Source organism: Brassica napus, chromosome C2 (assembly GCF_020379485.1).
Source record: "Brassica napus cultivar Da-Ae chromosome C2, Da-Ae, whole genome shotgun sequence".
NCBI classification, from domain to species: Eukaryota; Viridiplantae; Streptophyta; class Magnoliopsida; order Brassicales; family Brassicaceae; genus Brassica; species Brassica napus.
Genome location: NC_063445.1, coordinates 26,763,628 through 26,835,716, shown reverse-complemented (window position 1 = coordinate 26,835,716; position 72,089 = coordinate 26,763,628). Strand labels below are relative to the sequence as shown.

Sequence of the window (72,089 nt, the reverse complement as noted above, 5' to 3'; positions counted from 1 at the left end):
ATCAATGTTAGTTCAAAACTTTTATCAAAAAAAATTATTCAAAGTAAATTTTGAAATTAAAATATTTATTTATTCAATATGGTTTATAGTTTAATTTAGAATGATATATATATACATATATATATTTTAAATCTTAATGATTAATTAAATTAGATTTTTATTTATATGATTTTGTAATCATTTGTATTTTGTCATAACAAAAAATTTAAACCATGGATCGCAAAATTTGAATGTGAGACTTTTAATAGTTTTAGTAATTTATAGTCGTTTTTTAAAATTCAAAATATAACATATACAGAAAAATCTAAATTTTTATAATATGGTTATTGTGATTTTTTTAAATTATTTTAATAGTTTAAAATTAAACAAATTTGATAGAAGATACATTATTTTTTATCAGATCTTTATTATTCAAAATCATTAATTGTCATATATACTTTAGCCACATTAGGCAATTCCCTAATCTTTATTTAAGTAAATAATAAATGACATTAATAATGAATTTATGGTTAGTTTAATAAAAAGCTTATAATATAATTAGATGGACCAAAATATTTCTATAATAATTCTAAGAATCATCTTAGTGATGGCTACAAAAAAAGTTGTAATGTTTCACAAATAATATATAGGGGATATTTTTTTTGATCAACTGATAATTAATTAAAGGAAAGGAAATTTAGTGTGGGCCTGAGCCTAACACTGATAGTTTGTTACAAAGAGAGTCCTTGGCTAAGTTATCTGCAAGCCTATTAAAACCTCTGGAAATAAACGATGCGTGAAAAGCAATGAAAGAAGAATGGACGATTCAATGTTAGCTAGCACCCCAGAGAGTTCCACCGATCGTTGATTCGTGGTGATGGCTTGAATAAGCCTTTTATAGTCTGATCTGAGCCAGATGATAGTGAAGTTGAGGGAGAGAGTGTGGTCCAAGGCGGCTCGAGCCGCGAGAGCCTCCGCCATGAGCGCTGACGAAACGTGATAGTGATGACGACATCCTCTGCTGATTTCCTCTCCTGTGTGTTTTGTGAAGATCCAAGCTAACCCCGCCTCTCCCGAATCCTTATTCCAAGCTGCATCGGAGTAGCAGACGATGGAGGCAGATGATGAGATCAGGACCGGGATTTGCGGTGGGGGGATGTTTGCTGCTTGAGCGAGTGGAGGTTGGGCATATTCCCATTCTTTTAGAAGTGCAATAGCTTTGGAGAGGATATCTCGGGGTGCGGTTTGTTTGCTCTCAAAGGTGAATTGGTTTCTGTTGATCCACGGGCTCCAGCAAATCCAAGCAAAGATGTTGGCTGATGTTCCAATCGGTGGCAGATTGACCTTGGTGAAGTTCTTGTACTCAGTAATGCTTGTAATGATAATAGTTAAGTTCTTGTAATCAGTAATGCTTGTAGTGATAATAGTTTAATGCAGCTATTTATAAATAGAGAAATGGAACATTTATAAATAGAGAAATGGAACAAGTGAAACAAAAGTGCGAGTTTGAACGGAAAGAAACTGTAGATCTGAATCACTGATCACAATATGTAGAATAATTGGTGTGTGTTCTAATAGTACAAAAAATATATATAGAAATTTTTGTTACTTAATCGCTACCATTTGAAGCATATGGATCTTTTAAATACACATGTTATATGTAAATTGTGCTCTCTCTTTTTTTGCTTATATTTGATAAAGTTGGTCGCTCCGTCGTAGTATATATGTTATATAGGGCCAGCCATGAAGTCAAGGAAAACATGATACTTGCAGATAAATTTATATATATATATATATTAGCTTTAATAACAAAACATGATACTTAAGATTAATTTATATATTTTTATTTATATATTAATTTATATATTCTTAAAAAAAAGAAGATTAATTTATATATATATATATATATATATATTAGTATATATTAGCTTTAATAACTTAACTCTGTTATTTATTAGGTGATTTCTTCTTATTTATGACCATATATAAATATTTTACAAATAACTAAACTATAATATAATTTATAGTTTGCTTTGATTTGCTTATGAGTTTTAAATTATTTTGTAAACGAATTTAAAATATTATTAAATTAAAAGAAAACTAAAAATTAAAAATTTAGTAATAATTTAGAAAACAATTCTAGGATATCTCTTTTTAGTTTATTTCACACAAATAGTTTTTAAAAAGGAAAATGACTTATAGATATTTTATTAAAGGGTAAATAACATTTATATCTTTAGGGTTTAGAGTTAAGGGGTGTGGTTTTGAGAGTGGGTTTCAAATTTAAAAAAAATAAAATTAAAATTAAAATTTTAAAAGTAAAAAGATTTGGTCATTTTAAGGTTATTTTGATGACAAAAAGTAAAAGTACTATTTGAAAGATTTGCCCATAATATTATCCATAATAGTTTTAATTCATTATATATCTCATTATAAATAATAATTACGAAAGCGAAAACTAGAAAAATAATTTTTAAATAATACTATAAAGATATTTTTCATTAATGACTCAGCCCTAACTATTGTTTAGTCTTGTAACTTTAACATATTACTAGATACGGATCCGCTGCGCACGGATATTATTTTCGTTATGTCTTCATAATTTTTTTAATATATAATATTACACGATTATGAAATTTTTGGTTTATATTTTTAAAAATATATTTATTTGGAATATAATTTACTTTCTACTTGTATAATCTTGGTGTGTGTTTTAATTTTATAGATAGATTATACATGGTGTTAATTTTTAATGTGTAATGCTCATATATGTAATAATTTAGTGGTTTGACTTGGTTTTTAATTCTGATATTATCTTACTTAAACTAAGGAATTATTTTTTATAAATATATATTTTAATTTAATTTATATAAAATAGTTTATTTTAAAATTTTTTGTATATTTAATAATACTAACCAATTTTTTATCTAATTTATTAATAATGCGGTTATACATAGGTTTGTTAAAAATATTTTTATCTATTTATGTAGGTTTTAAAAATTCAATAAACCCCAAAAAATATTTGATAAATTGGTAAGATCCGTAAATATTCAAACTAAATTAAACTTATGTGTTTATGGTTCATGTCCAATATAATCAGAACTTGATTTGTCCAAAAAAAAGACTTTAAAACCCAATAGTATAACATATTATAAGAATATTTGTGTATTATATTGTTCTTTTAATAATAAATACGTAACCGAAGTAGAAGCACTGTGATAGGCGATGGAGAATATGCTTCAACTTTCGACATGCCAGACCTTTGGAACAGAATGTAAGAAGTTGATCGGCATTATTAAGGAGCCTCATGCTTGGCCAAGCTTTGCAACAAAATTGGAGAGGATAGATACTCTGCAGATATGCTTTCCAGACTTCAAGATCACTCATATTCCACGAGCGCAAAATCAGATTTCTGATTTTTTAGCTAGGATTGCGAAGTTTTTCCATATAGAGCTTTGTTTTATTGGTTGTTCTATTCTAGTTTGGTTATCCAGACTACTTCAAGTTTGAGTAATAGAATAGTCGTTCATTGTAAAAAAAATACATAACAGAAGGTTTAATATAAATCTTCATAAAAATAGTATAACATATTATACGAAGATTTGTGTATTATATTGATATTTACTATAAATCTAGTTTGTTATGTTCATAATAAAATGGCCCTACTATCGATCATCATAAATTATTGTACATCTTCACTATATTAATAATGTTCATGGTTATTTTGAAAGTGAAACTTAACCGAGTGATCAAAACGACATGTTGATATCAAGACAACAACATACCGGTTAAATTTAATTATATGAGTCATCATAAATTATTGTATAAGAAGAGCGTGTATATTAAAGGGACCGTATATTAAGTGATAACATGTTGAATAAGTCCAAAATTAAAATATCACACGGTAGAGTTTAATTAGGACTCTATTTTAATAGAGTAGATGGTCCGGTCTTGGTGTCAACCTCGGCAATTAGAAGTAGTCCGTTTCAAAACCTCAACAATCTATCAAATTGGCTATTGAGCTAGAAATGTACTATTTAAGTCGCAATTAGAGTAAATCGAATGATGATTCATATAGCATGGTTGAGAGATGTATTTGATTGGAGGAAGCAAATCAATCAGATCAGATTAAAACAAAGCCAGATATTATTGGCTAGCGAGTCGCAAGTGGATGAATATAATTTGCAAAATTTTAGTTTCTAGTTTAGAGTGGTGGAATGAAATACAACATTTCATTCCACCCGGGCTAGGGTTAAATCCCAAGAATACGTGGAGTGCCGTGGGTCTCGCGGGAATAGTCGGTTGACCACGGTCGCCGGAAACCCGCGGTTACCTAAAAAAAAAAAAAAAAAATGAAATACAACATTACAACCAACGGAAAAATAAAACCAAAAGTATGAATAGGAAGACGATAATAACTCGATAAGTGATGTACGTATGTCGAACCACTTTTAGATTCTTGAAGATAACGAGACACGAATAAGACAGTTGTAATGGTTTCATTTCAGTGATTCGAGTCAGTCAATGCCGTTACCAAAACACTATAAATATAGAGGATAGAAATGTAGGGATTATACGAAGAAACAAAAACCAAACATTACTTGAGAGAAAAAAAAAACATTACTTGAGATCAAAGATCATGTCTTTAAGTCCGAGAGATCCTCTTGTGCTTGCAAGAGTTGTGGGTGATGTTGTTGATCCTTTCATGAGATTGATCTCTCTTACGGTTAATTATGGCCAAAGACAGGTTACTAATGGTTTGGATCTAAGGACTTCTCAAGTTCTGAATAAACCAACGGTCGAGATCGGAGGAGATGACCTCAGAAATTTCTACACTTTGGTTCGTCTTATATCATCTAATTAATTTTGTCAATTCCTTACTTATCTGTTGTGCTTGGGCATATCAACTTAAGTGTAATATTGTACTTCGATAATTCTTTTCTTCTTATCTATAGTTACGTGATGTTTTTAGAGTGTCTTGCATGCATAACTGCTTTGGGGTTTTGGTGATTTTTCCGGAAATTTTCTTGATTATCATGTTAACTAATTTTTTATTTTTTCTCCAAAATTTATAAAAAAAACAAAAATTTAAATAATTTTTTATAAATTATTTAATAATATTGAAACTGTAATATTTTTAATTGATAGAGTTTTATAGAGAACTTAATTACATCAAGAAACCAATTTGGTATAAGAAAAGTTAATTAATTTATCGAATATTGGTTTAAATATGCTTAAATGTACTTTTCGAAAGTATATATATCTGAGGCAAAATATAATGACCTAGCAATTGCATATATGAATTTTTTTTTTTTGATCAAAGTAATTGCATATATGAATTGAATACATATTTTGGACATCAGGACATGTAATTAACTACTAGCTATCATCTGCCAGAATTAAAATATATATATTTGTTCATGTTTTCTTGATATTTTTGATCTTTCATCATCTTCTTATTCGGTTCGTTTTGACGGGGGTATAAATGAAGGTTATGGTGTCCAGATGTGCCAAGTCCAAGCAACCCTCACCTCCGAGAATATCTCCATTGGTTAGTATCATCTCTCTAATCATTTCATTCAAATTTACTTGAGAGAAAAATACAACCCCACACTCACAGAGATTCTGTACAAGTACAGAACATGACTTATAGTCAGGTTAATTTAGTTTCCATTTAAGAATTAAGAGTGTCATGTTATATCATAGCTTATTCTACGTAACATATGTTTTTGTCTCACCGGCTTTATAAAAGTACATAGGATTGGAAACTTTGAATGACTATTCTACATCAACATCAAGAGCATTTAAGTATGCGGCTAAACAATATCTTAAATCTTTAGCAAAAAAAAACAATATCGTAAATCTAAATGGCTGCTCTCATTACAGGTTGGTGACTGATATACCTGCCACAACTGGAACCGCTTTTGGTGAGTTTATTTAACTCTATATATTAACTAAGCCATAGATGCAAATATGCAATTAATCAAGTGTTTGCCATGAAGTGGACAGAAAAGAGAGTTTTTATACGCTGCAAAAAAAATTTAAGGGGAAAACATTAGCCCGTTTCATATATTATATATGCCCATGCAACCATTTCGTAGCAATAACCAAAATATATGTTTGATGCTATTTGTAATTAAGGCAATGAATTGGTGCACTATGAGAACCCATGTCCCAATTCAGGAATTCACCGAGTAGCACTGATGTTGTCCCGGCAACTCAGAAGACAAACGGTTTATGCACCTGAGTGGCGCCAACGCTTCAACACTCGTGCGTTCGCTGAGAACAACAATCTTGGTCTACCCGTGGCTGCCGTTTTCTTCAACTGTCAGAGAGACAATGGCTGCGGAGGAAGAAGAACATAGATATCCATACCTCTTTTTTTTTTTTTTAGGTAACCGCGGGTTTCCGGCGACCGTGGTCAACCGACTATTCCCGCGAGGCCCACGGTACTCCACGTATTCTTGGGATTTAACCCTAGCCCGGGTGGCCAGCGGGACTCGAAATGCTGGTATCCATACCTCCTTCCGCTTAAATAATCCATTTGTCTACTCTATAACCTTATATTTAAGCTAGCATTTAGATCAGGTTGTTGTAATAAGATTATGATGATATATATGACTAAACAGATGGTAATGCATGCTGACATCTATATAAGCAGTGGCGGATCTACGTGGTGTGTGGGTGGGGCAGCTGCCCACCATGAATTTGTAATTTTTATGTAATTTTAGTCAAGTTTTTTTAATTTGTCCTTGTTGAAATTTCATGTGTAATAATTGTGAGGGGGGAATAAAAATGAATGTTTTCTACTTGTATATTCGTGTATGATGTGACTTTTTATTTCATTCTACATGCTTTATACCAGCGTTACATATATTTTCATTGGCATCTGGGACAATTCTTGATACTTGACTTTCAGAAAAGAATGACTATAGAAGCTGGCTATGGCATTTGGAAAGGGAAAAGAATAATGCTTTTATTAAACATAGAAAAGTTGAAATAAAATAATTATTCTTTTTGGTGCGAAAATATCCAAACTACACACTTTGCATCAAAATACATAAAACCACTTTTCTACGAAGTACGAACAATACAAACGTAATTTACTAGTTCAATAATGTGTTAAAGGCCTTGAAACAAAATGTGCGTATATGTTTGATATTAAAGAGAGACGATATTATATACTCCATCTTTTTCATAATACGTGTCACTTTAGTTTTTTTATTTTGTTTCAAAAAAATATCATTCTACGATCCCAATATAATTTTGTACATTAAATTAATTTTTTTTATTTTTTGAATGGCCAATAGATTTTTATTTAAATTATTTTCATTTAATTAATTATACATTAAATAGGAATATATTAGTCTATTATATAAATTTATTAATCTCTGTCACTCCGTGAAAAGTGTCATTGTGTCAAAATGACACGGAAAGAGTATATATTTGTATTACATTTTTTGCAGAGTTATACTTTTCAGTTTAGCATCTTTCCAAAACTAAAATGTAGTTTAGTGATTTGTGTCAAGTGTTATTATCCTAATTCAACTTCATAATAGCTTAAAAAATATCTGAAAAGGAAAAGGAAATAAAGAATACAATGTTTTTTCAAAAGAAAAAAGAGAATACAATATTTCCCTATAGAAAAGCACAAGCCCAAAGGAAGCAGGAAAATGAGAGGATGCTCCTACATGAGGTCTCACTTGGTTAACGTCATCAATAGCCAGCCACATCTTTGATTAAGTGCTTACATCAGAATAACGAATGTGCCGCAAAAGACATGAGAGGAATATAAATGTCATATATATATATATAATTAAAGAACGAAAACAAGAAATATTGTAATAGTAGTTGAAATACAAAATCAAATCATACAAATTGGATTAAAATGAAGATGTAAGATGTATGTCCTGAAGTTGTCGCTGACGTAGCTGCTGAAGCAGACGTCGGATTAAGTGGTGAAGACCATGTGGAGTCAAGATGCTGAGCTGGAGTCGTGTAGACTTGGAGAGCAAAGGAGTATCTTGGAGATATGGAAAGAGGAATAAACTTGAGGAGCAAGTTTATGACTTAAAAAAAGAGGAATAAGTGCATTCCAAGAAAAGGAAAGTTGCACTTATTGTTATGGAAGATGTCCATACATGTTGCCTTAGAGACTAGGGTTTCGGGAACATGGATAATAACTATAAGATAGCTATGGGGTCGTCTGTATAGAGACAGAGACACATAGGCTGATCTTATAGAAAGAGAGAGAAGCTCTTGGAAGTGTTCTGGGTCGTGCTGAAGCAGTGGCTGAAGTACTCGACGGAAGAAAGACACAAGTGGGTAGCTTAGGAATCTTTCAGTAGCAGTTGTTAGGGTGTAACAGACTGTGTAAATCTTATTAAGCAGAACTTGTAATAGAGTGTACAAGGCGATTTCTAATAAAGCTTAAGGGTTGCTTGTAGTTGGTTGTCTCTTGCTTTACTTTCTGCATTACCTTAATGTGTTTGCATCTTGCACTTACAAGTGGTATCAGAGCGGGGCACCTAAGTTATCGGTGTTATCCTGAAGGTGAAGATGGACACGATTATTTCTGTGCAGAAGGCGATCGTGTTGAATACGGACCAGTATGGTCATTGGAAGGCTCGCATGAAGCAGATGATTCGAGGAATCAATGAAGATGCGTGGACAGCTGTGGAGATTGGTTGGGAGGAGCCTACCATAGTCACAGGAGGTGAGAAGAAGCCTAAACCAAAAGAGGATTGGTCAGAGGCAGAGCGCAATGCATCAAAGTTCAATGCAAAGGCGCTTTCGGTGATTTTTGGAGCCGTTGAAGCAGAACAGTTCCAGCTAATTCAGGGGAGTACTTCAGCTAAAGAGGCGTGGGAGATCCTGCTGAATTCGTTTGAAGGAGATGAGAGTGTCAAGAGGACACGTCTAGATCATCTTCGGTCGCAGTTTGAGAATCTCAGATGGTCTGACAATGATTCGGTGGCGAGCTTTAGTGCCAAACTCAGTAGTATGGCGCATGAAGCATTTGTACTTGGAAAGAAGTACAAGGAGAAGAAGCTGGTAAAGAAGTTACTACGCTGTCTTCCAACGAAGTTTGGAGCTCATAAGGCGGTCTTGCAGATGACTACAAACACGGATGAGCTCAAGTTTGACAAACTTGTGGGTATGCTGAAGGCACAAGAGATGGAGACAGACAGTAGTTCAGTCTCTACATCAAGCAGTGCGCCAAGGAGTGTGGCGCTTGTAGCTGACAAAGATACTGATAGGTTTCAGAAGATTGAAGATGACATTGGTATGCTGGTCAGGAATTTTGGTAAGACGAATTCTTCTAGTGGGAGGAATCAGTATGGTCGCCAGGGAGGTGATCGTGGCAATGGCAGAAGGAGAGAAAACCACAAGTGCTATGAGTGTGGAGGCGTTGGTCATATAAGGGCTGACTGTCCTGTAGCACAGCAAAGAGAACTTAAGTGTTCTGAGTGCAAAGGTGTTGGACACACACGGCGTGAATGTCCAAACTCAAAGAAGGAGAAAGGAGTTCCATTGCAGTCGTCTGATGATTCAGAGTCTGAAGAAGATGGAAAGGTGATAAAGAACCTTGTTGCATTTGGTGCACGCAAGGAGGGATCTATTAAGTCCTCTGATTTAGATCTCAGCATAGATGATGAGGAGTATCATGTGCTACTTAACAAGTGGTTGAGGGTCAAGGATCAGAATCTGAGATTGGTGGATATGGCTCAGAAGCAGAACGAGTTGCTTGAAGAACTTCGTGAAGAACTTGCGGCTGTGAATGAGAAGAATGAGTCTCTTGAGCAGGAAAATAGCAAGCTGAGGAAAGTTGATATTGGTGAACAAGAGAGAGCAAGGATGCTGGAACGTGATTTGGCTGAGAATCGCAAACAGATCAGGATGCTCAACAGTGGATCCAAAGAGTTGGATAAGATACTCTCGATGGGTCAACCAGCCAAGGCGAATTGGGGACTAGGATATTGAGGAGCTGAGAGTACTAAGGAAGTACAACAGAAGGGGCTATCACATTTCGTGCATGGGAGCACATCAAAAAGTGGAGCCAAAGGAGCTTGTCAGGAAGTACGTCGGGACGTACGACAGGGAGTAAGGCAAGAAGTTCTACAGCGCGCAGCTGTGAGTAACAAGCCGAAAGTAGTACATCAGTGCAACAACACGAAGGTCAAACAGGAGGTTCTGAAGCATGGTTGTGCATCTGGTACAAGGAAGGAGACTGATCGGTGCATCAGCAACTGTGTCAGGCCAAGCAAGAAGCAACATCGGATGTGCTGTTGGTTCTGTGGGAAGGTTGGACACAAGAAGGTGGAGTGTTTTGCTCGTGAAAAGAGCAGAAACATGGCCAAGAAGGTGAACAAGACGTTCACTAAGCCCAGGAGGGTTGAAGAGGTGTCCTTAGCCAAGAGTGGCTTACTTGATGAGATCAAGGATGAGACATCAGAAGATGGATGCAGCTCTGGTAGGAGTGGTCTTGAGGTTGATCAAGAAGCATCAAGTCTGGAGCCAGGACACGAGGTTGTTTGTGGCACAAAGGGGAAGGAGATCGAAGTGCGTCAGGAAGTGGTGCGAGATGATCTTCAGGGGTGTGATAGTGAAATCACTCCAAGACAGTAGCAACGAGTGCAGAGTGCACTCGGTGTGGATGAGGAGGGGCTCATGGTCAAGGAGACGACACATGGAGGTAGCCAGGTCTTCAACAGAAGTGGGTCGAGAGGTAGCTCGACAGGTGCGTCAGATCGTGATGCAGTACTTGTTATTCTGCTGCAGCAAGGGCTGTGTCATGATTATACATGAAGAAGCAGACGGCTGGGTCTGTAAAGCTTGACATCTAAGCATATGTTTTAGCTTAGTATGCAATCAAGTAGGGGGAGAATGATGATGTTCTGGTACAGAGGATGCATATCTCATGGGGGTGGGGGAGAAAAGCATGGTGTGGTGCACATCTCGTGGGGGAGAAAAGCACATTTGGTATGAAAGTTTCCAGGTGAGGAACGTGGTTGCTGAACCAGAAGAGTGTTGTGCTTGATCGGCACACAAAGCTAAAAGGGGGAGATTGAAGATGTAAGATGTCTGCCCTGAAGTTGTCGCTGACGTAGTTGCTGAAGCAGACGTCGGGTTAAGTGGTGAAGACCATGTGGAGTCAAGATGCTGAGCTGGAGTCGTGTAGACTTGGAGAGCAAAGGAGTATCTTGGAGATATGGAAAGAGGAATAAACTTGAGGAGCAAGTTTATGACTTAAAGAAAGAGGAATAAGTGCATTCCAAGAAAATGAAAGTTGCACTTATTGTTATGGAAGATGTCCATACATGTTGCCTTGGAGACTAGGGTTTGGGGAACATGGATAATAACTATAAGATAGCTATGGGGTCGTCTGTATATAGACAGAGACACAGAGGCTGATCTTATAGAAAGAGAGAGAAGCTCTTGGAAGTGTTCTGGATCATGCTGAAGCAGTGGCTGAAGTACTCGACGGAAGAGAGACACAAGTGGGTAGCTTAGGAATCTTTCAGTAGCAGTTGTTAGGATGTAACAGACTGTGTAAAGCTTAAGGATTGTTTGTAGTTGGTTGTCTCTTGCTTTACTTTCTGCATTACCTTATTGTGTTTGCATCTTGCACTTACATAAAACTCGAGAACATGCAAGCACTTTGTGTTCATTTTATTCAGGTAACGATCATGTCAACCTCCAACGTTACATAACCGCGAGCCATAATGGATTTTCAATTTTTAACCGGTTAAGCTCACCCAAAGAAAAACACAGTTGTCCTTATACAGAAAAGGATCAATTATATGCTAAATAAAACTTACATTCTCCCATGTTTTACCAATTTATTTTTATACTTCCTTTGTTTAACAAATACTAGATATTGACCCTCACATCCGTGCGGGTTTTTATTTCTATACTATTTTATTTCTAATTTATAACATTATTAATTATGTAACAATATTATTTTATATATTTTTTTGTTTTTTTGTAAAAAAAAAATATTTTGTAAACATTATTATGTAACAATATTATTTTAAATAATTTTATGTTTCATTACTAAAATTTGAAATATATATGGAAATTAAATTAAAATGAACGTACACAATAGAGAAGATTTTTTTGGGATCCTATTAAAAACAACATAACTTATTTTTAAAAAGAAACAATAATATTTTCTATTTGAAAAATAATTTGTAGTAAAGAACTTATTTTAGAAATTGTTTGAAATACACAAAGTTGGATACCATTTTTTTAAAAAAATAAACCAATAAAAGTATCCTAACTGGTTTAACGATTATTGTTTAAGATTTAATATTTAGGTGGTGAAGTTGAGTTTATAAAATTTTATAAATAATTCTTATACATTTATAAATGTTTTGGGAGGGTTAATTTTGTCTTTTAATTATAACATAAGGTATTTATGAAAAATGATAAAAATTTAAAGGTAAATTTGAATAAAATATGAGGTAAAATTAAAATTTGTTGGAATTATGTTTTATACTGTAACATTACAATGTGTTCTCTTCGTATAGAATAGTGTTAGAATATTATTATTTTTTAAATGTGTTCAAAAAAAATTAATCTTTTTAACATATATAGGTCATTTATGCTATCACATTAGTGTGCATATAGATGATAAAAATATGTTCATGGTTAATGAATTTGTTCATGTATATATTGTTCATCCATTTATGGTTGAAATAGGACATGTAAAACTTTATATATAGTGATTAATAAACCAATTTAGTATAGTTTTTAAAAAATAAAATGAAATGGTTTATAACTCAATGGAATATTCAAACGCTAATAACAGTTGACTAAAGTTTTATATATACGATACATAAATGAAAATTTAACCATTAATAAGAATATATAATTTGTGTTAAAAATTATTGATATAAACTGTAATGTTACATGATACAAGCATTTAAAGTTGTGACATTTATGAGATATTTTAAATTAAAAAATCACACATGTAATAAATCATGATTTCTGTGTTAAATAAATAAAATATTTTTATTTTTATTTTAAAATTTAAATAGAAATGGTTATTGCTTTCCAACAAAATCTTTTTAAAATCTTTGTAAAATGTATTTTTGAAAAGTAATCATTTTTAGTTGCTATTATCATTAAACCATTTTATATAATTCTATTTTGTTTATAAATCAAAAATAAATTAAATTTAAACTTTCTAATTATATTTTATGATAAGTATAAATTTAAATTAATCAATTTTTGAAAATAAATTTTAAAATGATTCTAAAAAAAATCTTTACTTTGTTAGAGTTTTCTTAAATCAATAATTATTTTTATTTTATATAAAAAATAAAGATATTAAAAGATATTAGAATTAAGTTATGTACATTTTATAAATTTTATATGTAATGGTTAACTTAAAATATCACACATAAAATGAAATTGTGGCTTCTATTTTAATAGAATAGATTAGAAAAATAGTAATTTGTTTCACACAATATTTTTAATATATTTTCGATTAAATTATTAAAAATAATAAGATTATTTTTTAAGACTTACTATTGATTTAGTTTTATTAATAATGATATTTACATTGATGATACAAAACTAATTTGAATATTAACCGTGAAACAGTGTTTGCAAACATGAATGAACACATGAGAGGGAATGTTTTACTAAATTTCACTTAGTGCAGTGGTTTATGTCTCATTAAAGAGGCTCACAACCCGGGTTCGAATAGAGAACATGTGCGTTTTTCAACCAACGCGATTGGCCTAGAGGTAGTTGAGGCCCAGAACCAATACGCTCTCCGCAGGTTCGACTCGCGTTGGCCACCCGGGCTAGGGTTAAATCCCAAGAATACGTGGAATGCCGTGGGCCTCGCGGGAATAGTCGGTTGACCACGGTCGCCGGAAACCCGCGGTTAGGTCCTGAGAATTCAAAATGAAAGTATTGATGTAACAAACCATGACATTGGCGTTGATTGGGGAGTGGGAATAAGATGGTTCCCTTGCTCGTGTGGAGCCTCCGCTTTTAAATCATCCATTCAACAATTAGTAGTTCAACAAATTATATTAATAAAATAATAACAGAACTGCTTTCGGTTCTTTTTGTGAAAGAAAATGAAGAACTGCCTCGTGGAGCAAGATATGCTCGTATTTGGAGTGTTTTATGCAGTCCATTAGCTTTTTACTTCACTTTATTTTATATTTATTTGTTTCACTTTAAAAAAAATAGTATATATATATATATATATATATTTATCAAATTACCTATTAATATAGTTATTGCATTTATTTATTACATTTATAAAAACTGTTTATGAAGTGTATGGGACGTTATGTGTTTAAGTTTTCTATTTATGTATTAGTATATCATATAATTTTATTGATATTCTATTTATGTATTAGTACATCATAAACTGTTTTCTATTTTCCATGTACGTACCGTGATTTGTAAAAGCAAGCTTCACTAACTAATTCAAATAATTTATTTTCCAACTTAAATTTAATAAAAACACTTTTGTAGTTTTGAAGTAATTTATTTGTTTTCATATTTATATGATATAAATTTTTTTTTGCAACATATATAAAAATAATATTATAATTCTTCATTTTTTTTAAATCTTATTTGATTTTAAACAACATTTAGTTTTGTATTTACACCATATTTATCATGTATATATTTAGTATTATAGTTTATTTTTAACAATATCTCATATATTTAAATATATTTTATGTAATACTAAATATATATATATATATATATATATATTAGTATATTTAAAATTTTGATAATAGCTACAATGTATAATTATTTGGTATCATACTTTATATTTTTTTAATAATTTATAGTTTTTTCAGTTATAAGTTTTTTTTAAATAACTACATTTAGTTATGAAATAGAAATGATAATATAACATATTTGGACCGCTTTTTATCCACTTTCACCATTCAAACATATATTTTGAAACGTTAGATCCGCTTGATCCACACTAGAACCGCTAGATCCGCTCTTTCAATCCGCTTGATCCGCCGGATGAGCAACGATTGATCCTCTTCGGAGCCATTGATATAACAACTATACACTTTGCATTTCTCATATCTTTCACTTTTTTTAACCCAATTGCCCATTTCAACTCATAACTATTGATGTTTGCATACCATACATCTAACCTTCTAAACTCGTTCCCAATGTAAATGATATCAGAAATTTGTCCATGATCAGCAAAAATCAGGTGAGGTACATCGCCATTTAGACAAACTTTCAGTAAACAGAAGAGGACAACGAACAGAAGATGATCAACACATTGCATTAAAAATCCTAAAACAAATAATTTACTGTTATAAGATAAGCATTGAAATGATCATCCACTTCTTTACCAAACTCAAGCACTATGATCATCCACTCCTTTACCAACTCAAGCACTATGATCATCTACTCATCAAGCACTATGATCACCCACTCATTTACCAAATTAAGCACCATCTTTGTTATTTTATGTATTGTTGTTCACTATAAATACCATCACTCATCTCACTCTTTTGTACACCATAAACAAGAACAAGAGTTTATAATCAAAGAACCATTACATCTTCTTCTTCTTCCTTATAATAAATTCTCTCCCTTATACTAGTGTTATTTGCTTCCTACGGGTATTAAATTCTACTCTTATTTAAATTTCTCGATACTATAAATTATAAGTTATTTCATAACACGTTATCAGCACGATCGTTCTGCAATTCGGTAAAATTTATTGTATCATATATACTTTGCTATAATGGTCGGTATACCGCATGTACTATTATTTATATTATGTTATAATGGCCGGAATACCGCCTATATTATTTATTAATATTTTAATTAATTTATTGGTCGGCCGAGCCGCCTTATATTCTATTTATTGTTAACTGGACGGCCGAGCCGCCTTTATTTTCTGTTTGTTGTTAACTGGACGGCCGAGCCGCCTTTATTTTCTGTTTGTTGTTAACTGGTCGGCTGAGCCACCTTATATTTTGTTTATTGCTAATTGGTCGGCCGAGCCGCCGTATAATTTATTTATTATTCTGCATTGACCGGCTGAGCCGTCGCATAATTTATTGTCATAACAAAAAATATTTATTCACCATAATTTTTATTTTTATCAAAAATTTATTAAATTTAATAGATTTGATTGATCGTTTAATACGATATTTTCAGACTGATTTTTAGTGCACTCGATTTAACCCCAACGGTCACAAAGAAAAATTTTCAAAATTTTTCTCTTTTTCAAACGGCTATGAACAGTATTTTCATCTATAAATACAACTCATTCTTCACTTAATTCACTCATCCAAAACATTTCATCTCCTCTCAAAATTTCAAATCGCCATATTTCGGTTTTTTCAATCGCAATGAAGATGAGTCGCTTAGCTTTAATTTTATGTGCGATTTATTTTTTTTCGGCTATGTATTTTATTTTTGTTGGAGGAACCACTGATGAATATTTTGGCATTAACATCGCCTTATGTTTGGTTACATTATATTTACTTGTTATTGCTTGTATGATTAATGTAAACAGTTTTTAAATTATGAAGTTCATAATAAATGGTTCATTTTAAAATTGCGAAATTCTAAAAAAAAAAATAAAAAAATATATATATATATATATAGTCATTTTAGACGATGATATATATATATATATCAACGCTTGTCTATATTTAAGAATAATAGTTATTTGATGAATTAAATTTTGCTTATTATACTTTAATATGCTTCATGGTTTAATGGTATTAAGGAAACATACTTTATGATTCATGGTCTAACATCATAAAAGAAATTATTTGTAATCGGTTAGTTTTGTGGTCGATTAGTCTTTGGTCTAATATCATAAAAGAATTTGGATTATATGTTGATATTTACTAATGTAATGGCCATGTTTATATGAGCAAAATTTAAAGTTTTCAGGATTGTGTATTCTCTCGGAAAGATATGTACAAGTTATCAGCCAATTCAGAAACGTGAACAGCTGAAACTTTCATCGCCGATATACTTCTGTTTATAAGATAAGTATTTTTATGCTTTATATACAAGTTTAACAAACTTGATTAGATAAATCAATTTGCATGAAGTTGGCAGTGATATAAATTTGTTCATTAAATTGATTGATAGGTTAAACTTTGTTAAAAAGCATGAGAGTAATAATATAGTCTATATAATAATTACTATGAAAGTTTTATTTATTTTCTGATATAATAAGACACCTTTGTTAATACATATTTATATATATTTGAAATATTTTGATTTTATTACCATTTATATTGAGGATTTTAAGTTTAAAGCTTGACTCTAAAAGATCCATAAGTTTTGGAAGATAATATATATAAAAAAGGTATTATCACCTGAAGTGATTACCTAAAGCTCATTTTGTATTTTGCATTTAAAGATTACAAGACCTGAAGTCGGTAAATAAAGCCAACTATGTTGGATGTTAAGTTTAAAAGTAAAATTTCTTCAAGAAATTGTTTTATGATGCATATATATTGAAAAATATCTATTGATAAATCACGTCTAGTTGATTATGATTCATTCTCCTGAAGAGAATATGACATTTAAAAAACTCATAAATAGTGGTTTTAGACGTGAGCATAAATGAGGTCAAGGTCCAAAGAGTTTCTTTATAGAACTCATACTCTCACTTAAAGTTGAGAAAATAAACATGGTAATAAAGAAAAGAAATTATGAATTCATCTGAAGATGAAAGAAAATTTATTGTGTGTACAATACAAGGTAGTAAAAACTTATAGAATGCTTAAAAAGAGGATATATATGATGCTCCAGAAGTATACATAGTATTACTGCACATAAAAATTTAATTTAAAGTTCTTAAGAATGCAATTTAAAGTTCTTAAGGTATTGTATTTTTATAAGTATCAAAAGTTAAAAGGATCTACGAAAAATACATAACCCATGTAGGATATGTTGTTGATTAAGAAAATGAGATACATTCGAGATTGATAAACCTGTAGTATTATAATCTCGAGGGGAAGAGTTAAAGAATCTCACTTTTTATGATAAGTCAAACATCCAGAAGATTATGTTTACACTAAAACTAAGATTGATGAATTTTTCTCAAAGTAAATCCGTAAGATTTTGAGACACTTATGTTGAGACAATAAGCAAACGAAATGATATATACATTTCAATCAGAAATAATTCTCAAAGCAGTATAAGTATTTTAGAGAAAATATCTACAGCCTCTTATATATTGTACTACACAAAGATTAGTATAATGAAGATAAATGTATAGTAAACTAGAAGTTTACATTTGGCATGAATCAGTTAGACCATTTTGGTTCATTAATAATGCGAATATATACTTAAAGGTCATATGCATAGTCATATAAGAACCAGAAGATTCTTCCGAATGATTTGACATATGTTGCTTACCCATAAGATAAAAGGGTAATATGGTTTTCACCAGCCAAAATAAGATATTGGCATAAATAACGAAGATGTTAGTGGACTGATCACCCACTATGCATTTTTATAATATTGGTGAATTCACTTCTTAAAGTCTTTAACGACTATAGCACATTCACTGAGATAAGTGCTAAACATTTTGAGCAACACTGGTTCGCATCAAGCCAATAAATATTCACTAGTTCTCCCCATCATTGGTATAGGATCAGAAACCAATCATTTTCATCTAAGAATGTTGGATGTTGCTCCGCCACAGAGCTTCAAATGAAGATGTGTTTTCAAATGAGGTTGGAAATATATGTTGGATATAAATCTCTATTGACACTTAAGAATCCAGAGCCATCCCCGAAAAATATAAGTAAGGCTATACATGAATTCTAAAAGTGAGTTAGTACTTCCAACATAAGGGGGAGAAAATAAACAGCTGGAAAAGAAAATAAGTTGAAATGAATTATCATTGATCCTCGGGCTAAACACAATGTGAAATAGAAGTCCAAAAGATAATTCATTTCAAAACTTACTAAAGCAGTTGCCAGACACGACCCATATAAATATAGTGATCAAGTCACATATACCAGCTGTAAATGCTCCAATAAGAATAAATGTTCTACAAGAACAATATCAAACTGCTAGTCACGCCTGCAGCGTGGTAGACAGATTGGTTCCCAAGATAAATCCTCGTAAATGAAAAGGAGCATATATTGATAATGGTCAAAACGAGGCAATATAGTTTTGTATGATCTCCAGAAGAGAAATTAAACATGACTGACGAAAATTCAGGTACCTGAGACAAATGAAGAGATCTCAATAAGTTATGTCATGTATGAAACAAAATGGAACCGATAAGAAAATTGACGTCGATGATATTATACATGCAAAGTAGCAGTTGATATAATAAATGAGAAAGAGGATCATGAAAGAAAGTCTATTGAAAAGTGTACACAAAGAAATGATTGGCCAAATCAGAAAGATGCAATAGACAAAGATATAAACTTCTTGTGAAATAGAGAAGTATTTGGACCAGTAGTCCATACACTAAAAGGTGTAAAACAAGTGAGATGTAAATGAACCGTTGCACACAAAGAAGGATCAATATGAAATTGATTGTGAAGAGACATAATTTCATATGGTAGATGCAACTAGTTTCAAGTTCCTTATAGTCTGGTAATAAAGGAAGAACTTGAATAAAACAATCCACTTGAAAAATGTTAATCCCTGAAAGTATAATCCATGAAGGATTGATGATATCAAAATCATTTTCCCGGGAACTCTGCATATTCGATCGAATTGAAACAAACTATTTTATGGGATATATGAAATATTATAAGGTTAACAAATGTATCCATTTGTATTTATCAAGAGATTATAAATCAATAGAATCATGATTTGAATATAATCAAAACTCCTGAAGAGTTATAGAAAAATTATATTTTGGAAGAAAACTCTTGACAATACTATATTTATGTATTCTAAACTGGAGATCTAAAACTGAGATGTTATCATAAAGATCCTTAAAGTATTTTATTTAAGACGCTCGTATATGTTTGGTCCTGAAATACCATACGTAAGAGTGTTATTTAAGAAAATTATTAATCTTTTTCATTACTGAAAGATGTAATTTCATATGAAAAGAAAGAAAATCATAATAGTAACTTCTATAGTTACAAATGAATAATTCGTATGTACGAGACAAATTTCTATACGATTATATGTAAGAAATTTGGTTTGAAATCCAAATAGACCAATAAACTATTGTCTAAGTCAAAAGAGAATTATGGACAAGAAGTCTAAAGGCCCTAGATATCATAATAGAAATGAATAGAGTTTATTCTCTTAAGCTTAATTCTCTGAAGATAGTTGATTGGAATGCATATCCTGAAGATATTGTTTCCAGAGAAAGAAATATGATAGTAAGTGTGGTTGTACTCTTTTTCCTTATCATGTTTTTTTTTATCCCATTGGGTTTTTCCATGACAAGGTTTTAACGAGGCAACAAAGAACATACAAAAGATAGACACCCAAAGAGAATGTTACAATTTGAGAGATGAAAATCTATCATTGTTCTAAAGGTTCTATGACTACTCATTCGAGGGGGAGCTTACGTAGTTGTACTCTTTTTACTTTTACTACGGTTTTTCCCATTGGGTTTTCCATGACTAAGTTTTTAACGAGGCACCACGTAATACAAGATGGATGATCAAGGGGGAGTGTTATAAGATAAGCATTGAAATGATCATCCACTTCTTTACCAAACTCAAGCACTATGATCATCCACTCCTTTACCAACTCAAGCACTATGATCATCTACTCATCAAGCACTATGATCACCCACTCATTTACCAAATTAAGCATCATCTTTGTTATTTTATGTATTGTTGTTCACTATAAATACCATCACTCATCTCACTCTTTTGTACACCATAAACAAGAACAAGAGTTTATAATCAAAGAACCATTACATCTTCTTCTTCTTCCTTATAATAAATTATCTCCCTTATACTAGTGTTATTTGCTTCCAACGGGTATTAAATTCTACTCTTATTTAAATTTCTCGATAATATCAATTATAAGTTATTTCATAACATTTACAATATTTTCGTAACAAACAAGCAAAACCAAACATCAAAAACCACCTATAAAGACAAACTTTGTGAATAAACAAAAAGCCCTCAGTGATCAAATAAAAATCTGTCATTAGTGGCGGCGCATCAATCTCCGGTTTTTCAAAATGATAAGTAGTTACCATCGCAACAAAGTAGTAGCAGCAGCAGCAGAGCAACAAAAGAGGAAGAAGAAGAAGAAGAAGAAGAGATGGTGTTAACAATGATGATGATGAAGAAGAGCTGCAATGATAACTTGGTGAACAAATCATTGAAAAACCAGGGCACCACTCAGAAAATATCGAGCTTTCACATCAATGGGCATGAAAAAAAAACCACTTTTTCAAGAAAATCCCTCAGATCTCATAGCTATAAAATCTGATCATTCACGGCTTTAAGTAAATGGATAAAACCGAGAAACATCACTACTTCGAAGCCGACGCACGTGTGTGTGTAGGTGTGTGAATGGGGGTAGTAAGGGATGGTGGTCGCGCTTGTGAAACGACGTCGGAGACGACGAAGCCATGTTTCCAAGGCTTAAAGGAACAACACACAACACGCCGAAGATTTACCCAGATACATCCGCTCTACTACATAAGTTATCCATCATTGGGCATTCAACAAGCAAATCGTATCAAAAGTGAAGACAAATGTGAGATGTTTTGTTCCAAGGTGTGAAATAAAACTAGGGCTTCGGTATATCAAAATGACGATTTTACCCTTCCACTCGTAAGTTTATTGGCTATTCGGCTCATGGGCTTTGTGATTTAGTCGACCCCATTATATCATACAAACGCAATTTATATGTACTTGTTGATAAGTTATGGAAACTTGACGATCATATGTAATATCGACGAACAACTTCAAGGACCATAATTTTACGATGTAGCTTTTCACGTAACACTCAGATTGATGGACAATTCTGCTTTCTCTGCGGTACACAGCCACAAAAAACTGCTGCATAAAGCTGCTTTTCTCTTAAGTCTTGCATCATATAATAATATAATCCGAAAGAAATTGCATCTTTTGAAAATTGAATCTCAGATTTGGTATAGAAAAAAAACTTCAGACCTCACCCACTAAATCACAGTTGTTTTGTTCGTTACAGAAAAAGTAACTTTAATGGAGAGCAAAGTAAGATGGTGGAAACATAAATAGTCGGTGGAATTGATCGCTGGTGTCTTTCATGGACGCTAATATTTTCAGCCACATTCTTTGTTTATAAAAAGTTTGTGGCTTCTTTACCCAGCGACAATAAATAGCTTAGTTACCGTCGTTTTGCGCTATATTTGATTCAGTCACCGTTGTTTTTTTTTTCTATCGCTACCGCTGAAGTTAGTTTCCGTAATTATATTGTCACTACTATGATGTTCGTCGTCTAAGTATAATACAATTTTATAGTAAACACAAGAAGATTTACCAAGATTGAATGGAGTTGAGGATAATGTTTAATAATTTAAATTATGAGAGTAATCACAAGTTTTGGTGGTGTGATTTGGTGCGCCACCACTCTTGCAAGTTGCATCTGGCAATATTTAAACGCAAAGACATAACCTCAGGATACCGTAAATCCGTAATCAATTTTAAAGTTCAATAGAGAAGTGATTTGCAAACGTTTATTTCAATTTTCAAGTTAGTATTTCTAACATACTCTCTTGTAGAAGAAACCGATTAGCTGATTTCTCTTAATAGTATGTTTCAACAAAAATAGTAAATGAATATAAATCTTGTGATTTTGCTAGCCAGTTATTTTTTAAGGAAATAAAATCAAAACCAACGAATGTTTGTTAATCAAAAGCGGTAAACGAGAAATGAGTCGCATTGACCTGTGAGAAACAATGGCCCTTCGAGTACACTTTTGGATCATCTAGCTGATATGAAATTATATTTTCAAGAAATTTGATTACATCACATAACTTGGTAATTAAACTATAACTTTCGATGTTAGGTCAATTCTTATTTTAATTTCCAATGGTTTTATTCTCCTCGCAAAAATCTACACATAGTGGTTGGTTGTTCTTTTGATTGGTCCACGCCGCAAAACAAGATCACCAACAAGTTTTCTGAGTTTTAGACCCATGAATAAATGATTAATCATAATAACAAGAAAAGACAATAATATAAAATTTCTAAAATTTTACGCATATTATAAATATTTATAATTAAATCTGTTTTTTATTTCTTCAATAAAATTGTTAATAGCTAGCAACTGATAACATTTAATCAGTTCAAATATTTTAAATTAATATTTAATAAAAATGCTCAGAAAATTTGAATTTTTTTATTTTTATTTTTATGGAAAAATGTCTAGAACATCTCTTTTAGAAATGAATGAGTATTTTAATTTTTCAAGCTATATTTATAAATCTCTTTTGAAAACGGGTAGAGTATTTGTTAATCAAAATACACCCAAACAAAACATAAATCATTTCGCTTTATTTTAATGTTATAAACTATATATAAATATACATAAAAACAACTTGGCAAATTAATTGAAGAAGTTTTTTTTACAACATTTAGCTTTATTTGAATTTTGCAATATATATATATATATATATATAAACAACTCGGCAATACAATTCAAGAAGTTCAAGAAAATCTTTCATCACGAACGTAACTTGAAAATGATGCGTAACCACGGGTTCTCTCTACTTGATGGACTCTTCACACCATAATCACACACGATTGGTCCTTCAAACATTGGTTCTCTCGTTAATATATAATTGTTTGACGCAAAGCAGCGGCTGCTATTATATATTTACATCAACTTCAACTCATATAAATCTTGTACTGGACACAAAATAACCATTGAATCTCTTTCACACACACAACACACACACGCAAGAGAGAAAGAGAGAGATTTTTGAATCATTCGATGTTTCCACTAGTTAACGAGAAGCCACATAGGTCCGTACAGACCACCGTGGGAACGCAAGAGCAGATGTTATGCCATGTAAGCTCTCTTTGACAAGGAATGATTGCCGTTCTCCAACCTGCTTTAGACGGCAAGCAGTGTGCTCGCTTCTCTCGTCTCTGTCATTTGCTTTGCTCTCTATCTTATCTTCTTTACTAAATACAATCTGATGTTTTAGAGAAAGTAGTTTGTCCCCCTTTTTTTTCTTTACGCATACTCATTTCTAATAGTATAATACTTGTAACCAATGTAACACCGGAGAAATATATCAAGTATGAGTTCATCAAATGAATAAAACTTTTGGATTATCTAGTGAATTTTTTGAAATTCATGTTTAAGTGTCGTTGAAAAAAAATGTAAAACTATACTCTCAGTTTTATAAAAAGTGTCACACATATTTTGTTAAAATACATTTATATTTTGTTAGTTACATATATTTAGCTTAGTATTTAGATAAATAAAATTATTTATAAATCAAAACATTTTGTAATTAATATAAATTTACTGTAAATAGATTACATTGAAATTTAGAATAACATTTTTTGTACAACAAAAAAATATCAAATTAACACTTTTTATAAAACAGAAAACATGATTTAATAATATCCTTTAAAAAACAGGAATATGTTTTTTTTTCTCTCTGAACATGAGAATGTACAGCTCTACAGATCCAAAAACCTCATAGTCCCAATAACCAAAAGCATATGTTACGTATAGTTTATTCACGTTTTAACAAACTTTTTTTTTGATGCATTAATAAACAACAGCATAAGAAGCAATGATCAAATGTAGAACACCGAAACATACATCTAATACAGAGATCTCTGGTGAAAGTAAAAACACCAAAAGAAGAGAATCTCTCCTGAATCATTACAAGAAAAACATTATGTGACATATTACATACAAAGCAGCTTTTTTTTCTTGCTATATATCATTCACAAGCGAGTTTAGTATCAAAACTGCTCAAACATATAGCAAAAGACTGAAACGCAGAGAGTGGATACCTAAAATCCATAGTGAACATGTCCTTTCCCACTTTCCCAAACTGTAATATGATCTTGTCTGGACCATCTATCTGACCTGACGTCTGAGGCTGAGGCTGGTTTGCTGCAATCAGCTGAAAGTTCTTAACCGATGCGACCGTTACACGTCCCCTGAAGTTCAAACACCAGCACTGAAGCTGTTCATGCCACCTTGGTGGCTTGTTTTTAAGCACAAGAGGCGACGAAACCCGCTCTTTTCCTTCTCCAAACACAGCTTCTCCTTCCTCTAGAATGTCGGAAAACCGCGCGCTGCTAAACTCGGTCGGGTAGTCGCTAGTGAACTTTCTCGACGAGGATGATGTAATGCTGCGGAAAGACTCGTCAAGAAGAGAGCGAGGGACAATGATCTCTGGCTGTCCAGGGACCGTTCCGCCTTCCGCAAGAGAAGAAGCGGGGATTGAGTGCATAGCACAGTGCATTCTCCTTGGACCTCGGGTGCCAAGAACGTTTAGCTCGTAAGACACTTGAGCTATCTTGTAGCTGCCGCTAGGGACTTTGGGAGATACTCTCTTCGAGTAAAACCTGCGGCTAAGGCCTAGCGGCTGGAGCGGCTGAGAGGGTTTGTTGTATGGAGGTTGTGTGTCGTATATGATGAACTTTGTACCAAGGAAGTTAGACCTGCAACAATTAAAGATGAGGAGATGAGTAGACTTGAGCGTCAAGTCAATTTGGCTTCATATAGTTTTACCTAATCTTGCCAATGTAGGTGTTGCTTGATCTTGAAATGGTGTCTGCGTGCATAGAGATCACGTACTCAGTGTAAGTACTTCTTCTTATGCGTTTCGCCGAAAGAAGAAACTTTCCATTCTCAACCAACAAAGCTGGAAAAATAGCAAGAACACCGACATAAGCCAAAGTATAACACAAACTTTGAGTTAAAGCAAAGAGAAGAGGAAGCTTTACCAGGACTGAGACAAAGGTATAGATGGTAAGTGAGATTAGACTTATCCCTTTTGATAAAGCATTGCATTGTCGCATCTCTTGGTCCAGGCTATAACAAGAAAGATCAAAATCATGATACTAACCATACAAAACATATGGGACTCTCCGGTCCTGAGATTTTTTTTGGGGGGGGGGGGGGGGGGGGTTTGCAAATTTGGGGGTTTATTTATATGTAATTTTTTTTCCTAAAATTTCAGTGGTTATTAGGCAATGCTTCACTAGTCTATGCTCAGGACCGGCCCAAGAAATCAAGATCCTTTACCTGTTTGAGGGAAACAGGGAATGTGATTTTGCCAGAAAGCTCAGGCCTTTGAACAATCTCTTTGCACATATCTCTCCATGACCTGCAGACAGAAGCACAAGCAACCACATGTCTACGAGCAGGCCAGGCGCTTTCGCTCTCTTCCAGCCTTTTGATCACATCGTGCAACAGCTCAGGAGGAAGACTCGCCCAAGGGGTTTCTTTAACTAGTACTAGAGGCTGTTGTTGTTGTTCCTCATGACAGTCTTGAACCGAACCACGAGATTTGCCTCCTTCTCTGTGCAGGCTGCTTAACTTAAAGTCGAATCTACGCCTTGATAGGCTTCCTATACTGTCTCTCACATCACGAACTATGCTGCGGAAAGACATTTCTTTTCCTCTCTCTCTCAAGGTTCTTCTGAAACACACAAAAGAAATAGAGTTTAAACGATACTTAATAGCAAAGCAATGAACAAAGGAGAGAACAAAAACGAATAAAGTAACAAAAGAAGATTCTTGTTAATGGACCAAAAGCAAGAACACACACCTACAGGCTTTTATAAAAAAATTTGCAGAAACATTCTTTTGATTCATATTTTTTATAATAAAAGACAGATAAAGAAACTAACTAATTTCAAAATTTTAACTCGGTATAGGATTCAAATGTAAGAATATTCGAAATTTTAAGTAACAAAAAGCAAAAGGAAACAACAGTAACTAACAGTCTTTGCTCCTCCCAAGAACAATGGTCCCAAACAAAAATAGAGATCTGATTCCAACTAGTATAAACAATATCTGAACTATATTCTTTGAAATCAATCCAACAAAGGAGGAAATTTTGGAGATTTGCAGATATAGAAACAAAGACGTTTGATTCCAGATCTTACCTAATTTATTGACAGAACATGAGTAAAGCAACAAACAGTTACTTGATTAAACTGGTCTATAAGATAAAATAGATCTAGGATACAGAGCATAGATCTGTAAACATTAGCTGAAACAGAGATAACAGAACAGAGAACCAATCAGTTTCAGAGATGGGTCTTACAAATTTCTTTCTTTGTTAGTGTTTCGATCTCCTCGTCTTCTCCGTTTCAAACCCTTTTAGAGCTTTTGTCTCTGTCTCTCTCTCTCTCTCTCCTGGAAACCAACTACGTTATCTCCGCTACACGAACACGAACACATCTTATTATTTATTTTAATCAACATTTTTATAGGACGATACGAAAATACTACTTACTCTTCTGTTTTATTATAAATGTCGTTTTAGATTCCGGCACACGCATTAAAGAAACAATTAATTTTATACATTTTCTATAAAAAAACACTATTACCTATACACCTAACCATATTTCAACCAATAAAAAAATAAATTTGGCATAAAATTAATAAATTTTGCATTGAAAATTAAAAACGACACTTATTTTATAACGTAAAAAATTCTCTAAAACAACACTTAATATGAAACGGAGAGAGTATTCAGTAAACTGTTTATTACACTGACTAAGAAAGAATACTTTCTGGCTTGTGCATGTTTAATTTAATAAATAGATCTTTTAATGATACAAACAAAATCTATTAATGTAAGCAAATATATGAAAAAAAATATATATACAGCAAGTTGTTTTTAGCCGTTGACCTCCCACTCCTACTTCTTATTTCTTGGAAATTTCCGAAAAGTAATTTTTGTAGAGATAATCACATTTTAATATCCTTAACTTACAAGTTACTAATGGTGACCTAATTGTATTATCATGTTTGATTTATGTGTAGGGCTGTATAATTTAGATAATAATTTCCTATGTAAAGAAAAAGATTTCTGTAAATGAAAAAAACACAATTAATTTTGTGAGTAGTGAATTTTGAAGGGCTTACCTACCAGTCTTTCATTAGATCATTCAAATTTGGTTTTTAACAAAACGCTATTTCAATATGGATCAATTCAAATTAATATATGAAAGTTTATGTGGGAACTAAACCCTTTTCGATATTTATTTACAAAATTTAAGATAATTTCGTTTAAAATAAATATTTTCAGTGGGCATAGTTTATGATTGTTATCTGCCTAAAAATAAAACAATAAAACTTAAACCATAAAATTATTATCTCTCTAATTATTTTGTGCGTTTTTATTACACACCAAACTTTATCCAAACACTTTCTTTAAATACAATAGTGTAGATCTATGCTGAAACGACAAGCTAGACTCAAAAAGCATTTTTAACCTTTTGTAGCAAAAATGATATCACTTTGATTGGACTTCACTTTATAATTGAAACTCCACTATCATTTGGTTATCGTTCATTTCTTCAACCTTCAAATTATTTGCTACCATTATTCAATTACCATTACCATAAAGAAATATACTAATTATATTCTAAATATAAAATGATGTATTACATCGATTACGTTAGAGTGTGATAGATATGTATAATGGATAAGGTTAAAAGAAAAATATATAATCCTTATATCTGAACGGCTGAGATTGATCAAACCGTGATGAGGTTAGTTGAGCGACACACTCTCGTCATAAAGACGAACTTATGAATGAAATGACCATCTTTCTCGATCCAACATGATGTTAAATGTATAATGTACTACATACAATTATAACTGACGAAGAGTCGTTTTTATAACAGCCACTGAGAATTTGAAAGATAGACAACTTTTTTTAAAAGGTGAAAGATACATAACAAACATACCCAATACATTATCCTAATTTGTTTTGTCAACTATATACTAGTATGCGATTTTTTTGCTGGTTAGTTTTAATTAACCAAGAAATATAAAAGAGAGCAAAAAGATCATGACAATACGCATAGGTAGAGAAAGATAGCGATGTGTTCAATTTATTATTCTTTTGATTGAATATTTATTAATTTTGGCATCAACGCTATGAACGATTCGCAAGCAAGAAACAACTAATTCGAATCGAGTTACAGCAAGATGACAAAAAGAATAAATTTCGTAGATTTGTGGATTAGATAAAAAGAATAAATTTCCTTTTGAAAAAAAAAATAAATCTCGTAGATTTGTGGATTTATGTTTTAAAGCGATACGTCGCGACCGGTGACTGGTAACCATCGAGGAACATTAGGAATGAATAGGAAAAAAATGAATAGGAAAAGAATGAATAGGAATAAATTTTTGGAAATGATGAAGAATGAGAATTCCTTATCAAGATTAACAAGGAAAAAATTTGCATTATAATTTTCTACAAAAAAAGAGAATGAGAAGGAACAAAGAGAAAAAAATATTCCTCATAAATGGTAACATTTTTTAGGAACGTTAAGGAATGTAGTGTTCTTCTTCATTCCTTTGGTTACCATTCAAATCCGACTTTGACCTGTGAAGCCTCCGACTTTCATAGAGGCTTAACTAAAAAAATAAAATTAAAGAAAATCATGTTTTGTACTAAAGCAAAGATCATAGGAAATTGCAAATATTTGATCCAAAAAAAAAAAGAAATTGCAAATATTTTGGCAGTTTTATAAATAATTTTTTTTTGTCGACGGCATTTTTATAAATAAAAAATGAAAATGTTAACTGTCAGATTATTTTGCTCATTTGTCAAATGACTATTTGGAATAATTAGCTTGATTTATTCAATTTTTTTTAATTCTACTAGGGCGTTGTTTTCTATGAAAATGCTAAGTAGAATATCATATTTGATCCGTGTACTCACGGATTATGTGTAATCTTTTTTTGTCTAAATTATGTTTAATGTAAAATAGTGTTAAGATTAAAATAATCATCGAATTTTGAAAAAAAGAAAAAAGATAAACGATGGCTATTATACCATTTTCTTTTAGTTTAATTGATCAACTTTTGATAGATGAAATTGAAATGTTCAGCATTGCTTTCATGTAGGTAACTTTAGTTTTTTCATCCGTGTAAAGCTTGCTCGTCTAATCATTAGTTAAAGAAAATTATTGTTATCTTTTCTTTTCGTATGAAGATAATATTTACGACAGACGGTTTTGTTGACAAAACAATAAGACTTTAGTTTTATAAAACAGTAATTTACGCAATCCTATAAAAGCACTTCCAGAAGTAGTTTTTTTAAAAATGGAGTTCTTAAGTTACATATTAATGTATGTATATATAATTATTATTATTTAATTAATTCTATACTAAAATTCTTGGAAATCCAATCAATAATATGTTAAATAAGATATTATTGGTTTTTTTTCCAAGAATTTTAGTATACTTTTATATACATACACCAATATATAACTTAACAACTGCATGGTAAAAACCCACCATCGGAGTTGCTCTAAGGTTCGTCGTAAGCATAATGCTTCTTATAAAATTTAAGATGGGTTCATTGGTATAAGTCTAAGCGTATCTTAAGTTAATTATTATTACATGTTTCAAGAAAAAATTCAGCGTACAATATAAAGTTGAATTAGTATAGAACATATTTGTAACCAAGAAAGCAAAAACAGTAACCATAGCAATGTAAAATACTTTCAAAAGTTGGCACTTAATAAATGACACTCAAATTCTGGACAACATTATAAATGACCCGTAGTTAGATGTATAATACTCAGAGAATTTAACAAAAAATATTCACAAATAAGCTGAATTGTATTGAACTCCGACTGTCGCCAAAAAAAAAATTATTGAACTCCGACTCGCAAGTTCTTGCGACGGTACAACAAGAGACACAGAGATGACTACTCATATGCATATCGTAAATATGAATTGAGAATACTCCTCTAAAGAAATGCAGAAAAATATTTTCACACATCATATCGGTAAATAAAAGCAAGTAGAAATGAAACAATGTTTTATGCTTTACTGCTTTTGTTATTAGAAGGCAATAAGTAAGCGTAAACCAGGTCGTTCTACAAAATACTTATCTCTTTATCAAGTGATGAATATAAGGGTTTGGCTCACAATACTGACTAGTAAATACAAAGCAAACATCATTTCATGTTCATTGCCTCTCAAGTCTCTCACATGGAACGTTCTCTAAAGAAAAGAACAAAGAGAGCTAGTTATGCATGTGTGATGGAGAAGTTGATTGAAGAAAAAGAGAGAGAAAGATTGTGTATATTTTAGATACCGGGAAGAAGTTGGTTCCGTAAGCAACACAAAAGAAAAAGATGGCCACTAAAGCCAATAGCCTCCAAAGACAATGCCAGTTGCAAATATTTATTTGATTTTCCAGCTATCTGGTGTAGGAGAAGGCATGACTTTTTCCTTTGATATAGTCATGATTGTACATGTCGAGCAGTTAACATTTAAAGCACTTGGAAGAAGTTTTAAAAGAGAGAAACTCACTGTCCATTTTAAAGCAATGAGCATGAACCCAAACCATAAAAGAGGTACAAAGAGAACGTAAACAGGAAGAGTTGAAGATGTTTAAAAATACATGCAAGGTTGTTTACTTTCCACTGTACGAATGGTGATTGAGACTGCATAAATCTGTTAGAAAACAACATGGGAAAACAAAGTGAGATTGGAGAAGAGATACAGTGGAAAACTATAGCTTAAAAGAGAGCACTGACTGTATAGCTCATTATTCTTTGGAAAATAGCTTGAGTGGTTACAATGCGCTGATGATAACACTGAGTCAAGGCTTCATGAGAACAATATCAGAAGCGCCTCGTGCAGCATATGTAGCAGCAGCAACATTGATACCACTATTGGCTCTCTTCAAAGCAGGAGAGCATCCATCACCAGTCATCCTACATACATGCTTCAATTCTTGCAACTTCTTCACAATCTCGTACTTTTGCTCTGGCTGAAACATAAACCAAAATATCGCTGTAGAGAGAGAGAGAGAGAGAGATCATGTTCATGAACAAAAAAAACTCTTCTTAACCAACCTGGGAAGACAGCAGCAAAGGCATCAGCATTCTCAATCAACTGTTCAACGGAACATCAGCTAGGCTTTCGTCTTTGTGATTACTAAGTAGAGAAGCTGATGTTGATGGATACATGTTTGATCCCATACCAAGCCTATGTCGAGTCTATTTGGCAATAGCAAGTTGATCCCCTATAAGAAAACCAATACTACATAAGATTAAAGCCAAAAATAGAAGTAAATAGACATATATTAACCAGTCATCTTTATGTTTATACTGTATTACAGTATCATGTCTTGGAGGATCAAACCAAGGCAACACACCAACGAATTCACATGGACCACTATCATCAAAAGAAAAAGATTTTAAAGGTTAAATCATTAAAGATAAGAAACAATACTAAAACTTGAAGTGCAGTAAAACAAAATCAGTTCGTAGGTACCTGCTCTGGAGCAGGGAAGAAGTGAATCTCTCTGATACCAACCATTATCTCTTTGTCAGCAAGTATTCTAAATTTCCAACCATAACAGCATCGATAGCATCTTGTTTTCTCAATGCTTTTGAGACTACATAAAATTACAATATGAAACAGAGCTTATCTATACTATTAAAGCAGAATCCTATTGTCCTTTTTACCTTAGCATGCAATTTTCTTTACTAACATTGCATGTTTCATTAAGGGCAATCAAGTAATATTAATAACACATCTATATTGGGCCATTTTTTTGGATCAAGTCCACTGTCCACATCAGATCTCTCTTGGGCCATTTGGGCCGATTAAGAAATCAGATCCAATTCTCACTTTTTTTTTCCTTTGGGCCATTGAGTCCAAGTTCAAATAATTTTTTTCCAACCATTCTTAATTTTTTTTTTCTTTTCTTAATATAATTTAAGCATTCATAAAAAAATTGATTTTTTCATTGAAAAGTATAAATCTTTATTAAAAGTATATAATTATTTTTATTAAAAATATTAACCACATAATAAAATTAATTTATCAGAGTTATGCCAACTTAATTCATTAAAGAAATACAGTTTAATTTTTTTAACATAAATAGTCATTTAAAATGAAACACGATAAAGAAAGATAAAAAGTTTAAGTCTTTTATAAAATAAAACACAAATATATGAAATATGACGCTAAATATTTGTCAATTGAAAAAAAAAGGAAAATAAATCCGCGCTTTCAAAGCGCGGATCAAAATCTAGTAACCAATTAAAACAACACCAATATATCCTTGAAAATTAATTGAATATAAAATATATCAATTTTCCTGAAGAACAAAAAAAAATTGAGACTTCGGATAAGATCAGTCTCACACGATCAATCTGCTGTGTTGTCAATGTGGTCTTTCCTTCTCGGCCTGCTCAAATCACTGTAATAATTCTCTAGGGCGGTGGATTTTTCTTGGCAGCATCAGAAATAAAAGGCAAACCTTTTACCTTAATACCGGCGGGATCCCTTTCCTAATCAACCTATTCAACGTGTTCGGAGAAATTAGAGAGCAGGAGATACGTATCAGAAGCTATACACTGATACGACTCTATATTAGCTTTATTGTATCTTCTTGTGTAACACACTAATCCAACACTGATACGACTGGATCAAACCTTAAACCCATGGATTAACGTTTCGACCAACTGCAAGTAATAGTCAAACAGTACATATGAGTGACATGAGCTTCAATTTAATTGAGAATATATTATTATAAGGTAGTCCAGTTTTTCGTTATTGGTTCTGGTGTTTCAAAAAAAAAATTGTTTCTAAAGAAAAAAAGATTGTTATTGGTTCTTGCCTTTGTCCCTATTTGAGATCGTTTCCCTTTAATTTCCTTTTCTGAAGCTTTGGTATTGCCGATTGTGTTGAATCTGCAAAAAAAACTAACTTTTGAGTGGCGTTAGTGATTAAATGTGGATCCGTCGTATTCATAATCTGACCGGAGAATGCAAAGCGGCGTCGTAGCAGGAGACTGCAGACTCGAGGAAGAAAGAAACACTCATGGTTTAAGAGACTATGATAAGCTGATTTAAAGCTTCAGGAGACAATACCATTAAGTCCTAAAGAATCTTGATCGGCAGACGTTTTAGGAAGAGAGAACGTCTAAAACTTTCTTCTTGTTGATCAGCAGAATCTTAATTGGCAGATGAAAAAAATCTCAAACCTAAACCAAACGAAGCCCACACACCTAAGTCAATTCTAAACAAATTTTAAGCCCATACCCGAAAATGAAATGTTCTGATTGGTTGAATATTTTTGATGACATGAAATGCTTAGATTTCGAGGAAATCCCCCATTTATTATTGTGATATTGTAAATATACTTGTTGATATATTATATCATTCAAGATTTATAGTATAACCGTGTTATAAAGAATACTGTATAGAGGTTAGTGTAAGGAATTACATAAAAAACAAAGCAAATTCATTGGAAGATAAAAGCAATTCAAAATATCATTCTGTTTAAAACTGTTTTAAATCAAAGTTGGCATGAAAAAATGGAAACCAACCCAAAAGCAAAAGTCCACCGAGTCAATAGTGTACCGAACAGGAAGGCTGAGCATTTTATTCTTTAATTTTGATTCGATTCGTTATTCGTTTTGATTTGTTCCAAAAAAATTTGGATATCCGTAAAATTTTGAAACAAAAAAATGCTAAAAATAAATATTCCTTAAAATTGAAACAAATCACAAATACTAAAATTTTGAAAAGTGGATATCCGCTCCGATATATAAATACATGTATATTTTGATTAAATTTAGAGTTTTAAATGTATAAGTCTATATAATTATTATTCTAGCATATAATTTAATAAATTATATTCACATTATTATTTATAAAAGTATTAAATCAACAAAACCTTTTATAACAATTATAACTTTTTCTTGAGTTTTGTCTTACTATTATTGATAACTCTAAGATTGAAATTTACAAAACATGTACTTTCACTACTTCTTTTAATATTTATTTTATATATTATGTATAAGAAATATTTTAAAGAATAAATTTAGATCAATTTTTCTAGATTATTTGTATTAAGTAAAACAGATTTGATATCTGTAAATGTAATTTGTAAATATCTGCAAATATCTATATATTTTTCGGATATCTGGTTTTCTGGATATCTGTATTTTTTTGAACCAAAACAAATAGAAAAATTAGATATCCGTCACGTACGAAACAAATCACAGATACCAAAAATTCAGGTCGTATTTTCTCTGTGCCCAGCCTAACCGAACAGGTTGAATGATTGCTGTTCACTATTTTAAATACGGAAAACATATGTATAATTGCATGTAGAAGTGTGAGCGAGACCCAGTCACCTAACTACCTTAGACTATGAGAGGCTTCAACATACGGCAAGAGAATATAATTAGGTCAATTTAGTTATATTTCTTTATCAATCGACTAATCTAACTCAGCTGCTGAGGATTCATCCTGTAATCTTGGCTTAACTCAATAATCATCTCAAGCCTAAACGAATCTAATCAATCAAGAATCAAGCAAGAAAGAAATAAAAACACACGAGATTTTGTTTACCCGGTGTTCACCGCACTTCTCCCATGTGGAGAAGCCGCTATACATCACCGGGGAGAGAAACGGTCTCTCAGCCAATACACTATAATCAATGTGAGTACAGAGTACATCACCGGAGGTTCACTCGTCTTCTTCCTCTCTCGATTACACCTAATCCGAGTTACAAGATTGAGGAAGAAGATTAAGCTCTGAGCTTAGATAAACCGAGAATCACATCTCTCTCTAGCTCACTCTCACCAACCCAATCGCTCTCACTCTCTCATCTCATCTTGAGCTCTCTCGCTCTCTTCTGATTCTGTTACGGACTCCCCGTTAAGGAAGAAGATGACAATGAGATACACAGAAGATAATGATTCTTTTTTGCCCCAACTCACGTGCTCCTCACGTGTACGTTATCAGCTTCGGCAAAACCTTTCTTTGACTTAGAGACTTAGAAGATTGATGGCACAATTCTACAATCTCCACCTTGGCATCGATCTTCTTGATGTCTTATCTTCTCTTGAGCTTTTCTCCGGTGATTAAGCAAACCTGCTCAACTTCTGCAACTCCTTGCACCTTCCTGCAACCTCTGCATCTTCTTGCAATATCCTGAGAAATCACCTTCTCAGCTTCATACTCCTATGAATAAAACTTCATCCAGCTTTATCTCACTTCGAGCTTCACCACTCAGCTTCAACGCTTCCTGAAACTTGTTTCCTTCCAGCATCTTATCCAGTATCTATCTCGATATACCTGAAGACTCTCTTGCCGCTGCTCCTTAGAACCTTGTAAACCCAGCTCTAGCCTTGACAACTCCCAGTCTTCAATCACTTTTATCAGCATCAATGAACCACACACGTTACTTTGTTGTGATGTGAATCACAATACCATTCATGCGCCACTAACACACACACGTCTTCTTAAGTGCCTTTCTCAGCACTTCACAACCTTTTTGTCATGCCAAACTTCTTCATTGATCTTCCTTTGGCACTTTCCATAACCTGGAAACTTGAGATAACCACTCACCAGCAACTTAACATACACTCCATAAGCTTCTCTTTTGACTAGTATAGATCAGCTTATGATACTTCACTTGTTACTGCAGCTAAGGTCTTCAAATAATCTGCCAAAACCTAAAACGATGCTTTCTTGAAACTCTTGTAGAAACTGAATCATCACTGCCTCACACCAGAAGCACTTTGACTCAAGAAACCTTGTAGACAACCTCAACAGCTAGTAGAAACTCACTGCTTATCCTGAAGTTTTCCTCTACACCAATCTGTATGAACTTTAAACCTGAACATCACTCTGCGCCGCTGCTTTGACCAGCAGAACACGCCGCTTAACTCAACCCGGTTAAGAAGATTTTCGATGTAGAAACTCTCTGCTCAAACCATGTTCAAACAAATCTGCCTCAACAGAACTTCAGACCACAAATCTGACCACCTGTTGACTTCTTTTTCCCTGCCTCATACTCACAAAACCTGTGACAACTCTTGAGACACCTTTGCTGTAGCAAAGAACCTGTGCTTCGCTAACCTGTGAACCTTACTAGACCTTGGTATACAAACGCCCCTGCTTGTTCCAGACTTTACTGAAAACTCCATTTTTTTTCCAGTAGCTCAACCCTTCTTGTATTCTCTTCTGGCAATACCAACAACACTTGCTGTCTCTGTGTAACTACTCTTAGAGAACTCCTTGAGCTTGTTCAGCTTGGCTATTGACTCAAACAGCTCCACCTTGAACTGTTCTTCCTGGTCCCTGTGAATACCTCCAAAAAACACACCTTACAAGTATTTTATATATTGATTTATCATACCTGTAGTGACTCTGCCTTGATGTCGTTTTACTACATGCTTCCTATGGAGAACCCATACTAACACTGCCGACATCCTCTTCACATCTGTGACCACAAGCTGAACCCCTTTACTCTATTTGCTTATACCTTGTTGAGCTTTGAACCTGCTGACACTGACTTGGCTCTCTTTTACTCTACTTGCTGCACAAAACCAAACTGAATCTCTGTTGCTCTTGAAAGCTCATCCACAGGACCTCTGAAATCTTTTCACACTGAAGTAGACCTGAGATATATGACTGGAAAGATAACATTGCTCCACCTGAAGTCAAAAAACATCTAGCGATGTGCACTACAACACTTGTAGAGGCAAGACTCCATCTGAAACAATAACCTTTCAAAACCCCAACGTGTTCCTCTTCACACGAAGATTCACTTCTCAGACTTATAACCATCATGCACTTTCTTCTTTGATTCACTTAACCCCTTTGTGTAGCTGACTGTAAACATGGCTTCTTGCTTCTGAATTTTGTTTCAGACCTTATCAAAATTATATTAATTTGCAGCCATTCAACCATAGTCGCTAATATCATAACCACCAAGTGTCGCAGCTTCTTCCGAGCTCCCCAATCTGATTTCACTACCACCAAACTGACCGTGCTCCAACCTGTTATAGTCTGTGCCAACAAAACATCTTCACAGAACACTTCAAACCCTGTGAGACCCTTCTTACTTTAACCCATCAGAACCTGTAGCAGATAAACCCGAAACCAGATTCTCTCAAACTGATTTTACTCCATTGATTTTACTATCAGTAACGCCATGCTTCTTGCCTTTATATCTTGGCATACAACTTCTTCTCATGCCTCTGAAACCTACATCCTTGAGTGACTGCTGCCTGCTGTGCTTTAGTCCTGCTGTCCCATACACACTAACATTTCCTCACAATCATTCTTTGAAGTTTCTCTCAGATTTCTCCATCTCCTGAAACTTCTCATGTGTCTTAAAAAAAATACAGAACAAAAATGCCAATGACCTGAGACATCCTACACAGACTTGAACTTGTAGACTCCATGTTCAAAAGAACTGCAACCAGCAAAACAAACTCCTTGCTTTCCTTTCCTTGAGCCATAAAACCAGAAACTTGTTTCTTCTCCTTGGCTCCTTATCACTGATATTTTATCAGCCTTCTTTCTCTTTAAGAAATCATCGCTTTTAAACCTCTGCAGAAACGCCTTGAGCGAGACAGTTAAACCTATACCACGAGCTGCCTCTTCCACTCATACTTCTCCAAAGCTATCAACTTTGATCCCACAAGAAACTCTATTCCAGCATATACTCACATTGCTCCTAGAACTCTTGTCTTTTCTCTTGACGCATCCTTCTGGAAACATAACATGTTCCTGCAAACATAACATGTTCCTGCTTCTGCTTCTTTCTTGATGACTCCACGCATTCTTCTAATAAAAAACGTCAGGTGATATACCACATAATCCCATCTGTTTTATCACTTTACTAGCTTTGAAGAATTTCTCAAACGTAACAGCCTTGTTTCATTTGTGTAGAAACAATCCTTGCTGCTACAAGCTCCATTGTGATCCTTTTCTTGATCTTGATCATTACCACTGAGCTTCTTTCATTCACCAGAACCTGACCCTTAATCTCTGTGACTGAACCTGCAACTCAAACTTTCTGAAAACTTGAACCAGCTCCTCAAAATACCAAACATGTCTTGTTTCATAACCTCCAGAAACTCATCATGAACCATTCCCTGCAGCTTACCTTCAAACTTGAATCCTGAAAACTTTAACAGTACCTGAACAGCCTTTGACACACATACAAACTCACTTCTAAAGCGTCCCTTAAACCTGAAATTCATAAGTGCCACCAATTGCCATTCTTCCAAATATCCTGAAACCACAGCTGCATCTTCCTTCCACAAACAAGCTGATCAACACACAATTTGACACCAAACCCGAGTCTTGATCATTCTTTGCAAAGATAACATAAATCCCTTGTGATTCAGAGAGCTTCCATTCTTTATACACTGCAGTAGATGAGTATCCAGCCATCACAACAAGGCTTTGTGACTGTAGCAGAATGAGACCATTTGTCTCCATGACTTGAACCTGAGGGAACTATGAACTGACTTTGATTCTGTAGCCTTAAGTCTGATATTGACTTAACATGAACCAATTTTAACCTGAGATCCTCCACCTCAAACAGCCAGCATCAAACCAGTTCCAGAACTGCAGAATAGCTTCGTATATCTGATACTTCATACCTCAGTGGATGGATCTTTTTACTCTTGTGAACATATCAAACTCTCATGCAAGTTTCTTTATCCTAGCAGCTCACACGATCTTATAACTCATGAGATGAGAGAGAATAACTTAGTGATGCACTTGATTTCACAAACCAGAAATTATCTGAACCAATTGCATGTTCCTTCGTGAGATTCCTTTGCTACGTCTCCGACGTCGTCGTCTACCACGAGCCAACGTCTTCATCTTCTTTCTTTGCATTTGACATTGCATATCTTGCAACATCTACTGATTCTTCACTCTCACAACAACGATGCAATCGAAACTTCAACTCCTCCGATCCTTCTTCGATTCTCCTTCAGAACCGATCTTGATCTGTTTCCGATGAATCCTTGAATCGCCTAAACTGAGGCTCTGATACCACTTGTTGAGGATTCATCCTGTAATCTTGGCTTAACTCAATAATCATCTCAAGCCTAAACGAATCTAATCAATCAAGAATCAAGCAAGAAAGAAATAAAAACACACGAGATTTTGTTTACCCGGTGTTCACCGCACTTCTCCCATGTGGAGAAGCCGCTATACATCACCGGGGAGAGAAACGGTCTCTCAGCCAATACACTATAATCAATGTGAGTACAGAGTACATCACCGGAGGTTCACTCGTCTTCTTCCTCTCTCGATTACACCTAATCCGAGTTACAAGATTGAGGAAGAAGATTAAGCTCTGAGCTTAGATAAACCGAGAATCACATCTCTCTCTAGCTCACTCTCACCAACCCAATCGCTCTCACTCTCTCATCTCATCTCGAGCTCTCTCGCTCTCTTCTGATTCTGTTACGGACTCTCCGTTAAGGAAGAAGATGACGATGAGATACACAGAAGATAATGATTCCTTTTTGCCCCAACTCACGTGCTCCTCACGTGTACGTTATCAGCTTCGGCAAAACCTTTCTTTGACTTAGAGACTTAGAAGATTGATGGCACAATTCTACAATCTCCACCTTGGCATCGATCTTCTTGATGTCTTATCTTCTCTTGAGCTTTTCTCCGGTGATTAAGCAAACCTGCTCAACTTCTGCAACTCCTTGCACCTTCCTGCAACCTCTGCATCTTCTTGCAATATCCTGAGAAATCACCTTCTCAGCTTCATACTCCTATGAATAAAACTTCATCCAGCTTTATCTCACTTCGAGCTTCACCACTCAGCTTCAACGCTTCCTGAAACTTGTTTCCTTCCAGCATCTTATCCAGTATCTATCTCGATATACCTGAAGACTCTCTTGCCGCTGCTCCTTAGAACCTTGTAAACCCAGCTCTAGCCTTGACAACTCCCAGTCTTCAATCACTTTTATCAGCATCAATGAACCACACACGTTACTTTGTTGTGATGTGAATCACAATACCATTCATGCGCCACTAACACACACACGTCTTCTTAAGTGCCTTTCTCAGCACTTCACAACCTTTTTGTCATGCCAAACTTCTTCATTGATCTTCCTTTGGCACTTTCCATAACCTGGAAACTTGAGATAACCACTCACCAGCAACTTAACATACACTCCATAAGCTTCTCTTTTGACTAGTATAGATCAGCTTATGATACTTCACTTGTTACTGCAGCTAAGGTCTTCAAATAATCTGCCAAAACCTAAAACGATGCTTTCTTGAAACTCTTGTAGAAACTGAATCATCACTGCCTCACACCAGAAGCACTTTGACTCAAGAAACCTTGTAGACAACCTCAACAGCTAGTAGAAACTCACTGCTTATCCTGAAGTTTTCCTCTACACCAATCTGTATGAACTTTAAACCTGAACATCACTCTGCGCCGCTGCTTTGACCAGCAGAACACGCCGCTTAACTCAACCCGGTTAAGAAGATTTTCGATGTAGAAACTCTCTGCTCAAACCATGTTCAAACAAATCTGCCTCAACAGAACTTCAGACCACAAATCTGACCACCTGTTGACTTCTTTTTCCCTGCCTCATACTCACAAAACCTGTGACAACTCTTGAGACACCTTTGCTGTAGCAAAGAACCTGTGCTTCGCTAACCTGTGAACCTTACTAGACCTTGGTATACAAACGCCCCTGCTTGTTCCAGACTTTACTGAAAACTCCATTTTTTTTCCAGTAGCTCAACCCTTCTTGTATTCTCTTCTGGCAATACCAACAACACTTGCTGTCTCTGTGTAACTACTCTTAGAGAACTCCTTGAGCTTGTTCAGCTTGGCTATTGACTCAAACAGCTCCACCTTGAACTGTTCTTCCTGGTCCCTGTGAATACCTCCAAAAAACACACCTTACAAGTATTTTATATATTGATTTATCATACCTGTAGTGACTCTGCCTTGATGTCGTTTTACTACATGCTTCCTATGGAGAACCCATACTAACACTGCCGACATCCTCTTCACATCTGTGACCACAAGCTGAACCCCTTTACTCTATTTGCTTATACCTTGTTGAGCTTTGAACCTGCTGACACTGACTTGGCTCTCTTTTACTCTACTTGCTGCACAAAACCAAACTGAATCTCTGTTGCTCTTGAAAGCTCATCCACAGGACCTCTGAAATCTTTTCACACTGAAGTAGACCTGAGATATATGACTGGAAAGATAACATTGCTCCACCTGAAGTCAAAACATCTAGCGATGTGCACTACAACACTTGTAGAGGCAAGACTCCATCTGAAACAATAACCTTTCAAAACCCCAACGTGTTCCTCTTCACACGAAGATTCACTTCTCAGACTTATAACCATCATGCACTTTCTTCTTTGATTCACTTAACCCCTTTGTGTAGCTGACTGTAAACATGGCTTCTTGCTTCTGAATTTTGTTTCAGACCTTATCAAAATTATATTAATTTGCAGCCATTCAACCATAGTCGCTAATATCATAACCACCAAGTGTCGCAGCTTCTTCCGAGCTCCCCAATCTGATTTCACTACCACCAAACTGACCGTGCTCCAACCTGTTATAGTCTGTGCCAACAAAACATCTTCACAGAACACTTCAAACCCTGTGAGACCCTTCTTACTTTAACCCATCAGAACCTGTAGCAGATAAACCCGAAACCAGATTCTCTCAAACTGATTTTACTCCATTGATTTTACTATCAGTAACGCCATGCTTCTTGCCTTTATATCTTGGCATACAACTTCTTCTCATGCCTCTGAAACCTACATCCTTGAGTGACTGCTGCCTGCTGTGCTTTAGTCCTGCTGTCCCATACACACTAACATTTCCTCACAATCATTCTTTGAAGTTTCTCTCAGATTTTAAGCCCATACACCTAAGTCAATTCTAAACAAATTTTAAGCCCATACCCGAAAATGAAATGTTCTGATTGGTTGAATATTTTTGATGACATGAAATGCTTAGATTTCGAGGAAATCCCCCATTTATTATTGTGATATTGTAAATATACTTGTTGATATATTATATCATTCAAGATTTATAGTATAACCGTGTTATAAAGAATACTGTATAGAGGTTAGTGTAAGGAATTACATAAAAAACAAAGCAAATTCATTGGAAGATAAAAGCAATTCAAAATATCATTCTGTTTAAAACTGTTTTAAATCAAAGTTGGCATGAAAAAATGGAAACCAACCGAAAAGCAAAAGTCCACCGAGTCAATAGTGTACCGAACAGGAAGGCTGAGCATTTTATTCTTTAATTTTGATTCGATTCGTTATTCGTTTTGATTTGTTCCAAAAAAATTTGGATATCCGTAAAATTTTGAAACAAAAAAAATGCTAAAAATCAATATTCCTTAAAATTGAAACAAATCACAAATACTAAAATTTTGAAAAGTGGATATCCGCTCCGATATATAAATACATGTATATTTTGATTAAATTTAGAGTTTTAAATGTATAAGTCTATATAATTATTATTCTAGCATATAATTTAATAAATTATATTCACATTATTATTTATAAAAGTATTAAATCAACAAAACCTTTTATAACAATTATAACTTTTTCTTGAGTTTTGTCTTACTATTATTGATAACTCTAAGATTGAAATTTACAAAACATGTACTTTCACTACTTCTTTTAATATTTATTTTATATATTATGTGTAAGAAATATTTTAAAGAATAAATTTAGATCAATTTTTCTAGATTATTTGTATTAAGTAAAACAGATTTGATATCTGTAAATGTAATTCGTAAATATCTGCAAATATCTATATATTTTTCGGATATCTGGTTTTCTGGATATCTGTATTTTTTTGAACCAAAACAAATAGAAAAATTAGATATCCGTCACGTACGAAACAAATCACAGATACCAAAAATTCAGGTCGTATTTTCTCTGTGCCCAGCCTAACCGAACAGGTTGAATGATTGCTGTTCACTATTTTAAATACGGAAAACATATGTATAATTGCATGTAGAAGTGTGAGCGAGACCCAGTCACCTAACTACCTTAGACTATGAGAGGCTTCAACATACGGCAAGAGAATATAATTAGGTCAATTTAGTTATATTTCTTTATCAATCGACTAATCTAACTCAGCTGCTGAGGATTCATCCTGTAATCTTGGCTTAACTCAATAATCATCTCAAGCCTAAACGAATCTAATCAATCAAGAATCAAGCAAGAAAGAAATAAAAACACACGAGATTTTGTTTACCCGGTGTTCACCGCACTTCTCCCATGTGGAGAAGCCGCTATACATCACCGGGGAGAGAAACGGTCTCTCAGCCAATACACTATAATCAATGTGAGTACAGAGTACATCACCGGAGGTTCACTCGTCTTCTTCCTCTCTCGATTACACCTAATCCGAGTTACAAGATTGAGGAAGAAGATTAAGCTCTGAGCTTAGATAAACCGAGAATCACATCTCTCTCTAGCTCACTCTCACCAACCCAATCGCTCTCACTCTCTCATCTCATCTCGAGCTCTCTCGCTCTCTTCTGATTCTGTTACGGACTCTCCGTTAAGGAAGAAGATGACGATGAGATACACAGAAGATAATGATTCCTTTTTGCCCCAACTCACGTGCTCCTCACGTGTACGTTTAATGGGTGTTATTGGTTTTGGAAGTTTAATGGAATTTGATAGAATGTAAATCTGAAAAGAAATCCATTGTTATTCAATTGGGATTTGATGAATGTGAATTAAAATCCAGTGTTATTGGATTAAGAATTTGTTAAATATATTTCATAGGAATTGAAATCACCTGTTATTCAATATCCAAATGGATTTTATTGGAATTGAGTTTTAATGGAATATGATGTACTTTTCATAAAAAAATAAGCCTAAACCAAATTATAGACTTTTTATTTGGATTTTGAAGTACTCACGTCTCTTCCTCCTCCGTTCTTCACCACCTCGCGACGTCTCTTCCGAGGGCACCAAACTTTTGCCGGATCCCTAACCACTCGGCGTTTCTCTCCTCCTCCACCGTGCACCTCGTCTCGCAGTCCTACAAACCTTCGGCTGGAACCTCCGTGCACCACCGATACCCAAATCCTCTTTCTTCCTGTTAGACCTTTATGTTCATCATTTTTTTCTTTTCTTCACACTCCAATCTCAGAATTTTCTCTTCACCTAATTTTGATTGTCTTCACACTCCAGTTTGCTAAAGTCTTTAGATAATCACACTTCATTCTCAGAATTATGTATAACATGAAAAGGTTGGTGTTTGGTGACAGTTGATCTTTGGTCTGAGATAATTAGATCAGAGGAAGAAGACGGAGATGGGTTCAGAGAAGTACCTCAGGTCGAGGTTTATCAGAGAAGGAAGAAGCTTGAGAAGCCTTCTGCAGCCAAAAATTTGTAATTTTGGGAAAAAAAAACTTTCCTTTTGTTGATGTTTTCGGCTCTCTAATCTAACAATGTTTTAATTTCGATGTGTGTCTGAGAAACAGAGTGTGGTCGGTGAAAGGGGCTCGAACTAGTTTTATCAATGGACCCAAGAGAGATAGCTGGACCCAAAAAACCTTCCTTTTTAGCACACCATGTGTTCGTTGAAATGTCAAGGGTTGATAACTGTGGCAGAGGGAGGGAGAGTATTGCAGTGGGATTAGAAAAAAACTCCAATAAAAAACCTTAACAAAAATCAAAATGAATTTCAAACCATTCTATTCAAATCTTTCTCACGATGAAAGATTCCACTCAAATCTATTAAAAAAATCCTAATTACAGTTATTTTCAATTCCACTAAATTTCCAAAACCAATAACACCCTATTAGAAGATTGTTGGTACAATTCTACATCAGCGTACACACGAACACGCACAAATATATAAGATGGTTAGAACATAATAATAAGACTTAGGGGGTGACAAGTAAGTGATGTGGCTTTTATTTTTTGGCTTTAGAATAGTAACCGTAGATTTATTTGCTGTAAGTTTATAAAGCATTATTTTTTTCTCTAGAAATAGAGTTCTCTACAACATTTTTTTTGATTTTTCAGAGATATTTTTGCTGTAGCTTTTTAAAAGAAAGTAAAGCATGATTGGTTGACATGTATGACTTTAAATTAAATTTTGGCTTTCTAGAGCATCTACAGCCATAACCAATCACCCCCTTATTCTTGGGTTTACCCCTTTTTTTATATAACGCTGATTTATTATGACATTACACTTATGAGAAATATTACGTAAACGATTCAACAACCGACAATACTACCTGCCTTATGAAGATCTACGCCTAACTGCATCACCTGAGCCGTCCTATGAAGATCCACTCCTCGCCAGATTTACTTGCACCATGTTGAAGATCTCTTGTAAGCCCTTCGTTTGTAGTCTTCATTAATAAATCGCTCTCTCCGGGACTTGAAACCTGATTTCCTGTAATATGCAAGAAATTGCATAGTCTGGGATTCAAACTCCAGACCTGGGTGTAGAACCTTTTAAACCTTAACCAGATAGCTATGATACCCCCTATGATGAACCTCTAGGCTTACCAACCAATATGATTTTGTTATTTTATATTTGATATCTTTTATAAAAGGAAACAAAATATAGTCAAGTTATATTATGTTTTTAAAATAAAAAGGTAAAAAAATAGTAGTAATTACAAAAAAAAAAATAACCACCAAAACACTAAACCCTAAATCCTAATATTTAAACCCTAAACTCTTGGGTAAACCCTAAACCTTTGGACAAATCCTAAACTCTAAATCAAAAACACTAAACACTAAAACACTCTAGGGTTTAGAGTTTAGGATTTAGGGTTTAGGGTTTTAGTGGTTAGTGTTTTTGATTTAAGTTTAGGATTTATCCAAGGGTTTAGGATTTAGGGTTTAGGGATTAGGATTTAAGCTCCTGGTTTCAATCTGAAATCGAGAGTCATACATTAACCCTACTTTGTTGGAAGTTGAAGTTGATAAAGAGAGAACTTAAACACTTAAATCGAGATAACTTTTCTAATATTCAAGAAAGAGTGAGTGAGGCTAACCGTTTGTTGCAATGTATGCAGGTTCAGGCGCTCCAATCACCAACACAGGAGAACTTCGAGGCTGAAAGAGAACTCCACTTCCGCTGGTCCTTCCTTCGCACCATAGAAGAAAGCTATTTTAGACAGAAATCAAGAATCAATTGGCTAAGAGAGGGGGATTTGAATACAGCTTACTTTCACCGCATATGTCAGGTCCGAGCAAGTTTCAATGCCATTAGAGCCTTCATGACTCCGTCTGGATCCTTGATAACTGACCCTATGGAGATGAGCATACACGCTGTTTCACATTTTGGATCTATGCTAGCGCCTGCAGTAATCTCACCCTCCTTTGTCTACTCTGCACCTTCCTGGTTTGCTGAACTCACGGGGTTCCAGCTCTCTGAGTTTGAATCTCAACAGATGGTACTTATGCCTTCTCGGGAAGAAATAAAGGCTCTGTTCTTCAAGCTCAACCCAAATAAGGCCCCAGGGCCAGACGGCTTAACATCTGGTTTCTTTAAAGGTGCTTGGTCAGTGATTGGTACTGAGACTACAAACTCGATCCAGCAGTTCTTCTCTTCCTGTTTCCTTCCGGCTACAGCAAACGCCACGATCCTCTCCCTCGTACGTAAGTTTCCAGGAGCAAGCAAGATATCAGATTTCAGACCTATAAGTTGTCTCAATACGGTTTATAAGGTTATATCTATATTGCTAGTCAAGAGATTAAAGCGGTTCCTGCCTCAACTAATTCTACCGAGCCAAACAGCTTTTGTCAAGGATCGGTTGCTACTGGAGAACACCACCCTTGCCGGTGAACTAATCAATGGCTACCATCGAAACAAAGGCTCAAAGAAGATTACCATAAAGGTGGACATAGCAAAGGCGTTTAATACTCTCTCCTGGGACTTCCTCTTCTCTTGCCTCTATGGATTGGGTCTCCCTCCTCTCTTCCTCTCATGGTTGCGAGCCTGCATATGTACTACAAGTTTCATGGTTGGGTACAATGGCACGGTGAACGGTTTTTTCAAAGGAAGTAGAGGGTTAAGACAAGGGGATGCCCTATCTCCTTACCTGTTCGTAATTGCAATGAACTGCCTCTCCCATATGCTCAACAAGGCGGCCGCAGAGTATAGAGTTAAAGTCCATGCCAAATGTGAAAAGGTTAAACTAACACATCTTTCCTTTGCCGATGACCTCCTGATCTTTATCGATGGCTCTATAGACTCTGTCCAGCAAGTACTTCAAGTCCTTCGGGAATTTAAAAACAGATCGGGTCTCGCAGTGAGTCTTCAGAAAACATCTTTCTTTGCCTCTGGAATGAAACAAGCATAAATTGAAATGATTAAAGCTTCTACTGGCATGTCATGTGGGTCGCTTCCATTCCGGTACCTGGGCGTCCCTTTAAACTCGAGAAAGCTTTCGATAGCTGGCTGTGACACCCTACTGCAACAAGTAAAAACAAAATTCAATTCCTGGTCAGTAAAGACTTTATCTTTTTCAGGACGCTTATTGCTAATAAAAACGGTGATATCCACATTCTGGTGCTCGTCCTTCATACTTTCTAAAGCCTGCATAAAGAAAATAAACTCTTTATGTAGTACTTTCTTATGGAAAGGTGACACAGATTCTGGAAACTCTGCGAGGGAAACAGTTACACTGACAAAGGAACAAGGAGGATTAGGAGTGAAAGATTTACTAACCTGGAACAAATCATGCTGTCTGCGGCTAATTTGGATGATTTTCTTTGGTCTGGGTCTCTTGGTTTAAAGAAGTCATTCTAAACGGGTCGGTCCACAACTTCTGGTCTAATAAACCCAGTAGCTCCTACTGTTGAAGTTGAAAAGTGTAGTATATCCGTCTTCAACTGCAGAATGGGAAAATGGGCATGATAACTGGAGTCCGTTTGGCTGCCTTTATGACTATCTAGACGCACGGCTTGGAATTCCCCTAAGTGCGACAGTAGCCTCGCTCTCTAGGAATGGTGCTTGGAGCCTACCACCTGCAAGATCAGAACATTCAGTTGAACCTACTCTCTTACCTAACCACTATCCAATTAACTGATTCGTACTATTGGGAAATTGAAGGCACACCAATGTTGAGATATGAAACTGGAAGGATTTACAACTACCTGCGGGGCAATATCGACAGCGTTCAGTGGGCATCAGCTGTTTGGTCTCCCAGAAGCATCCCGAGGCACTCATTCCATGCTTGGTTAGTAGTTCTTGATCGCACCCCAACCCGTGATCGTCTCATCAAGGAATAACTTATACATGGACTGCCCATTCAGTTTCGATCTCAACTGGTCTACTCTCATCAACCAGATGACCTCTTTGCCACCACCAAGGTCAAAGAAGCTCATCTGTCTCCTTGCAAACACCTTCAGAACCGTCGACTCTCTTCTCAAAACCATTGATCTCCAAATCAGGAATCAAATCCCGCTCTCTCTTCAAAGATGATTCAGCTCTGGTTCTCATAAATCTTCTCACTTGGTGAAATCAACTGCAAGTCTTCCCCACTGATCGATTCTCAACCTTCCCGTCTCTTCCTCTTTCCAATTGGGCCTGCTACTCTCAAACTCGGCTCTACTTTCACTATAGGGGTTTCAATTATGGTTCTTCTTTTGTACTGGGTTGGGTCCTAGAAACCATGGTCCTTGACGTGTCCTCTTTTTTATTAATGAAAGCCTAAGTTTCCAAAAATATATGATTAAGGGAGAATAAATGTTTTTTTTTACAGTTTATATTATGTTTTACATAACTGCGTTATAGTTTATTTAGAATTGTCATACACTATCCTTTTGGCAATTGAGAATTAGGTATATAACTGTCTGAGACATCGTTAAATGTTTGTGCCGACCTATTTGACGGGTTCATGTTTTTTCTTTCACAACTGTCTTTGTCATTTTTTTTTCTTTAAATGGGTATAGAGTTGTCATACACTATCCTTTTGGCAATTGAGAATTAGGTATATAACTGTCTGAGACATCGTTAAATGTTTGTGCCGACCTATTTGACGGGTTCATGTTTTTTCTTTCACAACTGTCTTTGTCATTTTTTTTTCTTTAAATGGGTATAGAGTTGTTTTTTGTCTCATTTTATTTGTAGTTCAGTATGATATTTGTATTAGTTAGAATGCAGGAACAAAAACAATGAAGCTTAGAGTTTGTCCAAAAAAAAAAACAATGAAGGTTAGAGATGTGAGTAACTGAGTATCTCAGTTATATATATCAGTATCTAAGCTATTTTTAGTTCAGAACATGTGAAGTGCATGGTGCTCGCTTAAAAAAAATGATCGAAAACTAGCTCCTATGCGCCTGTAGGTAGGACGTTAGAAAAAGAGGGACGCTACAAAGCAACCAGTGCAAGTAAGACAATTTATGATTTCACAAATCTTGGAAGTTGGATTTGGAAGAGTCTGATGGCTTATAGGGACACAGCAAGACAATTTATTACTTGTACCGTTCTGGCCGAAATGCACTCTTCTGGTTGGATGATTGGACTGAGATGGGTTCTCTTCTGCATTTAACGGGAACAACGGAGCCGCAAGTCTCAGGAATTTCTATTACTGCCTCTGTCTTTGAGGCGTTAAGCGAAGGACGCTGGACTACATCACGTAACAGACATCCTACCCTATCTCTACTTCGCTCGTGCATGCCTTCTCCGCTCCCTTCACTGGATTCTGAAGAGCCTGACTTCTTTTTATGGAGGAACTCCCCTCATGACCCACCAGATATTTTTTCTGCCTCCAAGGTCTGGAATTTTCTAAAACCTATTGAAACCCTTGTGCCTTGGTTTTCCTTAGTTTGGTTCAAACAGAAAATTCCAAAGCATGCTTTTATTGTTTGGCTTACGTTTAGAGATAGCTTGGCCACCAGAGATCGCCTCAGCACATGGGGCATTCAGTTTTCACCAGATTGTATGCTGTGTGGTAATGATAATGAAACCAGGAATCATTTGTTTTTTTGACTGTTGCTTCTCTAGAGAAGTGTGGAATTCCTTCTTCGACCAATCAAGTCTGAACCCACCAAATACCTTTGAAGGTGTGGAGGCTTGGTTGAGGTCCTCAGCAGTCAGCAAAGAACTGAAGCCTCTTGTTCTCCTAATCTTCCAAGCGACAATTTATTTTCTATGGAAAGAGCGAAATTCCAGATTGCATACTTCATCAAGCAAACCATCTCAAGTTGTTATAAAGGAAATCCAACTTCAAATAAGGGCAAGACTTCTGGGTTTGGACAGAGAGAGATGGTCCACTACCCATTCAGTTACCACAGCAGCATCGACACACATAAGAACAACAACATATCTATCTCTTTGGTTTGAAAACTTCCAGCTTCACTAGTCAGATCCTTCATCATATTGTCTGCTTTACAGGGGTTGTTTGCTCTTCTTTCTTGTATCTTTCTTTCATGTTCTTCCACTTTTATTTTATTTTTTTTATGTTGTAAAGGTACTCTGGAAAAAAAGGAACATGAATGAATAAGTATTTAAAAAAAAAAAACCAGTGCAAGTAAACAAAAACTTGAACAAGTCGAGTAGAGCTAGATTCTGTTATTTTTCTAAACAACCATAAAACTCAAACTGAAAAGTCAAATAGGCCATCTTATGCATCTCTAAATTAAATATAAGGTTACTTGAAATGAGATAACTGGGTTTGCAGCTATCGATTTGGGCTAGGCCATTTAATATAATGCCCAAAACTAAAAATCATTTTTGAATCTTATATACCCAGCAATAGCAAAGCATATTGATAACATATATGTACATATGCATGTGTGTCCGATGTACATGATGACCCTACGAGAAATAATACCATGAGCAAATTTAAGTGATAACGATGAAAAATCATTATAATTAATAATGGGTCCCCCTAAATAACTATTTTTCTATCTTATATATTAAAACAGAAGTCACAACTTTGATTCATATGTGTTTTTTTTTTTAAAATGGACCTAAAGGACATATTCCTAAAAAGTCATGTTACATTTAATCTCTAATCTTATCATTTAAATTTTGGTCATATCAAAAATTTTTATTGGACTATCAATAATTGGATTTAAACAATAGATGATCAATTTATAGATAGTATAAATTAAATAGATATAATTTAATATTGTAATACTATACATCCACATGTTAACTATTTAAATATTTGTCGATGTTAACTTTTAAAATTATAAAGATTTTTTTTTAAATAAAAAAAATCATATTATCTAACAATGATTAATCTTTACTATCTTAAACCAATGAAAACAAATTTTAAACTATATAGTTTATTTTAAAATTTAAACAAAAACTAAATGTTTAATTATTTACTCGATAATATAAATCTATCAAGCGAAAAATATATTTTTTTTATAAAAATTTCTAAATTTGTGATATGTTACAATATTTTTGAATATGACAATAAAATAATATTTTACTAATCTTTATAAATATAGTTACGATTTTAATAATGAAATAATAATCCGAAAATATATATATAGAAGAAGATACAAATAGGTGTTCAAAATAAAAAAAAGAAGATACAAATACATGTGAAAGTTTGAAATAATCTATTCAATAAAAAATATACCGTAAACTCATTATGTTTTAAAAATTGATAGACATACATATATATTATAATATATACCAATTTAAAATTAAAAACAAAATATTTATATAAAAATAAATGAAAACAAAAATCTGCGCGGTTGCACGGATCGAGATCTAATTGTAGTTTAAGTTCTTAGTTTGGGTCAAGCCAAGCAAGGTTACGGTAAAATCAAAATATGTCAGTGATTCCGATTATTATAGTTGACATCGACCTGGGTGATAGCGATGGACGGTAACGAACTTGGCATAACAAATGAGGTTGGACAATATAACTTAACCTTTTTACAAACATTGATTAATCTTTTTTTGTGTAAGGGTTTAACATTGATTAATCATAATTAAAAATTTAAGTACTTTTTAACGATTTATATATAAAATAAAATATACCTAAGGATTAGATTAGCCTTTTTTGTTGACAAAAAAATATAAAAGGAAATAAAACAACCAATCACCACTGTGGTTATTTGCTGTAATAATATAAAAGGAAATAAAACAACCAATCACCACTGTGGTTATTTGCTGTATCACTGTTTTTATAAAAAGTAAAGTGGTTTGCTTAAGAACTTCATAAACAATTTTTCTTTTTAGTGATTCGTATGGTTTGTTTCAAGTGTTTTATTGCTCAAATGTAAGCATCTCTCACTCGATTTTGGTTGGTCTTATTTATAAGTTAGATATGTTTTTCTTAGGAGGTAATTGGCACAAGAATTCTTAATAAAGTTATTTTGAGATTCTATTGTTACTGGTATATGAATATTTAAAATTCTTTTGTAAAGTATATTGTAATTGTTATTCTCTCTCTCTCATGATGAAATTATTTGCTATCTGTGAGTGATTAATGATAATGATGGATCCTGTTTTAGGTAAATTTGGGTTCTTCTTAACCTATATTATTCTCGTATATATTTACATTGAAACTTGCAAGGATGGTTCACCAAATAATAATTAGTTGACAAGGCATTTTGTCTACTAATTTAGATATTTAAGTATTTTTGATGTTTTGAATATTATTTACCTATTTTAGATATTTAATTTTGACTCTTTGTATATATTTTTGAATATGTTGAACAACTTTAAAAATATCTCATATATTATGGATATTTTTTTTAGATATTAAATCTAAAAATAAGTATATAAATCAGATTCAAATCTATTTGGATACCAAAATATTTTAGTTTGGGTCTGATACGGATCTGGTTTTGTAAATACCAAAATTTTAAACATGTTCATATATTTAACCAGTTTCTGTTCGGGTTCGGTGCTACTTCTCTCCAGCTCATAAGGACATACTCGTTGTTGTTCCTCCAATGGTCCCGAACACATTCCTTCTTAATCTCTGAAAACTTTTGTAAATTGTTTCACAATAACAGTTCCATTAGAGAAGACATTCAAGATAAATGTTATGTGTGAGCGAATGCGTTTGAGTTGAGACAATGAATCAAAATAGTTAATTGCTTGAATCTCAAGGAATTTAATGTCAAGTACTTTACCATGGACGTGGAATACTTACCCTCTTATTCTTGACCAATCTGAAGAAGCTCAAGGACTTTAATGTCAAGATGATAAATATTTTAATGTTTTTAAAGACCCTTCATATCTAGTGTTGAACAAAAACTCCCTTATTTGCAGTTTCAAAGACAAAATTAAGAGAGAAATTAGTGGATGTATTGTTTGTACAATGATCAATCCTTCTATGAAACTAAATTCAACTCATTGCCATTTAATTCTTCAATAAATCAACATTCATGTCAAACATTATATAAACTCCATTGCTACTGATCTTAAAAAAATGTGTAAAGGGGAAAATTACGGAGTGTACTCACCTCACACTAGCTGCACTTTCGGATTGTAATCTAGAAAGCTTCGAGCACGTGCTTCCAACCATTATCAGGGTCGGCTTAGGGCATGGGGCAAGGAGGCGTGGGCCCCAGGGCCCAAACATTTTTTAACAAAAATAGTATGAAAGAGGGGTCCAATTTTTATAAAAATAAATAGGCATAAGGGCCCAAAATTTTTAAATTGTCTATATATACATGTAAAAAAAACCTAATTTTTTTTGTCCAAGGGCCCACTAATATCTTGAACCGGCCTTGACCATTATTAATCATTCATTGTTCATGTGTGTATCTTGTTCACATTCATGAATTAGGATTATAATATCATAAATGAAGAAGAGAACCAGTCCCAAAATACAGGGTCAGATTCAGTCGCTTACCATAATCTTGCCATGGTGGATGTCCAAGAGGAGGAGCCGCTGCGGAAAGATTCAGTGAATAAATCCACAACTTTCCGGTATTCTCCGCCGTAATCCTCACATGAGAGCTTTCCACCTCTCATGGTTTCAGTTTTTATGTTGCTTCGTTTCCTCTTTCGCTGCTCCACTTCTCCGTTTTTGGCTCGGTCTTCGCTCGTCTTGGCATAAACACATCCTACAATCTATTTGGCCACATCTCGCCTCCACCGCATTAACATTTCCACCGCTCTTGCAGTCTATCTCACCTGAGAGCTAGCCATTTTTCAATAGATTGATAGGATGATTTCGAGAGTAGGGATGCTAACCTTTTTAAACTCGAAGTTCCACCGCTTTTCAAGAGTAATTTTGAATTTAAGGTAGATCGTAGATGATGATTCAAGAATGACATTAATAGGATGAATCTATAATTGATGGATTTTTGAATCGTTAGGAAGAAGATAAAACAACTTGATCGAAAACCCTAGAGAGTCGTCTGATATCGCAACGACTCGGAAGAAACAAGATCAAACAATAGAATTAAAAACGACACGTTTCGAGCATAACCACTTACTCTCTAAAATTGGGCTTTATGAAGCAAAATGAAGGCCAAAAATGTAGACAAAGCCCAAACGAAATGTACACCAAAATAAATGAAATGATGCGGTTTGCTTAACGGGACACGTGTCAACTTATGGCTTCGACTTTCTGACATGTCCGCTTACGTGGCGCGCCCATGAGAGAGCAAACCTTACTTTATATAAATAGATATATATAAATAGATAGATATAAGTAATCTATAACATCAAATACAATATTGATCATGTACTCAACATTTTTAAGATCACTTATAGTCCATAGTATAGATGGTTCTGGTCTTTGTTTTACTTATATATATACTTATCTTGTAATATTTTATACTTCCATGCAAAACTAAAAAGCATGTTAATGTGTTCTTAAATTTAGATATTTCAAGTAAACATTATAAAAACGTATATTGGTTTCATGACTCGAACTATAAGAAATGGAATGATATTTTACTTTAAAACTTATGAAACATAACATAAAACTATATTTTTTATTTTTCAACTATTTTTAATTGGCACATTTAATATTCAAATATTAGTTACGTAAAATTATTCCTAAATTTATCGTCGTTGCTGACTGTGAAAAATTGAAATTAATATAATCAATATATACTTAAAAATAGACGAAATCATTATTTTCATTTATAATAATCAATAATTAATTCATGAATAATTTTGCTTCATGAATACTTAAATATTGAATATACCAATAACAATTGATTGGAGAATAAAACATTCATTTTCCCATCATTTGAACCGTCCTCGAACAATAGGAGTCCATTGGTGACAAAATCTCATTCAAGAAAACAATTTTTTTCAGTGTTTCAAAAAAAAAAAAACATTTTTCTCATATTTCACACCATTTCCGTGAATACATGGATTGATTACATATTAGAAAATTAACCTTATTATAAATTTGTCCTATTATATATGTATATTACGTATGCGGTATATGCCTTAATAACGATCACGTTATTCGCTACTCACGCTGATTAAATATTAGAAAACTATATTAGCCTACCATATATATATATATATTTAAACGGTCTGCATACGTAGAAAGGAATCAAGTTGAGTTCACTTTACAGAGCCATACGTAGTGGAAATACAACTGAATCCAGCTCATTTGTAACCACTGCTTTTAATTCATTTCCTCTCGTTTTATCTATTTTTATCCCCTTATAAATAAAAAGGGAACTAATAATTCGAATACATCTAAGCAAAAAGTAAAATGAACATAACTTAATCAATACAAAAAGAAGAAACAAAGACATGCGAAAAATGGGGATGAGTTTGGTGTTTCAGACAAAAAAAACAAACTGCCAGTAAGATTATCCATTCTCCTATTAGTGTTTCACTGTTTTGCTATACTTAAACAAAACATCTCCATAACTAAAATGTGATCGCTTTCTCCTAAATGTGTATATAAATTTTAATGGCTATTTATTTATAAAAGTATCCATATATACACAAATTCATAATAAAAATGCAAAAATATGATCTTACAATTGTAAAGAACAAACCTTGCTCTGCGCCAACAAGATCAGAAACGATTTGTAGAACCGATGCGGCTTGGAACAAACAATCAAAGCAAGCCGGTCTCGCCTGGATATTCACAGGAGAAGGAATCAACTCCAAGCTGGAAGGATCAAGTACGCAAGCGTTCGTCAACTCCCCCGATAGCCGAAGCTCTCGCGATGCGACTCGCCCTCATCAAGGCAGCGACCCCAAAGATCTTTTTTCTCATCAGGATGTCCTCCGATAATCATAAAAGCAATTAACAATGACATGCAGGTGAAAGAAATTCATAGAATCGTTTGTGATATCTAGGCAATCTGCTCTGTGTTCATAGTTCTCATGATTTCAACAAAAATGCCGACGCGTTAGCTAAGCTCTCTCTTAGATCTGCTTCTGTATTTGACCCTTCAATGAGCTGATTTGGGCCCGAGGCTTTTCTTTAGTATAAAATTATTAATATTATGAGTTGTGTACAAAAAAAAGTTTGGGAAAATTTTTTAACTGTACTTTTGTAAGAAGCAGTTTAATTGTGTATTTTATTGTAATAAGTTTTAGGGTAAAGTATGTAATCTTCTTAGTTCAGGGACATGAATCGATTGTTATATCCACTTCCGCAGTTGATGAGATTCGAATATGACACTTTTACCTTTGAGAAGAAGGCTTTACTAATAGAGATAGTATTTTTTTTTTTTTAATAGAGATAGTAGTTTCGATTATTTTAACTGTATTTTTCTGATAATTAACTGGGAAACATGATTATATAAAACTATAAAATAACTTTTATATACGTTATCTTGAGCCCGTCAATAAAACTTAAAATCATTATCTAGTTTTAGTAAGTTCATCGTTAAGGTTGTAAAAGCGTACGTAGTAACGTATAGTCAAAACTGGCAAGTGAAAAAAAAGACACATCTAATCTATATCAGATAATCAGAAAGAAATACGTAACGGCAGGGAAAAAAATTAAAATCAGTGGTAGTCCAAGAACATATTTACGTGAAAGATAGATACATTACTTATTAGGCACCGAAAATATTCCAATACCATTAAATAAGGTAGGTCATAAGCTAACTAAACCATGTCTCTACTTGCTTTTTCTCATAAATGCATTGATATCCGCCTAATAACCATATAGAACTCAGACATTTATCTAACTCCACGTCTAATTTAATACCGTAACTTGAAGTTACATCAAAACTTCCACATAGGCCTGAAACTTTTATTCCAGATCCAGATTCGATTCGGATCCGATCCGAAAATCCGGATATTCGGAGAGGCTGAATCTGGATCTGGATAATAAAACGTTGGATCTGTTAAAACCGGATCCGGATCCGGATCCGGATATTTTAATTTTTTAGTCCGGATATCCGGATTCGTAAGTTTTATTAATAACTATTTGAAAAATAGTAATACCTATATATAAAATTAATTTTATAATAATATATATAAATTTTATGTAAATTTTGTAATATTATACCTAGAAATAATTAATAACATTATATATTTTTTTATTTTTAAATTATTGATAATATTTTATATATTGATATTATTTTTTATTTATTTTAAGGATCTAAATCTGGATCCGGATATTACAATTTTTAGAAGGATATCCGATATCCGGATATCCGAGAATTCTGAATCCGGATAAAAATAGTAAAATTATAGATCTACCGGATAAGAATTCAGATATAGATATTTTAAAATTGCACGGATATCTGATCTGTACCAGTCCTACTTCCACATGCAATATTAATCACACCACCCCCGTTTCTACCTCAAATCCGTCAATAAAACTGATAAAATGTAATGTTTCAACATTTATATATTAAAATGGAAATGATGTATCATAATAAATACAGACGGTGAACAATGACGTGTCAGTTATTGGGTTACAAACTAGTTGCATGATTAGATGAGATATGTCAACATTAGGGGGTAAAAAGGTAAATTAACAGTCATCACCGATTTATCCAGCGGCGGTGAGAAGCTAATATGGGCCCACGTGGGCTCATGCTACCCGAATATTATCCCTATCGTCTATATCTGCAGCTGTTCTTGTTGATTACCTTAATTATTTTAAATTTTAATTAGAATTTAAACGAAAAGCACCCATTGTGATGTCAATCATTTTAAACACTAATGTAATTATATCCTTAGGCTTTTCCAATCTCCACAGCTCACAATCTCCAACTATTGTTATTATTTCATATGGAATCATCAGCTTGATTATTTATTTAGGGTGCAACTAAGATGTACTTCTTAGAATAAATTTTTTAAAATACTTAATTTTTTTGCATTCCAAAAATTATTCACCAGTTACAATAAAAAAATGAAAAAGTATTTCATTTCATTCAATAATATTCTATATTTTTCTAGAAGAAAATAATTTTGATTTGCAAAATCATTCCAAATTGAAAATATTTTGGAATAACTGGAATATTGATTTCATTCCATTAAATTTCATATATAATAATTTTTGTCATTTCATATATTTCTTTAATTTGTCACCAGTTACACTTTTATTGTTTATTGCACTATATTATACTCTCTCCGTTTTTTTAATATAAATCGTTTTAGAATTGTGCACATAGATTAAAAAATCATTAATTTTTTATATTTTCTAAACAAAAACGTCATTAATTATTTATCTAACCACAAATCAACCAATAATAAAATAGAGTGTATATTATCATTAGTCATATAACATTAAGCGTTAATAAATTTTACATAAAAAACCAAAAACGTCATATAATTTTGAATATAAAAACTTATCTAAAACGACTTATATTAAAAACAGAGAGAGTATACTTTACATAGTATACAAATATGCAATTCCCAGTAATAATTTTATTTAGGTGTGATGGAAAAAATTCTAAGTGATTTAAAGACTTCGATTATATATCCACGTTCGAATTTTTTTTAATAATTTATATTATAATAGTTGAGTTTTTGTTCACTACTCAGCGTGTCACGTCAGCGTTTTGCAGACTCCACTTTAAAAAATGATGAAAGAGTGTCGAGTCCATGACTCGAACCCGGATTATTGAAATAAATACCAATATTTATACCACTAAGCTAAATGATACTTTGTATATTGGTAGCCGGACTAATATATATTTATGAAGGACGAAAGCCCTTACTTCTTCGGCTTCCTCTGAGAATCGGGCCTACAAGTGTATTATGGGTTTTATTTTTAAATGGAATTCATCACGTTATATGAAAAAAACTCAAGTTTGTAACAATTATAGTTTTCCCATATTATAAACTGTTTTCGTTTAACATGAGTTTGAGTTATTTTCATCATTGTCTCAAACAAGCCTGAGTTACAGAGTTGCGCCGTGTATCTGTTTGTAATCTATTTTTTCACCGGTGAACTCTTCATGTCCACATCTTAAATCGATTGATCATAAATGTTCGTGATTTGTAGCCCCTCTGTAAACCCTATATATATATATATATGATTCTCATCTTTGATGAACCCTATCTGCATCTCCACAAAACTCATTGATTTCTCTTATCTTTAACCATCTTCTAGAAAATATTTAAACTCGCAGATGTGGTTGGGCAAATCCGTTTTGTCCAGCGCTCTGACCTCACCAAAGAAGCAACTCGAGTCGTTATCAGTCTCCTCATTGATCCGTATGAAACAATCAACACATGATCCCCTTTATATTACTGTCTTTGTGCTAATATCAATAATCAAAAATATTTCCTACCCAAGATTTGTGGTCGTCTATTTATCTTCTTTACTTATCAATCTAATTTTACACAAATCTTTATTTTACAGCTTAAAAAAGACCACAATAACCCAAACAATCAAAACACCAAAAACTAGTATCCCAAAAAAGACGAATCATGAATGATCACCTCTCTTTTTGTCTAATCTTACAAATAAACTTCGAAACAAATATATACCAAACCAATCAACTCAACTAAAACTCAAGGACACATACATTGAGCCAGCTAAACAAATACAAACTACACGACCAGCTATTTAACAATTTATAAACTTACTTTTGCAGATGCTTACGAAGAAGACGAAGACGACAACCAAGATCAATAAAATTACCTAAACAAAAAAGCAGAGCAAGTTACAAACTCTGATAAATACAACTACTAATGATTTTTGTTTACATATTACCCCATAAAATAAAAGAGAAACAAACACAGACACACCAGGAGATACAAGAGACAATCCCAACAGATACAAAGGCAGCAACAACATCTCCACTTGCTCACTCCTCTTGTCTTATGAAAATAGCTTACATGCTCAATGTCAACAGACCAATGTTATTGTCTTCTTATAAGAAATACATATATTCATTTAAAACTCTTTAAGGCTCAAATACTAATTGTCACTCATTTTATAGTTATTTGTACAAGTCTTCATTTATTTGTTTTAAAGGTCGGGTAAAAGCAACAAGTTTAAAAATAAAATAAAAAACATACAACCAACATAATAAGAATTAAAAAAATTATTACTTAATACACACAACTTACACAACTAAACTGGAGAAAAAATATCCAGAAACAAAAAGTACTCTCAACAACCTTAATATAATTTATGTAAGCTCAACAGTACAAGTAACAAATTAAAAAGACAAACAAACAATAAGTTTCAGTGACACAAAAAGCAACATCACGAACTATATAAATCACATTACTAACACAGTTTAGTCTTTCATGAGTGGAGAACAATGCATACACAGTTCATCATCACAACTCTAACCCTATAACAATAAAAAATTTGAAAAACAATGATCAACCCAAAATCCAAAACCCAAAATTCACAGATACAATAATCCTAACAAATATTGAGATGAAACAAGAATTCCGTTCGCAATTCCGCGCAAGCGCGGAGGCAATGCTCCTAGTTATATGTAAAAGTATATGGATTGACGATAATGAATGAGCAATTGTATCTTGTATCGGAACGTAATTTTAGAGTTTATAGAATTCAGTTCTAGCAGTTCATTATTGATATCAAATTATTCAGTCTAATTAGGGTTTTGATTTTTAACCAGTTTTGGTACCACAACCGATGGCAAGTTTCTGGAATTTCATTGCCTAAAAAGCTGATAAACCAATCACTAATCAGATGTTACACCTACTGAGATAAAATATACATAAAACTTTAATTTATATGAAATTATTTTTAGCTACCAAAATTTTCTTATAAGCAATGAGAAGATTCCCAAATTTAAAAAGACAGAAAGAAAGTGAAAAGGTTTCCCTTTAAAGTCCCACTCCTCCTTTTGTGATATAGAGAAAAACTAATTATGCAAAATATATCACGTACAAAAATGTATTATATTTATAAGATCTTGATATATGGTCCATCCCACCCAATTAAAAAGATAAAATCACGATAGACGAAAAAAACAGAAAATTCAACCACAACCTTCTCTTCTCGTCAAACTCTCATAAACTCTCTCTGAGACATCCGGATTCGAATCTTTAGTGTGTCTGGAAACTCTTCAGGACTGTTAGATAGCTCCGGCAGTGGCGACATGGGCGGTTCAGGCGAGGATGAGAAAGATATGAAAATGGAGGAAATCGGAGAAGTAGGCGGAGGAGGAGGAAACCGGTGGCCAAGACCGGAAACTCTAGCTCTCTTGAGAATACGTTCGGAAATGGATAAAGCCTTTCGTGACTCCACTCTCAAAGCTCCCTTGTGGGAAGAAATCTCCAGGTTTTTTTGTTATATATATTCTGATACATGCATATATATTCATACTGGAAAATGAAATGAAATTTTACGATCTTGTTGTATATACGTTTACACATTTTGCACATGCCTATATTGTCATACTTTCAATAATTTTATTTGAATGATCCTATACAGCTAGTTATATGTTTGTATATATCTTAAAATCTACTTACAAACTACATTTAATTATGTAAAAAACTAGATAAATCTAATCGCAAATTTACATTTAAATATGTAATAAACTAGATACATGATGCATTAATATTTCATACTGAAAAAACATAAACAGAAATTTTATGATCGTTTATATACCTAAACATTTTTGGATATATCTATATTATCATATTTTCGGTATTTTCATTTGAAAATTCCTATATGTTTATATGTATCTAAAAGTATAATTATAAATTTACATTTAACTATCTAGGAAAAATATATTTTTGTGATGTTTCTTACGGTGTTTATTGTTTGATAAATAATTAGGAAAATGATGGAGTTTGGTTACAAAAGAAGTGCAAAGAAATGCAAGGAGAAGTTCGAGAACGTGTACAAGTACCACAAACGTACCAAAGAAGGTCGTACCGGAAAATCCGAAGGCAAAACTTACCGGTTTTTCGAAGAGTTACAAGCTTTGGAGGCTCTCAATTCCTATCCACCCGAACCCGAGTCACAACCCTTAAAATCTTCTACAGCCACCACGACCGTGACAACAACCACTTCTTTGATACCGTTGAACCATCATCAGGTTAGTGTGAAACCAATCGCCACAAAACCTACCTTCCAAGCCAAGCAACCGTCTCCTACAACACCTTTCCCTATATATAGCAACAACCATGCAACTACTATTGATACTGGTTTTAGACCAACTTCAAATGACTTGATAAACAATGTCTCATCGCTGAACCTTTTCTCGAGCTCAACTTCTTCATCTACTGCATCTGATGAGGAAGAAGATCATCATCATCAGGACAAGAGATCGAGAAAGAAGAGAAAATATTGGAAAAGATTGTTTACGAAGTTAACTAAAGAATTGATGGCGAAACAAGAGAAGGTGCAAAAGAGGTTCTTGGAAATTTTTGAGAATCAAGAAAGAGAGAGAATCTCAAGAGAAGAAGCTTGGAGGGTCCAAGAGGTAGCGAGAATCAATAGAGAACACAAAACACTAGTCCATGAGAGGTCTAATGCCGTGGCTAAAGACGCTGCAATCATATCCTTCTTACACAAAATCTCAGGAGGACAACAACAACAACCACGACAGAAACATAAAGTACCACAAAGGAAACAATATCACAGTGAACATTCAATAACATTTGAGAGTAAAGAGCCAAGGCCGGTTCTATTCGATAGCAACCATTCACTATCTCCTAGTTCTTCAAGATGGCCTAAAACCGAGGTCGAGGTCTTAATACGGATAAGGAAAAATCTTGAAGCTAACTATCAAGAAAATGGTACTAGAGGGCCATTATGGGAAGAGATCTCTGGAGGGATGAGAAGATTGGGATACAATAGAAGCGCTAAAAGATGCAAAGAGAAGTGGGAAAACATAAACAAGTACTTCAAGAAAGTCAAAGAGAGCAACAAGAAACGACCTCTTGATTCTAAGACGTGCCCTTATTTTAACCAGCTCGAAGCTTTGTACAATGAAAGGAACAAAAGTGGGGCATTGTCAATATTACCTTTAATGTTGACTCCGCAGCTTCTCCCACAAGAAACGCAGACTGAGCTTAAAACTGATCAGGGGGACAAAGGTGAAGAAGGAGAGAGTGAAGAAGATGATTACGAAAATGAAGATGAAGAAGGAGACAATGAGACAAGTGAGTTCGAGATTGTGTTGAACAAATCATCACCTATGGACATTAACAATAATATTTTCACCTAAATGTTTTTTGTATTCCTCTATATAAACTTATCTATTAAACTACGCAATGGGGTGAAAAAGAACATATACAACAAATGTAAGTAAATGGATTTGATTTTTAGAGTTCCTTTTCGTGGTGTTTTATAAAATAATTAAATTTCTAGATATATATATTACTATGCGTATATCTAATTATAGAACCACAAGGTTCAATGGGATCAACCGATGAAATTTGAATTAAAAATTAGCTCAATTGGTGGGGAGAAGCCAATGGTTAATCAAGCATCCATCTATATCCATGGGTACCGACACACCTAGTAAAAAATTGGACCTACGAATTGATACTGGGTCGTCGCTTTCATCATTTTTTTTTCCTTCGAATATTATTGCAAATTGTGAAATGTTCGTATTCATATTCCCATTATAAATTTACCTAAAATAATCTAATCATAAGTACCGTCCGTGTGGTGGATGGCATTTGTGCGTTTCTTTCTGTAATTTGTGCCTACGCACCACGAGGTGGACCAAACAAAAACACATCATATTCGAATTTGTACAGTATAATTTTTTTTCTTTTAATGAAAAGACTACATTGTCCTTGTAACATTTCAGTAGACATGTGAATTCAGTTAATAATATTTCCCACTCAAATGATATATTCAAAAAAGAACAAAAAGGAAAATAACGAATAAAGAAAATTACACAAAATAGTATATTTGAAGTTCATAAGGTGCATAAATTTCTCATTTAGTATATTGGATTCTAAAAATTTCATTGAAATGAGCTGCAATTTTATTTGGATTCTAATAATTAGACTAAATTTAAATAAGTTTATTATTTACATATAGTTTAATTTTTATCTTGTATTTGAAAATACTACATATATATTTTTAAAATTGGTCTCTAATTTTTTTAACCCATATTAAAAAGATAAATACATACTTATCTTTTTAGAACAAAAAACATTAATAACAAGCAGTCATATTAATTCAAATTCATCAAAGTACATATGTAATTATTCTGTAAAATTAATATTGGGTCGCATAAAATAAACTGATTTTTTCCAAATAATATTCTATACTATTTAGCTTAATATTTTTTATTTTCTCCTTTAATTTTTGTGTATCAAAATTTGATGATTAGTGATATTACAAAGGGTTACAAAAGTATATATTATTGAAAATAGTGATAGTAAAACTTTGCAACTGTAGAAAAGTATAGATTAAAGATGCTTCATGACATAATATAGTTTTAGACAATAGACTTTTGTTTCTCAATCGGTCAATCCTCAGCGCCATGAATCTTCTGCTCAAAATTTATAATGCATGCCCCCTCCCTACACGGCTACACCCCACGAAATGTTGAATCTTTTCCGTGTCAAAACAAATATAAAAGCTAAATTTGATATTATATTATATACAAACTAATTTTTCAAAAATCTATTTATGGCAAAATATAATCACTTTCTTTTTTACTTTCTTTAATATGTCGCTTCTTTTAGGTTAATTAAAGCAAATATTCCTGTAACATCTTTAATCGAAAATGGGATTACAAGATATTTGAATTTATTATTGGTGTGTATGGGATAATAGATAGACGGAGGTTGATTCTATTTCACTTCTAGTTTGAATCCCAATAAAAAGGGTTTAAACTATGATTCAAATTTAAAACAAAGACTAGGGAGAGATCAAAGCTAGAAGCCCAACTTCTTTTGAAATAATCGAAAAATCTGTATTTTTTGTAATATTCATTCCGCTTCAAAATATTTATATTTTAGGAAAATTGTTTCAAAAAGATTCATTTTTATATTTTCAGTGTATTTTTATTAAGCAATAATCACACTTATTTTTTTTATATTTTAGAAAAATTGTTTCAAAAAGATTCATTTTTATTTTTTCAGTTTATTTTTATTAAGTAATAATTGTAATTGTAATTTTTTTTAAAAAAATTAAGTGTGATTATTGAATTTATATTAGATAAATATTATAGGTAATAGTTACTCACAAAAACAATATATTTATAATCAAAATAATAAAATTTATTTTTAAATATTTGAAAATTTTAAAATATGAATAATTTTTAAAACATATAGAATATTAAAGAACTCATCAATTTCAAAGGATTCAATGAAAATATGCTCCAAAATATGTATACCTAGTTTCCATCATTTTCCCCCTTGTACAGTCTATAAGTTTATTTTTAAAAGTGTACTTTTATGTATGAATATACATATTGTTATAAGTAAGACGAGAAAATAAACAATTGATGTATATTATTTCATGAATAATGAATTCTTTATATAAAGATACGACATAATAGAAAATTTTAGTTTGAAACTATATTGAACTTGAAAAATAAATAAACTTTGATAAATAAGTAAATTTAGGATTTTACATATAGGATATAACATAATATTTATAATATATATTCAATATTCGGGTCGTCATCATCGTTGTAGCCCCTCAAAAAGAGACATAGAAATAGAAATTATGGTGATGTTTGGTGACTACTGTAGCTAGCTGCTGTCCACTCTTTTTTTTTTGTCAGCAGCGTAGATAGATTCACGTAGTCTCTGCAAATCAAACTGGTAGCTCCGCATCCATATGGACTACAAACGACCTTTGTTTTCTTGCACTACATGCTAGACTGTCTGTCCTTAAATTTTGCGTACGTAGTAAATGAATGAGCTCTGAACTGTTGATACTTCTCTTCAAGGTCTTGATATCTTCCAAATAACTTGCAAAGCCTGATCATTCTTCTGGTTCTGAAACCATCTTCACCAACTGAGAACAATCCATTGCAAATGTAACTGTATGCATTTCATTGCCCAAATAAGAAACTCTATCTCCGAATGAAATGGTGACTGACTCGCCTTTGTATTCCTCGCTCCCATTAAACCATCAAAACCTTCTACTGTGATATATCGCCTTTGTCCCGAATAGTTATCTTGATTTTTCCAAGATCCATCCATAAAACACCATCTACCTGGGATAGCCGAAACTATTACTTCTCCTGATAACCGAGCTTGTCGGTTCCATGTGTAAGGGAAATTTGTGCTTCAACCCAAAGTAGTGACTCTCACTACAAGAAAACACAAGTTTAGCGAGGAAACTTAACGAAAAAAACTAATCCTCGTAAATTTACATCGACTTTACGAGAAACTTACGAGGAAATATAAAATCAACGTTATTTCCTCGTAAAATAACGACGAAATCATTTTGTCGTAAAGTCGATGTAATGTCACGTGGCTTTTACGAGGAAATACGCTTTCTTCGTAAACTCGACGTAAATGTAGCGTGTACTTTACGGGGAAATATTTTACGTCTACTTAGCGAAGAAATTTTGAATCCACCAACTTTGTAGTTGTAACACGTTTTTCTTTCGGCAACCTAACTAAATTTCCTCGTAAATTCCTAGCAAAATTACAACTACCAGATTCAAAAATTTCCTATAAATATGGACGTTTGAACATCATTTTAAACACACCAACAAGAAAAAAAAAACGTGAAAGAAAAAAAAATGTCGGGCTCCGAGAATATTTTCGAGTTGCGGAGGTGGATGTATATGCATAGAGATGCTAATGGGAGAGTGACGAAAGAATACCTTGCGGGGCTGGAAACATTTATGCACCAAGCAGATTCCACACCGCTCGCCCAAGAAAACGGTAAGATGTTTTGTCCTTGTCGGAAATGCAACAATTCAAAATTGGCAAATCGTGAAAATGTTTGGAAACATTTAATAAATAGAGGTTTCACGCCAAATTACTATATCTGGTTTCAACATGGAGAAGGTTATAATTATGATCAAAATGAAGCTAGTAGTAGTAATAGCAATTTTCAGGAAGAACCGGTTGATCATCATTTGCATAATGAACATAGTTACCATCAGGAGGAGCAGATGGTAGATTATGATACGGTTCATGATATGGTAGCTGATGCATTCGTAGCTCATGATGAAGATGAAGAACCTAACATAGATGCAAAAAAGTTTTATGGAATTTTAAATGCGGCGAATCAGCCACTTTACAGTGGTTGTAAAGAAGGTCTCTCTAAATTTTCGTTGACTGCTAGAATGATGAATATTAAAACTGATCACAATCTACCTGAAAGTTGCATGAATGAATGGGCAGACTTGTTTAATGAGTATTTGCCGGAAGAAAATGTGTCTGCTGATTCTTATTATGAGATTCAGAAACTGGTTTATAGTCTTAGGTTGCCTTTAGAGATGATAGATGTTTGTATCGACAACTGCATGATCTACTGCATCGACACATGCCTTCAGACTTAATGCATGTGATTTGATGGATTTAATCATGAAAAACTATTTATATAATTTGATTTTGTGTAAGGTAATGGGAGTTTGTATTAGAAATAAGAGATTGAGATTATAAGTTAAGGAATTGTGGTTTTAGAATTTGGGGTTTGGAATGGAAAGAATAGATTGATGTTAAAGGGAAGATGGGTTTCGGGTTTGGAATATATGAAGTAGAAAATAAGGAAGATGGGGTTTGGGGTTTCGGATTTTAGGGATTTAAACATAATCCTCGTAATTTCCTCGTAAAATAACGAGGAAATAACGACGTAATTAAAATATAAAGAACGCGGGACTCGTTAATTCCACGTAATCCGAAATCGTCGTAAAGACCTCGTAACCGGAAAACACGGGCCTTGCTAATTCCTCGTAAAATAAAAACAACGGCCTTGCTATTTCCTCGTAAATGAACGACCAATTAGGGACTACCGTTGTAATATTTGAAAAAAAAAGAGAAGAAAGATACTGGAATCACAGGTGGGAAGAAACAAGGCGAGACCTACGTAAGTCTAGCCTTGTCTCCGCCCACATGTGTTCCAGTATCTTCTTCTCCTTTTTTTTCTTTCAAATCTTTCTAATTTGAGAAGCAAACTTGTGAGTAATTATCTCTAATTTGAGAAGCAAATTGGTGAGTTTATCTTTGATTTGAGAAGCAAACTGGTGAGTATTTATAGGAAATTTCCAAAGGGTTTATGACCAATTAGCTTCGTCTCATTCCTCGTAAATAAAAAAGCGGGCCTCGATAATTCCTCATAAATGAACGAGGACGTTACGAGGAAACCAAACACGAGCCTCGCGAGTTCCTCGTTAAAGGGAAGAAGGGTTTGGGGTTTCGAATATATGAAGTAGAAGATAAGGAAGATGGGGTTTGGGGTTTGGGATTTCGGATTTTATGGATTTAAACATAATCCTCGGAAGATGGGGTTTGGGGTTTTGGATTTTAGGGATTTAAACATAATCCTCGTAATTTCCTTGTAAAATAACAAGGAAATAACAACGAAATTAAAAAATAAAGAACGGTTAATTCCACGTAATCTGAAATCGTCGTAAAGACCTCGTAACCGGAAAACGCGGGGCTTGCTATTTCCTCGTAATTTAACGTGGGATTTACGAGGAAACAAAACGCGGGCCTTTGTAATTCCTCATAAATTTACGAGGACATTACGAGGATACCTAATCTCTTATATATACTCGTGAACGCTCGCACTTTCATTTCGTCTCAACTTCCTCTCTATTTCGTAGCAATGGTAACTCTCTCTAATTCCTCTCTAATTTGATTAGTTTAGGATAGATTAGGTGGTTAGTGTAGGAAATTTAGATAGGTTTACGGATTTTATGTTAATTAGTGTTGATTAGGTGGTTACTGTAGGGAATTTAGCTAGAATTATAGAAATTGTTAATTATAGAATTTGTTAATACTGTTGATGTTAACTTCAAAGATTAAATTTTTTTTGCAGGGCATTCGAAAGAACATGCTTACTTCCCATTACAGAGAGTTGTTCGGTGAGCCTGATAGTTGTTTAGACCCGCCTTTTTTGGCACCCGGTTCTTCTTCAGCTCCCGGTTCTTCGGGTCGGAGACTGTCCCTGAGACTCAGTCTTCTCAGAGAGTCTCTCGGTCACCTTCTTCTTGCACCAGCGGTTCCTCATGTGCATCCTCCGATGCCTCCTCCTGTGCCTCCTCCGATGGCTCCTCCGATGCCCCCCGAGATTCATCCCGATTTGATGGTGCATCCGAGTGCTCCTTACTTGCAGTACACTGTTGAGGACCTTCTCGATCAGCCAGGCAGAGAAGGTTTACAAGTCATAGACCCCGACCGACCGGACGGAACTTTGTGGTATGTTACATTAATTATTTTTTTTTAATTCTTTTAAAATTCATTTATAACATTAATAAATAATTTATACTTTAAATTTGTTTTTTCAGGTTTGGGGTTGACGGATGTCTTGCATCGGACGTAACCAACACGATCAAAGGTTACTTCTCCATGCCACATCCGAACTGACGCCGATCAACGTCAGAAAGACGTGGTTCAAAATTTACACTGTAAGTTACTATTAATTAATTATATATACTTTAATTTTTTCATGATTTATATATATTTAAAAAAAACTAATTATTAATTTAAAAATTTTTTTACAGCAAAAATATCATTGGTCCATGGGGGTCAATGAGAGGGTGAGGAAAGCGTTTTACGCGAAGGCGAAAGTTCGCATGTTTGACATGGTCTCCAACTGGAAGGGTGACTGGATCGAGAAGAGGTATGAGCGTGGCAAACCCGCTGAGCTCACCACGGATGTGTGGGATGGCCTCATCTGTTATTGGCAGGATTCTGACGCCATTAGAATTGCCCAGTCTTACTCTGCCTCCCGTAACATGGTAGATGAGCACGGCCACGGGCCGATGCTTCACTCTACTGGCCAAAAACCCCACGCCGGTGTCTGTTTGAAAATGGTAATTAAATATTTTATTTAATTATATTTTAATATATATATATATATATATATTCTAACTTTCTTTAATATTTTTTAGGCCAAAGAGACGGTACAACTCCCGTTTCTTTTGCAACTTTACGAGAGGACCCACAAGAACAAGGCGGACCAATTTCTAGATGGCAAGTCCGAGCAAATCTTCAACGACTTGGTTGCTCGGGTTGACGACCACCAGACCCACCTGAACCAGCAGTCCACCGACGGATTACCCGTCACCTTATCCACACTTGAAGTGGATAGAATTTACGAGGAGGTAAATTTTTTAAAATTTTAATTTTTTTTATTATTCATTTATTTTAATTTTAATTTTTTACTAACAATATTTATTTTTTGTTTTTAAGGTTGTCCCTAAGAAAAAGGGACGTACGTTAGGGATTGGTTCCGTCAATGATGTTCCGAGAACGACATCGTCTTATGGTCAGAGACGGGATGAGGAAGTCACTGAGCTGCGTAACGAGTTGGCCTCGACAAATGGTCATATGGGTGGAGTCGAGGGCTTCTTAGACGTTATAGCGGCCACAAATCCGGAATGAGAGTCCATGTTGAGGAACATGCGATAACAACATCCCATCCAGGCGAGTCATCTGGCACACATAACGAGGCGGATGTTGCGAGGAGGAGTGAGGAATTCTACCAGACGATGAACGAACCTTAGTTCTTTTTTTTCGGCTGTTGTATTATAAATTCAAAACTTATTTATATATAAAATATTTTCGTATTGATTTTTATTTTAAATTATAATTTTACTAATAAATTAAATAATTTTAATTATATTTTTAAATTCTGTAAAACAAAAAAAACGAAGTAAATTCGTAGCTAAATTACAACTTATTTATGGAAA

General features: G+C 33.7%; 3 protein-coding genes and 4 long non-coding RNA genes across 9 annotated transcripts; 4 read left to right on the top strand and 3 right to left on the bottom strand.

The window, feature by feature from the left end:
- Positions 1–3,982: 3,982 nt before the first annotated feature.
- Positions 3,983–6,912, top strand: LOC106364827 (protein TWIN SISTER of FT-like). Its single transcript, XM_013804318.3, has 4 exons — positions 3,983–4,829; positions 5,479–5,530; positions 5,866–5,906; positions 6,121–6,912. Exons 1-4 carry the CDS (start codon positions 4,619–4,621, stop codon positions 6,342–6,344), a joined length of 528 nt encoding a protein of 175 aa, XP_013659772.1. The 5' UTR covers positions 3,983–4,618; the 3' UTR covers positions 6,345–6,912.
- Positions 6,913–24,718: 17,806 nt separating this feature from the next.
- On the bottom strand, positions 24,719–27,390 carry LOC106367685 (tubby-like F-box protein 1). Of its 3 annotated transcripts, none has more exons than XM_048746895.1 (5): positions 27,206–27,390; positions 26,179–26,575; positions 25,878–25,965; positions 25,663–25,795; positions 24,719–25,592 (listed from the first exon to the last, which is right to left on the bottom strand). In XM_048746895.1, exons 2-5 carry the CDS (start codon positions 26,545–26,547, stop codon positions 24,863–24,865), a joined length of 1,320 nt encoding a protein of 439 aa, XP_048602852.1. In that variant the 5' UTR covers positions 26,548–26,575; positions 27,206–27,390; the 3' UTR covers positions 24,719–24,862. The 3 variants fall into 3 exon arrangements, with proteins under 3 accessions (XP_048602852.1, XP_048602854.1, XP_048602853.1); XM_048746897.1 differs by having other exon boundaries at positions 26,179–26,572; positions 27,206–27,335; XM_048746896.1 differs by having other exon boundaries at positions 27,045–27,250.
- A 2,869-nt stretch (positions 27,391–30,259) lies between these two features.
- LOC106364828 lies at positions 30,260–44,246 on the bottom strand. Its single transcript, XR_007319047.1, has 4 exons — positions 33,294–44,246; positions 32,416–32,539; positions 32,259–32,316; positions 30,260–32,164 (listed from the first exon to the last, which is right to left on the bottom strand). It is a non-coding gene; the product is annotated as an uncharacterized LOC106364828 (long non-coding RNA).
- A 279-nt stretch (positions 44,247–44,525) lies between these two features.
- On the top strand, positions 44,526–45,636 carry LOC125581443. Its single transcript, XR_007319045.1, has 2 exons — positions 44,526–45,347; positions 45,440–45,636. It is a non-coding gene; the product is annotated as an uncharacterized LOC125581443 (long non-coding RNA).
- An 8,861-nt stretch (positions 45,637–54,497) lies between these two features.
- Positions 54,498–56,876, bottom strand: LOC125581843. Its single transcript, XR_007319590.1, has 2 exons — positions 55,102–56,876; positions 54,498–55,041 (listed from the first exon to the last, which is right to left on the bottom strand). It is a non-coding gene; the product is annotated as an uncharacterized LOC125581843 (long non-coding RNA).
- On the top strand, positions 56,428–57,483 carry LOC111202941. Its single transcript, XR_002655856.2, has 2 exons — positions 56,428–56,684; positions 56,876–57,483. It is a non-coding gene; the product is annotated as an uncharacterized LOC111202941 (long non-coding RNA).
- A 4,637-nt stretch (positions 57,484–62,120) lies between these two features.
- On the top strand, positions 62,121–64,574 carry LOC106367688 (trihelix transcription factor GT-2). The gene is made up of 2 exons (XM_013807518.3): positions 62,121–62,569; positions 63,071–64,574. The coding sequence occupies exons 1-2, from the start codon at positions 62,388–62,390 to the stop codon at positions 64,464–64,466; spliced, it is 1,578 nt and encodes a 525-aa protein (XP_013662972.2). The 5' UTR covers positions 62,121–62,387; the 3' UTR covers positions 64,467–64,574.
- Positions 64,575–72,089: the final 7,515 nt, after the last annotated feature.

What these genes read in the sequence shown, in the direction of transcription:
- LOC106364827 (XM_013804318.3), top strand. Translation starts at nt 4,619, where the DNA reads ATGTCTTTAAGTCCGAGAGATCCTCTTGTGCTTGCAAGAGTTGTGGGT. An exon ending in CTCCGAGAATATCTCCATTG is followed by an intron (nt 5,531 to 5,865) that starts GTTAGTATCATC and finishes CTCTCATTACAG; the next exon opens with GTTGGTGACTGATATACCTG. An exon ending in CACAACTGGAACCGCTTTTG is followed by an intron (nt 5,907 to 6,120) that starts GTGAGTTTATTT and finishes TTTGTAATTAAG; the next exon opens with GCAATGAATTGGTGCACTAT.
- LOC106367685 (XM_048746895.1), bottom strand. Translation starts at nt 26,547, where the DNA reads ATGTCTTTCCGCAGCATAGTTCGTGATGTGAGAGACAGTATAGGAAGC. An exon ending in TCCCTGTTTCCCTCAAACAG is followed by an intron (nt 25,966 to 26,178) that starts GTAAAGGATCTT and finishes TTCTTGTTATAG; the next exon opens with CCTGGACCAAGAGATGCGAC. An exon ending in ATACCTTTGTCTCAGTCCTG is followed by an intron (nt 25,796 to 25,877) that starts GTAAAGCTTCCT and finishes CTATTTTTCCAG; the next exon opens with CTTTGTTGGTTGAGAATGGA.
- LOC106367688 (XM_013807518.3), top strand. Translation starts at nt 62,388, where the DNA reads ATGGGCGGTTCAGGCGAGGATGAGAAAGATATGAAAATGGAGGAAATC. An exon ending in TTGTGGGAAGAAATCTCCAG is followed by an intron (nt 62,570 to 63,070) that starts GTTTTTTTGTTA and finishes ATAAATAATTAG; the next exon opens with GAAAATGATGGAGTTTGGTT.